Below are 72,089 nucleotides of genomic sequence, written 5' to 3' on the forward strand. Positions count from 1 at the left end.
GCTCTCTCTCTCTCTCCCCCTCTCCCTTTAGGTCACCTATCTTTCACCATCACCCATTTTCTGAGCCAGACACACCTTAACACAATGTGGTTCCTACATCCCTTTCACAACCCAATGGTGGACCCCAAAATCTCTCTCTCTCTCTCTCTCTCTCTCTCTCCTTAAAATATTATAATGTGTGTGTAAATTGATAATTAGTTTTATTGGACTTGACATGAGGATGGGAAAGGTGAGGACTGACGACTTTATATAAAGGTGGGGGTGGGGCTTTTGGGTCTTTAAAAGGAGTATTGGTGAGCCTAATTGAGTGCTTGGTGCTGATTTCCGGTCAGATTTTGTTTGTATATTTGGTGGTGCGTTTTGTTAATTAGTACTAGCTAGCTAGTGGTATGGGACGGCAACCTTGTTGTGACAAACTTGGGGTAAAGAAAGGGCCATGGACAGCTGAGGAGGACAAGAAGCTCATCAACTTTATTCTCACTAATGGCCAGTGTTGCTGGAGAGCTGTGCCTAAGCTCGCCGGGCTTCGCCGGTGCGGCAAGAGTTGCAGACTCCGTTGGACCAACTATCTCCGGCCCGACTTGAAGAGAGGCCTCCTTACTGAAGCTGAAGAACAGTTGGTTATTGATCTCCATGCTCGTCTTGGAAATAGGTCATCCTCATCTATTCATATATTTCTGTGGTCTTGATTCATTTACATGGATACATGTTAATCATGACGTTAGTGTTTGGGAGCATATTGATCCGTACATGTTAATGATTTTACTAATGGTGTTTGGTGGTGAACAAGGTTGTTTCATCTTCATAATAATTTAAATTATTTATTTTTCTTTTTCCTTGAGGTACAAGCTTGGTTTCTACTTTCTTGTTTTCAGTCATAAAGTTGAAAAGTATCATATATGCATTCAACAAGACAAAGAAACTTTGGTTGACACGTTTTAAAATAAATGGTCCTTCAATTTCTTGGTAGAGCATATATTTGTTCTTTTTTTTTATATTCAAAGAATAGTAATTCAACGTGTACCATATTTACTAATCATATTACTCATCACATTTTTCATAATACGTGACGTATCGTCTCCGTAACAAATTGTATACCCCTCAAGATTTTACCTGCTTATAGACTTATGCTAGTTCTCTGATTAATTACATCCTAGCATTTAATTAGTTGATAACTTATGAGCATGATTAAGCTTATGATCACTAGTGCAAGTTTTACTAACATATTGGCTATGCTCTTGTTTTGGGTATATAAAAATAGGTGGTCCAAGATTGCAGCCAGATTGCCAGGGAGGACTGATAATGAGATCAAGAATCATTGGAACACCCATATCAAGAAAAAACTGCTTAGGATGGGAATTGATCCTGTCACGCATGAACCCCTCCACAAAGAAGATCAGTTGGGGTGCAGCAAGGAAACCAACTCATCATCATCATCCCATGATCATAAAAATAACTTGCCAGATCATCAATCTACAAATGATCATAGCATGGTCGCCAACTCAGCCGGATCGGAGGACATGAACTCATCAAGCTCACCCCCAGAAAACTCTTCCTCCGGCGACGAATCAACGCTGCTAGATAGCATTTGCAACGACGAGTCGTTGATGAAGAACCTGTGGGTGGATGAAACTCCTCTGATTGATGCATTGTGGAGCAACAATGGTCAAGTAGTAGCAGATCACGGAGGCAACGAGATTAATATTGAGAATGGCATGGGGTTGCAATCTTGGGAGGACAATTGTGCATGGCTTTTGGATTGCCAGGACTTCGGTGTTCATGATTTTGGCATGGATTATTGCTTCAACGACGTCGAATTAAACGGTCTCAGCACATTAGAGATGGGAGATAAATTAAGCACTACTATAAATTAATAAATAGCATGCAGTTATGATATATTAATGTGAAGAGAGAGTAGTGTTTAATTCAAATGTGCTTACATGTTACAAAGTACCATGTCTGCTGCCTCACTTTTAAGTTCTTTTGCTGGTGTTGAATATTCTTGGAAGGTCGAGCTTCAAACCTGCTTTCTGATGAAGAGGTCTCTCACCAACCCAAGAAACAGCCATACCAAACTACCTAAGAAAATGTCACGTAAAAGTTAGGGACAGGTTGGACAATATTGTAAAAATGTAATCATATTACTGGGTTTTGCTAAGACGAAACTTTCTGTACATTAATTATTTTATGCTGAATTAAATAAAGCAAAATGGTTCATTTGTTATATATGATTCTATTTGCTGAGAGATTATTTCATAGCTCATTCAAGTTTTACCAAATTTTCGTATTAGAAAATATTATATAGCTAGACCGGCTTGAATTAGGTCAATTGACCTAGGCAGTGTGCCCATTCCTTGCACTCGATTTAAATTCCCCCTCCTATAATTTAGAAAATGACTTTAGAAAGAAGCTAAATGCCTAGAATCAACCATATATGTATTCTTTGAGAAACATTACAATCACCAGAACAATAAATTATGGCAAAAGAAGACGAACCATTCTATCCCCAAATTAATGTTACCCCTTGCAAGTAATGGGATACTTAAGTTTTCTTTTCTTCTTTTGGTGTTAAAAATTAATTGAAAGTGTTCAATATATATAATACAATGGCACCATTACTTTACATTATTCTGCTGAAATCCAATTAGCCACTTCAAAAGTGGCCATAAATTTTATAGGCTACGGGGATATCATGTCGGCAAAATGAGATCCTAAGCACACTTTTTGTGGTGCCACTATCAGCTACGTTATTGTGATTTTATTTGCAGATAGATAAAAATTGAGTGCGCACTAGCTTATTCATTGGAGCTCCCTTTTAAATCTTGTCACCCTGTCATCATTGTAGGGATCTTCCCCCTGTGAAAAAAGGAAAAGTAAAATATTCAGGTAGCTAAGTTATGAGTATGTAGAAGCTAACTATTTTGTACTTCTAAGCATTAATATAATCATAGCCATGGAATCTCTCATCTCTATCTGAATGCTTGATCATATATGCCCATCATCAGCTTTGGTTTATTGGGTATAAATTATAATTGTATAGTCTGCAAAGTCACATTACCAAGTTGTGAGAATGTGAAGGTAAAAATTCCCTCCATTGTCAATTAGTTTTAGGATGAAACCTTAACTTCCTTCATAATTAATCTCATAATTAATTCAACTATTAGATGGGATCAATTTTTTTGAGTACAAGTAATAGTGTAGAGGGGATTCATTCTAAACTACATGAGATGGGGATTCATACACACACATCTATGATGTTGTGGGATTCGAACATGAGACTTTTGGTTCTGCAAGTCAATGCCTTTTTTTTCACTGGACTAGACCCGATTGGCCAATGAAATCAATTTAAAAGCGCTTGAAAGTTTTTATTTTATTGTTGTAGATTAGTTTTTATGGTGCAGAAGTTAAGTAGGGAGGAAGTAATAGATATTTACAAAGATTAACCCTTTAGGATTTGAATACCAATTCAAACAATAATATTAAATTTTTCTATCCCAACACTTACGAAACTAAAAACAAAATTTTTGTGGTTTTTTTGTTGTTGGAGTTTTGTGTTCTTCGACAAAACAAAAAAGAGTTTTGTGATAGGGCATATCGAAATGACTCACATGTAGACATGGTACCATATATATATACTCATTATTAGTAATGCATGCACCAACTTACGTATCTAGGTATTACGTGGTCCTCTACAATTTAATTGGATTAAATTACCAAATACAGTATATAAAGTCAGCATAAATTAAATTAATTTTCCGCATTAGATGATGATTTAGACTCAGCAACTCTATTATCTATATCTGCAATCATGACTAAATAGCTAGTTAACGATTAGCCCTTGAATTCAACAGAAGCACTTGTCAGTAAGCACTAAGCATTTGTCTTAGACCTTAGTGAAACACGAAAGACATATGCCTGTCTAAAATTTCAACGAGTTGGTGATTTACAAAGAGTTTACTACATATCACTTACATAATCATGATGTCAATGTGAATAAGTTTCTTAAGAAACAAGTTAAAGGGAATACCTGGTACTGTTATCATTAAGTAATCACACCGTCAATGAGTTAAGTAATCTACACAATCTGGATTGCTATACATATAGGTACGAAATGCTTGTGGTCGTCCTAGTCCTAATAGCTTGATAATTATTTAATGTGATTTAACATGTTAGGTTGTACTTTGCTAATTGTTTTTAGCTTTCTTTGACAAATTTGTAATCTCATATGTAATCAGTCATACTCAATCAAGATGGTTCTGTGACTCAACTTGTGACTCAAATTTGTAAATACTAAAATCCTTTTCGACCACCCATGCTAAAGCCTTGCAAAAGCCTCAACTTGTGAAGCCGAATACACATTGTCAAAGCGCCTCACCTTGCTAAAGGCCCTCCTCTTTTGTACCTATCCATATTATGAATTAATTGATAATACTATGTGACTCCGTCATTGATAATTAATTAATGGTAAGAATCGAAGTCTTGTTGTCTATAAAGGATAGAGTAGTGCTAGGTATACCACATTTACATACTACCTTATGTACCACCTCTCTAATAGAGGTGAAATCCACCAATACAATGGGGCCCACATCTATTAGAGAAGTGGTACACAACATAAGATGATATACAAATGTGGTATGACTAGCATTTTCGTAAAGGATAACTGTTAACATTAACTCCTCCCTTAAATATAGGAGATAGATTGCATTTTCTCTTTTTGTTGAAAAAAAGTGATAATATTATTGCAAAGGGGAATCAATACAAAATAAAAGGATAATGGTTAAAAGGATTAGATGAGCATCTCTACACATAATAATGGTTATATTATTTTTTAACGAATACTATGTAAATTCTTTTAAAATAGTTATTTACACTAACACCCCTTGAGGTTTCAAATTTTTTTTTTTCACAAAATCCTACAAGGTTAAACGAACACCATATGAGGTTTTAATTAATTGTTTTCACCAAACCCCTTTGTGTCGTCCAAAGATTGATTATTTTAGATATAAAAAATTTCTCCAAATGATAAAGTTAGCCATTAAGATTAAATTGCACATACATTAATTGCAGTTAATTTTATCATTTTCATAAATTTTTTAATGCAATCATCAATTTTTGGACAAACAACCAACAAAAATGGGTTTTGTGAAAACAATTTGAAACCTCATGGGGTATTCGTGTAATTTCTGAAACCCCAAGAATTTTGTGAAAACAATGAAAACCTCAGGAAATATTAGTATAAATAACTCTTTCGAAAATGGAGAACATATCTTCAACTAAATTTTTTATTTAGCAAATAAAATTCAATCAAATTTTATCTAGAGAGAATTCGCAATTTTGAAAAACCCATTTGGGGATAATATATAAGTAAATTTAGGTTTTAACCACATTTTTTTTTTTTTTCACTTTTGGAAAAAGCCAAAGCTTTTTCAAAAAAGACAGAAAAACCTCTCAACTTTCAAACCAAAGACATGCAAATATAAAAGATTCCTTAGGAAATCCAAAAATAAATAAGGGCAATTTTGTCCATTTTGGCTTCTTTTAAAAACTTTCTCTCTCCTTTGGTCTTTTCCAAAGTCTCCATAATATATACCATTATATAAGAGAGGGCTTTCAGTAAACCACTATTGATAAATTACCAATTATACCCTTACTTAAATTACACTAAATAAAAAGAAGTTAATAAAAAGGGTAAAATAGTAATTACTTATTATTTTGAAAACAATAAATAAATTAAATTCTCTTTTTTTTGTTTTTTTTCTCCAACTACTCCCTCTTTTTATTCATTCTCAAAATTTCCTTAATAAGACATGTTTACTAATAATGAATCAGGGTAAACAAAAATTGAAGTAAACGTGAATCGTAACAAGGAATCAGAGTTAGCATTCCAATTAAACGATTTATTAACTGTCAAGAATCATAATGAAAAATAAAATCAATTCTCATTAAAACTGTTTACTATTGTGAAAATCGGAATCAAAACCAATTTTATTACCAAAATGCCCTTATACAAAACAAATTTTATTTTATTCAACTACTTACAAAAGTTTTCAAATGAAAAAAAAATTGTGTTATTTAATAATGAACCAACTTTTTATAATCATAATAATAAATAGAATTTAATGTTAGTAAAAAAAAATTTAGATTTAATTATTTACTTCCAATATATCTAAACATACAAAATTATAGAAATAAGTTAAAATTCTAATATTGCATGCAACATTCTGTAGCCAAAAAAAAGAAAAAAGAAAAAAAAAGGGAGGAATCATGTGACATAATGGGTGCACAACAGCTGTTATTATTGTGCCTAAAACAAAAGTTGGTGTTGTCCTTATATAAAGGAGTACCCAGGATGCCACAAGAAAAAAATTGTGTTTGGCATGAAAAAATAGTTGCACCCAGGATGCCACAAGAAACAAATAAAATCAAAAGACAATTACAAAAACAAACAAACAAACAAAAGAAAAAACGAAAGAAAAGGAAAGCTGCAGGCGAGGCGAGAGAGACCCTATACCTAAGAATCTTATCAATATAATTCTCATCAAGTGATCGATGGTGGCCTCAAAGAAAATATAAGGATTGTCAAGTGGAATGCTGAATCATGTGATCCTTGTGTTCTTTAATATTTATTTTGTTCTTCGAATTGAAATCAACCATGTATTTTTTACTCGATCTACTTGATGCTTGAATATTTTTAATCACTTTGAAAAACGAGGTAACCCATATGACCTATAATTAACATATATAAAGCCAAAAGCTAATTGGAAAGTTCAAAGCCAACTCTTTTGATGTGTATATACCATCTACAAGTTCAAAGCCATTGGTTGAATCCCAAAATGTGTGAATACGTACCTTGGTTCTTGACTTTAGTACACTCTTTACCAACTAAATTCTTTACATGCTCGAATCTAGATTGGTGACTGCGTGTTACTTGGCGCATCGGATGATTCAATTCCAATGTAGATGGTGCTTTTGTCTCCCTCCAATAAGCTCAGTGGTCCTAATTTTTTATACAGGTATACCAAAACAAAAAACAAGTGTACAATGTTTACTTGTTGCTATCGAAGTCCACAAGCTGAACCAAATCGTGCATGTTAATGTTAGTATTATGGCGCCGAGCTTTCCATTTTGCTCAATTAAAAAACTCTATGGCCTTCCATTGGCTCAGTTTCCATAGATTGAATATTTGAGTAGAATATGAGTTTGTTAAGCGATTTTGGCCTCTAGATTTTCAATTTGTCCGTGATAAAGTAATGATCATGGCTTGGTTGTGCTACTAATTAAAGTTGAGCTAACCTTGTTAGGCCATCTTCAACTCAAATGGGGGAAAGCCAAATCTTCTGTCTTTTGGACCGAAAAGAGTCTCCAACACAACGCAAGTATTGGGTCATACTTAAATTTGACCCAAGTTAAAGTATGGGTTGAATAGCAGTTCGTTTATTGCCTGGATCGAAAAATGGTGGAGCAAAGCGTTAGCCAAGTTGAGCCCATGTGCAGGGCCTATAGCATGGACCCGGCTGATGTCATTATGTCTAAATTCGAGAAGATAAAATGAAATCCATCAATAATTAGAATCCACCAGAAAATAGAGAAAACCTCTCTAAATTTTGTTAATAATATAATCACTTATGGCTCTCATCTTTTTGAATATTGTGAACAACATTGAACCACTTCTTCTTTGATCTTTTCATCCAACTATTGGAACCACTTCTTTGATCTTTTCATCCATCTCTTCTTGGCTCACCATAATTTAGGGTTGGCCTTGTAAAAAGCGAAAAACCTAATTTAAAGAAGCAAAATTGAAATACTGGCCACTGCATCATGCAAAGAATTATATTGCTACTATTCCGCATAGAACTAACGTGTAGAAGCCAATCACTTTTAACACCAACTCTTCATACATTTTCTTCTCATTCTACCATTATTCACAGATATTTTTTTCACTTTGAAGTTGAATTTTTCAATTGGAAAGCAAGACTTCCTCAGCCGAATGAGACTGAGTTGGCGAATGGAGGATGCCTTGGCAAAGGCGATACCATAGGCGGGAAAACCTTACAGTGAGGTAAATTATTTGTAATTTTTGTTTTATTAACTATGTCAAAAGCAATTTATATATCCAAAATATTATCCAAATTAATTGTTTAAATAAAAGGGCAGAAATAAAAATGAACAAATACCCTAAACAACATGATGGGCTAACTGGTGGAATATATATATATATATATTTACAAAGTTGACAATATACTGCTAGGATTGGAACTAACTTGTTACAGAACCATTGAGAAAGTCTAACCTGTTGTAAGCAAATGAAAGTGAATCAGATATAACTAATTGGTTGGAGCAGATATATTTTTTGGGTGATTTTGAACCATTTCATCAGTGTCGAATAAACAAAAAATATCAATGAAGGGTAATGATATAACTCGAAATGTAATTGGTAGAGAAATAATCGGATTCTAAACCATGAAAAAGAGTCTGCCGTAGCATGAGAAACATATAAAAAGTGCATCGAAAACAGAAGTTAATCATATGCGTCAAATCACTTGCCAACATCCAAAATAGAAATTCCTCGTCTAAGGCCTGAAGAAAAGAAACACATCATATCATATAGTAAGAGAAGATAGAGGGATAAACCCAAAATCACATAAATTTTTTCCAAAAAAAAGCTCTGCGGAGTGGAGACAAGAGAGAGGAAATAGATGGTGAAGAAATCAAACTCTAAATTCCCTTTTGTCTCAGTTTAGCATTCCAATAGCAAAGGCCTTATCTATCATGGGTCATGATGTTCAGGACCATGACTTGACGATGCTTGCACGCCAAGATAAGCTCGAGGAGGAGCTATCGAAGTTGCAGAATCTGTAACCGAACTGATCAATTTGCTAAAATCAATGACGGAGGAGCTTTTCTTACTAGGTGCCAGTAATCCTTACCCAAGGTCAGTGTACGGCTTAGTAGATTTCATCTTAGTAATTTTTTTTTTCTCTGTAAAATTGTTGATGTTCTTGATTCGAATTGTTGTTTTTTCTTTTCAAAGTTTTCGATCAATCTTCTTTTTGTTTAGTTTCTATCGTTGTTGCATGCATCCTTAATTATTCAAAGATTTTTTCTTGAAATAATAACCAGCTTCTTCTACTAGATAAATTCTCTCTGCTTTGTTTTTGTCCGGCTATCTTGATGATGTTACATATGTAGGTGTTTGAAAAAATTAACTTGACTTGTTCCATATATCTCTCTTTATCTGTCCTAGCTTGCACATGGACGAGGAACATAGATCTGTGCTTCTAGTGGGGTCTTTTCCTGCGGGAAAATGCACTGATGCAATTTATGAAGTTGAATTCCAAGAAGCAGGTATGGGCTAGGAGGAGGTGTCACGATTAAAAAATTTATAGTTCCGCCCATGACATAATCATCCATCAAATAGTAAAAATAATTTGAATCAAATGCATTTGATAAAATAAAATAAAAACAATTAGTATGTAGCATCTATTGCTAACAAACTAGGTCTAATATACAAAGAAATGGGTGTGCAAATAATTTTATCTAGTCCAAGATAATTATAGAGTCCAATATCATCCATATCTAAACACTTAACCAACCCCAGATTCTTGCAAAAAAAAAAACAAAAAAAAAAAAAACAAAAAAACAAAAAAACAACCACAGACAATCTATACCACCCATATTAATATGGGCTCTGTGTTAAAATAGCTATTTTCATAACTTTTGTTCCAAATTAGCCAATGTCCCCCAGTGTCCTCGTAGCCATAGTTCCCTCTATGTTGTCCCCATAGTACCTCTGTAATATAAGGGTGGCTATTTTAGAACAAAAGTTGTGAAAATGGCTATTTTAGCTAATTTCTTTATTAATACTGCGGCTAGGGGAGCAATGTATTATGTAATCTCTGTACATGCAATAACCAGTATAAGTGAACCTTGGCTCTTACACTTTGTTAGAGCTTCGAGACATGGAATTTTTCCATTTTTCTAAAAAACAAAGGAATTCTATTTTAGGTATCATAAAGCATATGTTAGATTAGGGGTGGGCACGATCCAGTTTTAATCGAGAATTAGAATTGAAACCGAACTATTCATTCGGTGTGATTTCGTTTGATTTTAACTAAAAATGATCATTAAAACTGAACCAAGATTTTGCAGTACGAAGTAATCAAATACTAATTACTTGTGTCATTATTGGATTGCTTTGCTTGCTATGTTCTTATATTCTCATCACAATTGTGCTAAATCTTGAATTGTTTATAAATTCTCGATTGTAAGTAAATAAAATGTTCAATATTTTCAAAGGTGGAAATTATCTTCACTTCTCGGGATGCCTAGACATGTCTAACCTCTATTAATTTTCTATTATATTATATTATAACATTTATCGAAAAGTATTAAACTCTGCTCTACACACTAAAAAGAAAGATCAAAGAGGCAATCTTGGCATTCCTAAAAATAAATAAATAAATAAATAAATAAATAAACTAATTAAGGATTAAAGAGGCAAAATCTTTGGAAAGTTTTTCAATAATGAAATGAAGGCACGAGAAAATCACGTGCGAGTGTTAGAAGAGTTCCACGCCTTTTCCTCGGTTAAGGGCCAAGCGAAGCGAGGACCACTAATTTCAATTTATCGCCGTGGTTTTTCATTTCCTCGGTACTCCTTCCTTCATCTTTCCCTTCAAAATCGCCGATCCTAGTTCTCAGGTTCCGACCGCTCCGATTTTTTCTCTCAGCTCCCAGAACAACAAAGTAGGACTTGTGTCTCTCAGACCATATTATACAACCAGGTGCTCTCTCTCTCTCTCTCTCTCTCTCTCTCAGCTCAAATCCTCAAGAACAACATGAGCTCATTTATAGTAATTAATAATGATATAACTCAGTTTTGATTTGTGCCGAGTTGAGTAGAAGTTATTTCTGAAGCTCTATAATGATATAATTTTCATTTAGTAACTGACCTATTTATTAATACTTATTTAAAAAGACTTTTGTGTTTTGTTTTGCTAAGCTACTCATGCATGATGCTGATGATTTACAAGTTAGGTGCTGTTAAGGTGAATAGTTTTGTGGGTTATTGGGAAATTAACATAAAGAGGAAGCTAACTGTATGGAAAATAAAATCTAAAAGACAATTTCCCAATTTGAGTGGAACACTGAAATGATCTGTTCATAAGCTAAAGACCATTTTGGTCAGTCTTTGCAGGCAACAATGCTCATTCATAAGGCTATCAAGCCTGAGTCAATGGATTGGTTGGTTCATTTGTGATGGGATACTTTCAAATTTAAGCTTGTGCCATAGGATTTAAAGTTCGGAAAACCAAAAGAGGATATATGTTTTCTATAAAGTTTTCTCGATCTAAAATTGAAGAATTTGCTGCCTAAAGATTCAGGGTAGTGCTTGATTTAATTGCCAGAGTTTATTTATTCGGATGGATCATAAGTTCATAGGTGATGAGATAATAAAAGTTCCCCAAGTAATCATAGTGACACAAAGAAGGGTGCATGTATAACTGGTCTTGTACTGTATTACTGACTTCATTCGTATCAGTACAGCACAGAGGTGTGATCCATGGAAATTCGTCTTTTATTTGCTTATACAGAAAAAACAAACAAACGAACAAGTTGCGAAGATGTATTTTATATCAATTAATGTCTGCATTTTGGTGCATTGCTTCTATGGAGATAAAGGAATTGAGATTTAATTAAAACTTAGATAATGCGAAGGAGGGGGTTGCAAAGTTATGAAAACAGGTAAGAAATGCATACTATGATTAATTTAGCATGCTTTGGTGCTTGCTTTTTACCATGCAAGGTTAAGCAAGTATTGGGAAGGCAAGTGGATGTTCTAGCATCTCTTAGATTGTCAAGCAAGAAGCCATTTCAAACTAATTGTTGTTTTGTTTTATTACATCAAATTATTTCTTTTTTAACAATTAATTTACTTTCTGTAAATTTAATTTTCATTTCAATGGAAAAACGAATAATTGTTGAATTTTTTTAAATGTCGAAGATAATGGTTCGAGGAAGAGATGCCTGTTGGGAGCACTGTATCCTTGTTGATGCAACAAAACAGAAGGTTAGGTGTAATTATTGTCAGCGGGAGTTCAGTGGAGGGGTATATAGGATGAAGTTTCACTTAGCTCAAATAAAAAACAAAGATATAGTCCCCTGCACAGAAGTCCCGACCGATGTGCGAGATCACATTTTAAGTATATTAAGCACTCCCAAGAAACAGAAAACTCCCAAGAAACCAAAGGTGGATAAGGCACTTGCAGCCAATGGTCAACAGAATAGCTCCTCTGCTAGTGGTGGCTTCCAACCTAACCATGGGTCTAGTGGACAGAATGGAAGCACCTGTCCATCTTTGTTATTCGCATGCCCTTCACCAATTGCACACCTACCAGTTGATGATGTTCAAAAGCAAAAGCAGGATGTGGCTGATAAAAAAATTGCTGTGTTCTTCTTCCACAACTCTATCCCTTTTAGTGCTGCTAAATCCATATATTATCAGGAAATGGTGGATGCTGTGGCAGAGTGTGGGTTGGACTACAAAGCCCCGAGCTATGAAAGCCTGAGATCTACTCTATTGGAAAAAGTGAAAGGTGATATAAATGATTGTTACAAGAAATATAGAGATGAATGGAAAGAAACAGGCTGCACTATCTTATGTGATAGCTGGTCTGATGATAGGAACAAATCACTTGTAATATTCTCGGTTACATACCCTAAAGGGACCCTTTTTCTGAAGTCAGTCGATGTATCAGGTCATGAAGATGATGCTACTTACTTGTTTGAGCTGATTGAGTCTGTCGTCTTGGAGGTTGGTATCGAACATGTTGTCCAAGTTATAACGAATACTTCTGCCAGTTATGTTTATGCGGGAAGGCTTCTTATGGCCAAGTACAATTCATTGTTTTGGTCTCCTTGTGCTTCTTATTGTATTAATAAGATGCTGGAGGATATTGGTAAACAGGAGTGGGTGAGCACAGTTCTGGAAGAGGCAAAGACCATTACAAGGTTCATATATAGCCACGCATGGACTTTGAGTATGATGAGAAAGTTCAAAGGTGGAAGGGAATTGCTAAGGCCAAAAATTACTAGATTTGTGACTAATTTCCTCACCTTGAGGTCCATTGTGATTCAGGAGGACAATTTAAAGCACATGTTTTCTCATACAGAATGGTCATCTTCAGTATACAGTAGACGCCCTGAGGCTCAAGCAATTAAGTCCTTGTTGTATTTAGAGAGATTTTGGAAGTATGCACAAGAAGCTGTGAGTATTTCTGAACCGCTACTTAAAATCCTTAGAGTTGTTGATGGGGACATGCCAGCTATGGGGTACATGTATGAAGGAATAGAGAGGGCAAAGGTTGCAATAAAGACTCATTACAAGGGTATCGAAGAGAAATATATGCTGCTCTGGGATATAATTGATCGGAGATGGAATATGCAGCTTCACTCGTCCTTACATGCAGCGGCAGCCTCCCTTAATCCTTCGATATTCTACAGTCCAAACTTTAAGATCGATTTGAAGGTGAGAAATGGATTTCAAGACACTATGTTAAAGATGGCTACCACACAAGAAGATAAGATGGATATAACTAAAGAGCATCCTATGTATGTCAATGCACAAGGTGCACTTGGGACTGATTTTGCAATCATGGGAAGGACACTGAATGCCCCAGGTATGTAAATGTTCAGCTGTTAGAAAATTTGAAACATAATACTATTGAAACAGAAACTTTTTGAAAGATGTGCCAGTCATATGATAGGATCTTCTGTTTTCCTCTCAATCACTGGACCTGATTGTGGTTGCATTGTAGCAGTTTGTGTGGCATATTCTGCAATTTGGTTACTTCATTGTTTGAAAGCTTTGCTATTGGTCACTGTTCAGAAGAGAATTTGAGTGTTAACGAGAAATAGAATTTTAGAATGAAAGGAATATGTCAAACATGTCCGACAGACCAGTTTTAAGTGTTAAACATATCTATTCCCTCTCAAACTGGCTCTTTGTGCACTTGGGGCACTGATTGTTGGTGTTCCCCATCATCTAGCTTAGGACTATAGCTCTTGTTTATTATGTGTGCATTTTCTTTAAGACATGGAGTTTTTATGTAACATGCCGTCATGCATCTACAGGTGACTGGTGGGCAGGTTATGGTTATGAAATCCCGACACTCCAGCGGTTTGCAATACGGATTCTAAGCCAACCTTGTAGCTCCCATTGGTGCTGTTGGAACTGGACCACCTTTGAGAGCCTACATAGCAAGAAACGCAACCGACCAGAGCTGGAAAAATTCAATGACCTGGTTTTTGTGCATTGCAATCTTTGGTTGCAATCCATTTATCAGAAGAGGGATGGAAAATGCAAACCCATAGCGTTTGATGAAATAGATGTTGGCTCTGATGAATGGCCTACTGAGTTGGATTCTCCTGCTCCACTCTTGGATGATTCATGGTTGGACAACTTACCCCTTGGGTGATACATGTATGTGTGTGCATGTATGTGTCTAATTATGTAATTTTGTATGATAATATTATAATCAGTGGTTGATATTGACACTCTAAGACCATCTCCAACTATGGGAGGTCAAACCTAAAATTTGAGATTTTTAGCCCAAAACCTTCTCCAACCCATGTATTTGGAGGGGGTTAATTTGAGTGGACTGAAAAATGGGGTGGAATTTCGCCTCCGATTCCAGTCCAGGCAGAATTTTTGTGGGGCTCATTTCGCAAAAGACAAGAGACACGTGAGGCCACATTTGAAGCAAATGATGGTTTGTTGAAGCAAATGACGGTTTGTTGCCCACTACCCCAAGTTGCTGGCCACTTGTCAAAGCCTAGGCAACTTAAAAATTGGACTTCTATGGCTGCATTTAAAATGGGCTTCTTTCAAATTTTTTTTTTCAAACCTAAGGCTAGAAATTAATGGCTGATATTAAATTTTGGCTGGATCAAAGGGAAAAAAATTAATCTAACAGCTAAAATTTAAATCCAAAGGTCAAAATCAGTAAATATATTATTATAAGTTGGATGCAACCTCAAAACATATCCTAAACTCTATAAATACCCATCAATTTGTTAATAAAATTATGTTTGTGAAATTTCAAAAAATTTATGTCAAAATGTTCAAAAAAATAAATCACGAAGTAACATGCAAAAATTAATTTTAAAAAAATTAACCACAACAACAAAATAGGATTATATTATTCTTTAATAATTTAATAATCGATTTGATCTACTCCTAAAGATGATATGTGAGACATAGCTAACTGCCAAACTTGGCACAATTAGAAAAGATTCTACAGCCACAGAAAGCATATATGACTTTCTTGATATGTTTTTTAATTTGTCTGAATATTAATCTAGAACAACAAAATAGGGTTGGGAAGGAGTCTAAAAAACATAAATAGTATTTTGGAGAGTGAAAATTTGAGTTTAGCCCCAACATGATTGGAGATGGTCTAATAACACTTATAATTTGATCTACTCCTAAAGATGATATGAAATGAGACATAGCTAACTGCCAAACTTGGCACAATTAGAAAAGATTCTACAGCCACAGAAAGCATATATGACTTTCTTGTTTCAACTTATTAATCTATATATCTGTTTTTTAATTTGTCTGAATATTAATCTAGATATCAAATTGGTGACGGACATCTCAAGTTCGAATCCCGTTCATTAAAAAAAAAAAAGGAAAAAACCATTTAAATTATCTTCCATTCTATACCCACAACACAATCACAGAGTCCCATTTCTGATCACAACACACGCATCATGACATCCCCTTCCTACTACAGCACCTTGCTCTCATGGCAGTCTCAAGCCAATAACACTAATATTAACCAAACATGGCTGCTCTTTGCTGTCTCCGCCGTCGCCGTCGTCTTTTGGTATGCATGGCTCTACCAAAAGTCCAAGAACACGGCCCTGCCGCTGCCTCCCGGCCCGATGGGCCTGCCCTGGTTGGGAACCTACTATCTCTCGACCCGGAACTCCACTCCTACTTCGCGGGCCTGGCTCAAGCTCACGGCCCAATCTTCAAGCTCCGCCTCGGCAACACCCTCGGAGTCGTCGTCACCTCCGCCTCCTCAGCCCGCGAGATCCTCAAAGACCATGACATCACCTTCGCCAACCGCGACGTCCCCGCCGCCGGACGGGCCGCCACGTACGGCGGAAACGATATCGTGTGGACCCCGTACGGGCCCGAGTGGCGGATGCTGAGAAAAGTCTGCGTGCTCAAGATGCTCAGCAACACGACTCTGGACTCGGTGTACGAACTCCGGCGAAAGCAGCTCCGGGAAACTGTCGGGTACTTTTACAGTCGGGTGGGGTCGCCGGTCAATGTCGGCGAGCAGATGTTCTTGAACGTGCTCAATGTTATCACGAACATGCTGTGGGGTGGGACCGTGGAGGGCGACGAGAGGGCGGGGCTGGGGGCGGAGTTCCGGGAGGTGGTGTCGGAGATGACAGAGCTTCTAGGGAAGCCCAATGTTTCGGACTTTTATCCGGGTTTGGCCCGGTTCGATTTGCAGGGCGTGGAGAAGCAGATGGGCAGGTTGGCGCGGAGGTTTGATGGGATATTCGAGAAAATAATAGATCAACGAATGAGGATTGACAAGCAAGGCCCGAAGGAGAGTAAGGATTTTTTGACGTTTTTGTTGAAGTTGAAAGACGAGGGAGGAGATTCCAAGACCCCTTTCACCATCACCCATCTCAAAGCTTTGCTCATGGTACGACTTCGTTTAACTTTCTTTTTCGGGGAAATTAACTCATCATCTTTGAAAGAAAAATTAGATCAATCTTAAGACATCTAATATTGTTGAAATAAATAGATAAACACGATTAGGGGCAGAGACACTTTCACAAGGTGGCCCTGGCTGGCCCCCCCAAAATATTTTGTACACCTCCACCAATCAATGTATCTAGTCGGCCAAATTTTGAGGGCTACATCCCTTAGAGCCCTCCTCCCTAGCCACATGTAGATGGCTGTAGTCCGGACCAATTGTTTTTTCGGACCCAGCGTTTATACTACCCAACAAGAGGAAGAATCACCTGTGGGCGTGGTTTGGGGATCAGCTCGTGCAACTGCGATCCGATGGTTGCTATTCAAGGCGCTCGCGTCAACTAACCGTTACTTTTTTTTTTCTTCTCTTTTAACGTTTTAAAATTCGTTTTTTAAAAAAAAAAAATTTGGTTTTTGAAAGTGCATCAATTTTTTCAAAATAACCATTGTGGGCTTAATTTTGTTTTTCTTATCAAAAACACCTAAAATATGTCTATAAATACCTCCAATTCTTCAAAAATGTTCACACTCATTTTATTCCACATTTCCTACAAATTTTATGACATTATCTACTTATTCAAAACTTTCCACTCTTATTATTACTTTTTTAGATCAAATCTTTTCCACACTCATTTCATTCAAACATTTCCTACAAATTTATTATCTTTAGTTATTTTGTTATTCACATTATTTGAAAAATGTCATAGATTTCGAAGCGACTGAATTGGTAACAGCACGAGTGGAAGATGTTATCTTTGCAAGGCTTTCATAAAAGTCTAAGGAGATAGCGTTGTGGGTATTAACAATACATAATAATGGAATGTATGAGTGTTATACAATAGTTCTTCTTAAAATAATACAATATGGAAGGCCCTTAAATATAGCCTTATATGGCAAGAAATGAAAAAATTAGCCATACACTATTTTTTTTAAAATTAATATTTTGGAGGGCTATATTATAGCATGTAGCTACATTTAGCACTCATGCCCGGAGATGCCCTTAATGATCGCCCCATTAAATTCATTATAGGTAATAATGTGAAGGATTTAGAAAGTAATTTACTTGATACTGCCCTTGGTAATTTGTTGGGCTTGGTCGTTTAGGGGTTGCAATCGTAATTAAATTTTCATTCAAACTTGATTGTTGGGAAGATTTTGGAGGTGAATAGAAGAAGTCCCTAGTTAAAAATTAAAACCTTAAAACTTGTTGTAAACAAATATTAATGCTTAAGCTTCCAATTGATGAAATAATGCAGCTAGACAGTGTAAACCTGGATGTTTCGTTGTTCTTGTTTCAAGTTAACCAACCAAGTCCATTAACATGATGTTCTGTAATCTGGCTGTGGGCAGGATATGGTGGTGGGTGGCAGTGACACTTCCTCCAACACAGTTGAGTTTGCATTGGCTGAGATTATGAACAAACCAGAGGTGATGAAGAAAGCCCAGCAAGAACTAGAAGCTGTAGTTGGCAAGCACAACATTGTAGAAGAGTCTCACATTCACAAATTACCCTACTTACAAGCTGTGATGAAAGAAACTCTGCGCTTGCACCCAGCCCTGCCACTGTTAGTCCCTCATTGCCCAAGTGAAACCTGCACTGTGGGAGGCTACACCATCCCGAAAGGATCCCGGATTTTCTTTAACGTGTGGGCAATACACAGGGACCCTTCCATTTGGGAAAACCCATTGGAGTTTGATCCAGAAAGGTTCTTGAACAGCAAATGGGACTATAGTGGAAATGACTTCAACTATTTCCCATTTGGATCTGGCAGAAGAATATGTGCAGGGATTGCAATGGCTGAGAGGATGGTGATGCATTCACTTGCTACACTTGTGCACTCTTTTGACTGGAAAATGCCTCAAGGACAGAAGCTGGATCTTTCAGAGAAGTTTGGAATTGTGCTGAAAAAGAAGATGCCTTTGGTTGCTGTCCCAACTCCTAGGTTATCTGATCCAGCACTCTACGAGTAGCCCAACTTCTTTTTCACCCACAAATATTTCTTGGGATAATTGTTGTGTGTATGTGTCTTTCAGAACATGGTAAAATGGGGATGAATTTATGTTGCATTATTTGGGAGTTGAGGCCCCATTACGAAGACTTATTAATCTAGATATTTTTTGCTGTCTGAATTATATCTAGATATCAAGTTGGTGGTGACAAAGCTCTCAAGTTCGAATTCCGTTTATTTTCTAGAGAGCTTTGCTTTTTTTATTTTCTTTCCGTGGGTTTGCTGTTCTCATCAAAAGATGCTTTAGGATTAGTTTGGCACTACTGTGCTTTTAAGAAAAATTGCTTCTGCTGTGCTGTGATAATAATCAACTGTGAAAAAAAATAGTTAGGCATTTGGTAAACTGTATTCGAAAAACTGCTGTAAGTAGTCAAAGTGTTTCGTAAATTTTTATCAGAAGTGCTTTTAGTGTGTATAATGACCAAAAAGAACATGAAGATGAAATTGTTTATTTTATTTCTTCATTCTTTTTCTACTTTAAAAAAAAAAAACATAAATTGTTTTCTTTTTTTAATTTACACTTTTTTTATCAAAAAATTTAATCTAAAAATATTTTTATATTAATAAAATAAAAATTGTTATATTAATAAAATATAAAAATATAAAAATATATGTACAAAATTAAAATTAAAAACAAACAAACCCATCACCGTACCCGCCCCATCTCTCTCTCTCTCCCCCCATTCTCTTCTCCATCGCCTCAAAACACCGGGGAAAAAAAACTCAGATCAAGAATTTTAAAACCAAATACTCAATCCAAACCCATATCAAGAGAGGTTTGAGTTCATGGTCCTTTGCTTTATGTATGTGAGTGGGATTGTAAGATTGGATTTTATTTTGGTGGGAAGCTGGGGGTTTGATTTTTTTTGGCTGGACATGACGGAGTGGGGAAGCTGGGATTTGGATCTTTTGTTGCATGGTTTGGTAGTTGGTAAATTCATTGAAGGTAAGGTTTGCTTTATCGTTTATTTTATAATTTATATGTTTACAGAGTTATCACTTCTCTGTTTTTCTCTTGCTCTCAAATCTTAGATTTTGAACTATTCTTCAAGGTTGTAGGGGCTTCTTCTTCGATTGAGTATGGATTCTTCTTTGATTTGATGGGCTTCTTCTTCCCCTCAGCCTGAGGCGCAGGTGGGCTGTCCAAATCTGGAGTGGGAGCAGATGCCGGAGACTTGTGCTTAGTGGGAGTTGCAGCTGACGGTGAAGTAGTGGGTGTTTGTTTCCTCAAATGGGTTGGCTTCAATTTTGTCTGGTTGAATCTTTATGAAGCAGAGCAAGTTGGTGCATTTGCTCTGAAGCTGATGAAAAGGTTGAGGCTTTCTTGTTAATTCAGTTTTGTTTATACCCAAATGAACAGCCAATAAGCATCGGACACTTGGATCAATTTATAGCTATGGAAGCCTTCGGCACCTAGCTATAGTTCGTCCTACCGATCGCGTGATTAGGGCAACTCCACTGCAAGGGGCACGTGGCAGTCCCACAATTGGAGTCCACAGTCCCACATCGAAATTCTAGACAATTTGCACACCTCCCAAGGCCTATAAAAGAGGACAACTATCTCAACTAGGAGGTAATCAATCGAACTTACGGCATCTGCCTATTGATCTGTAATTCAATCTTACTAAATCCACTTACTTAAGCGGAGAGCCTTCGGTATCGCCGGTGCCCTAGGTCTTACCGAGCGTTTGTTATCTTGCAGATTAAACGCCCTACCAAGACCCATAGCATACCGAAGGAATAAACATCACTAAGTTGCGTGGGAAAGTGCCGAATCATTTTTCTGCGTCAACAGTTTGACGCCGTCTATGAGAAATTTGAATTGGTACAAGAAGAAGACGAAGTAGTAGTGGTAGTATGAGAAGCTTGAATTATGCTCAGGGTCCACTGACGATGGAGAAGAACTGAAGACCCATGAGAAGTTTTGTGAACCAAGTATGGTTCTTGAATTTGTGAAGTGGGTTATCTGGGAAAACAAAAGAAAATCCCACCAAGCCTCTGCTTGAGTTTTTGCAAGGTGGTTTGTTCTGGTGTTGATTAGAAGAACTCAGCTGGTATTTAGGAGATATTTGTGCTGATAGTCTTTGGCTTCCAGTGGATGTGCAATCATGTCTTCCAGGATTCCATTTCCACAGCACTTTCATCAGGATGTTCTTCATTATTTCCAAATGTGTGGGCTCCACTCAAGACTTTACACAAGACCTCTTATATTTGATCTTATCAATTTTGGTCAGATAACTTATTGGTCGCTCGTTGTCACTACCTACCTACCTGTCAACTTTCCACTCAAACCCGATCAAACTTCTCCCATTCCCTCAACTCAAATCCCATTGCTGATCACAAAACGCACACCATGGCATCTGATTCTTATTACAGCACCTTCTTCTCATGGCAGTTTCAAGCCCTTTACACAAATATTGACCAAACATGGCTGGCCTTTGTCGTCTCCGATGTCGCCGTCTCCTTTTGGTACACATGGCTTTACAAAAAGTCCAAGAATGCAACACCGCCGCTGCCACCTGGTCCGATAGGACTGCCATTGGTCGGGAACCTGTTATCTCTCGACTCGGAACTCCACTCCTTCTTCGCAGGGCTGGCCCAATCCCACGGCCCAATCTTCAAGCTCCGCCTCGGCAACACCCTCGTTGTCGTCGTCACCTCCCCTTCCTTAGCCCGCGAGATCCTCAAATACCATGACGTCACCTTCAACTAACTGCTTATTTTATTTCATTCTTGAATGCTATTTTATTATTACAACAAAGATTCATCCAAATCAACAACACCCCATCTCAACCCTCAATCCAACCAAACAAACGTCACAAGCAAAGCTTGGAAAAATAAAAAGGGAAGAAAGGAAAGAAAACCCAAAGCCAGGCAACAACAAGAAGCATGAATATATTCATATACGAAAATATGGAAGATATCTCAACAGCAACAGAGCCTTTCAAAAACATGTAAAAAGCAAAGTACCCATTACAGAATAAGGTCACATGGTTATAGAAAACGATGTCAACATGGTTATGGAAATTGAAAAAGAATTACTATATCAATAGATGCCAGCATGGTTATAGAAAACGAATACAAAATTTTTTTACCAGCAAAGAAAACATAGCATGGCATATATTTGATACATACAATAAACGCAAGAAGACATAGCACGAGAAGGAAGCAATACCTTATTCACGAAGAGCTATTTATCTTCACGAAGAACTGTTCATCTTCTCTAGTAGAAAGAAAAAAATCTCACGTGAAAAGTCTGACGGGTTATGGTGAGATTTTTTTTAGGGTTTGGTATTTATACCTCCCACTAAAAAGTCACACAAATTCTTTCTTTAAAAAAAATCCTTCGAAATTAGCAAGTTTTGAATACCAAAAGACTTTTTGTTATTTGTTTAAAGTCTTGATTGAATACCACTAGATTTGGACACTCTCTTTAAAAAATCCTAATAGTCCTTATTGAATACCACAAGACTTGTTTAGATTATTTAAAAGTCTTAATTGAATACCACAAGATTTATTTATCCCAAAATAGTCTTTTAAAATCCTAATTGAATACACCTCCCTAAGATTGTGTTGTCTCTGGAGTCCAAAAAGAATCAAGACTCTTCCTCCGTCCTAAACCAAAGACTTTTTCTTTCATAACCAGCATATTTTTAGAAAATGGACAAAAGCTATTTCATACTTGTTGGAATAAAAAAAATCACAAAAAAAAAATTGAAACGTGGGTTGGATAAGCCCCATGATTTTGATATTTGTTATTAGCCACATCTAACAAGCAGAAAGTTGAGGGTAGAGAAGTAGGGGTCTAAACCAATGAAAACTCTTAAGAGAGGTTAGTGGCTCCTATTTTTGGGGGGCTGATTATTCAGTTTTCATACACTAAGAAGGCCCTTGGTTTATAAAAAGGACAGCAAAAAGAAAAAGAAGAAAAAAAAAAAAAGAAAGGAGAAAAGAAACAACAGAAGAAGAAAACTACTGCAGAAATTTTTTTTTTACAAGAGCACAGACACAAGAGAATACTTTTCACAGGTATACTGAGTCTTTCAATTAGTTCTTATTGGGTGGCAACCCTCAAATCAAACTCTTGGATGATAAATCCATAATGGGTGGCAACCCTCAAATCATCTTCTTGGATAATGAATCCATATTGGGTGGCAACCCTCAAATCAAACTCTTGGATGATAAATCCATAATGGGTGGCAACCCTCAAATCATTTTCTTGGATGATAAATCCATAGTGGGTGGCAACCCTTAAATCATACATATGAACGGAAAAGCCATGAGAGGATTCCAGTCCAACAAAGCTCTGCCGAGCAAAAGGAAATCCTCTGAAACAAAAATGGTGTTCTAAGGGTTAATTCCATAATGCACAAAAAAAAAGGGTGTGAACTACCTCTTGGACTCTCTGGCCACTCTTCTCCATCTCTGTATGAGAAACTTTTCTCTGAGTAAACTACATAAAAAAAAAGAAGATGAAAAGGAAGTTAGTCATGAAGAAAAGAATATACAGAAAAAAAAAAGTTCCTTTTCAAGAAAATCTATACGCCACTTTGTGTTTCTAAAAAAAAAAAAGATGAAGCAGCCTTGTTTTTCTTTTACCGGAGGAGAGATAGCCATCGAAAGGAAAAAGGTTGAAGACAGCACATTTATTTATTTTTATTTTGTATGGGCTGGGTAGAGAAGAAGAAAAGTCAAAAGAAAAAGAAAAAGGAAAAAGGAAGAAGGTGACTGACACCACTTTGTTAGAGATTGGAAGAAAAGATAAAAAAAGGACATAAGAAACTTGTTGTTGCAGAGAAAAAAAGTGGAAAAAGACAAAAAAATCTGAAACCTCTTGATATGTTGCGGCAGTTTTTCTTCTGGTTTTCTCTTTTTGTTTGTAAAGGCTCTGTACTGATTGTGACTTCGTGTACTCTTTTAAAGACTGAACAATAACAATGTTTGCTCTTAATTCGTACTGATCACAAGTATGCCAGATAAATATGGGACTGCAAGGTCTGATTTTACTTGGAAACAAACTCTACAAAGAGTTAGATATCTATCAGGTTGTTTCAATCGCTTGCTGGACCAAAGCTCTTCTGGGCTCCTTGTTCGTGGGCCAACTATCAACAAATATCAAAGGCCCGAGATAGAAAAATGGGCTGTAAAAAATAATTGCCCATTAACTCTCAAAAGTCCATAGTATTTAATGGATGATCCAAATAATTACTTATTAAATTTATATAGGCCCAGATTTCCTGTCATCTGGTTAATGGATTAATTCAACCATCCTCATTGCTATATTTGGGTCCAAGTCCAAATAATGTTAATTTTAGAAAATTAGTGGGTTAATTAAAATTGCTCATTATTTTTCTTGGACATTAACAAAAAGGAAAAATGGTACAAAACCATCCAATTGTTCCCATGGGTCATCTACCCATAAAAATTCCAATGAGATTAAATTCAAATATCTCAAACACAAATTCTCAATTATTGGGCCACACTTACCCATTAATTTCCAATTTTTCCCATAGGTCATCTATCTATGAAAATCTTCAAATCGTCTCAAAGACACCAACTCTAAATTATTGGGCCATACTTACCCATTAATTTCTAAATTTTGGAACTACGCTGGTTTGATCCCATCAAGGGTACGTAGGCAGTCTAGCATCCCAATAGACGCAACCGCAGCCAAATCCCCACAAATTAAAAATCTGCCTTTACACAAATCAATTTGGAACTACGCCGGTTTGATCCCATCAAGGGTACGTAGGCAGTCTAGCATCCTAATAGACGCAACCGCAACCAAATCCCCACAAATTAAATATCCACCTTTACACAAATCAAGTCCGAACTACGTTGGTTTGATCCCTTTGAAAGGATACGTAGGCAATCTAGAGATTCAATCTAGATGCAACCATCCCAAACACAACTCCATATCGAATCCCTGGCTTATTCAGCTAAATTCACTCAAACACCTCTCAATCAAATTCATTCAAATTCCCCATTTTTGCAATGAGTCATCTATTCATTGCGAATTTTTGAACTACGAGTGGCTTGATTCCTGCAAAGGATACGTAGGCACCCTGAGGTTGGATTTGGGAGCACCCGCAAAACCAAACACACACACATTCTGTTTCTTTATGATGGAATCAAAGGGTTTTTCCCTTGTAGCAAGGGATTGTAATTAAGAGACTTGTGTCTTGAATGGGTCGAACCTAAAATAATAAAACCCCATTAATTGATTAGTGGTGGTGAAATTACGTTGGGAGGTTCATATTTTCCTTCAACATAATTTTTCCCCATTAATTGATTACTGGTGGTGAAATTATGCTTGGAGGTTCACATTTTTCTTCAATAGTACTTGTGATTATTTTTCATCTTTCCTAGAAATTCCTTATCTCAACTACAACCATTTTTACAAAATGCTTTTGGTTTTTTGCTTCAAATTCCTTGAATTTTCTTCTGGATATTTTGTTCGGTGGGTTCAAGGTTGACAATTTTTCTGGCAAAATATATAGCACTTATCTATTATTTTATCTGGTGGAGTTCAAAAAAAAAAAAAAAAAAAAACCCCTCTATATATGAGTTTTGGTAACCTTTCATTTACAATAAGGCCAATTAAAATGTTGAAGCTAATGTGGTCACCATGGTGGGATGTTGATGAAGCAAAATTTGTGACCCCTTTAGCCCTACTGTTTACTCTCTTCTAGTACCTGTTGACTTGGAAATAGTCAAGGAAACCAACAACTCCATTGCCACCAGGCCCTCGTGGCCTGCCCCTGCTAGGGTACCTTCCCTCTTTAGGTACCGACCTTCACTACGACTTCACAAACTTGGCAAAAATCTACGGCCCTATTTACAAACTCAAGCTGGGTAGCAAACTACGCTTTGTGATCTCATCACCAACTCTTGTGAAACAAGTGCTTCGTGACCACGAAACTATATTTTCCAATCGCGACGCCACCGTTGCTGCACAGATTGCATCATACGGTGGGACCGACATCGCGTTTGCACCATATGGACCGGATTGGAGGAAGTTGCGGAAGGTAGTCATGAACCACACGCTCAGTAATGCCAACATTGATGCTTGCTATGCTTTGAGGAAAGAAGAGGTGGACAGGTCTATCAGCCATATTTATGGAAAAGTTGGCACCCCAATTGATTTTGGGGAGGTGGCATTTTTGACCAGCATCAACACACTCAAGCGCTTGGTATGGAGCGGAACGCTGCAGGAAGAGAAGGGAGCAACTGATGTTGGGGTTGAGTTGAGGAAGGTGGTGACAGAAATCATAGGGTTGCTTGTTAAACCAAACGTTTCAGACTTTTTTCCTATGCTTGCCAGGTTTGATATACAAGGGATTAGGAGGCGACAACAGAAGGCTATTTCTGTCACTGAAAAGATCATCAGTTCTGCCATTGAAATCCAGATGAGTATGCCTCCATCCAAAAATGAGGGGCTACAGAAAAAACATGGAAGGAAGGACTTGTTGGAGTTCCTTTTGGAGCTGCATAATAAGGATAGTGCAACACTCACAATGCAAGAAATCAAGGCCTTGCTCACGGTACCTACAATATCCATTTCGTTTTTTCTTTTTTCTTTTTTGTGGGTAAAGACAAGATCCATATCTCATTTATTCTTTCAGGTTCTTTATTTTTACTTGAGGAAACATTGTAGGGTCCAATACAACAATCCGAATCATTCATTCAAAGATTATCCTTGCAAGAAATTAGTAAAATTGGAAACCATTACAACATGGAATTGTTTGTGATCAACAAAATAGTTGATTCCAATGGTTCAAAGAAACACTAAAACTACAACTATCAATTGAGTGGTCAAATGATATCAAATTCAAGAGATTTTTTGCAAGAATAATCTTTGAAGGAATAGCTAAAAACTAGATGGATCAGATTATAAAAATACAATATAGATGAGCCCTACAAGGGTGTCCCTCAAATAGGAATCTCTCCGTTGAAATTCTGTGTATATACAAATACCAAATAAGTGATCAAAATTTCGAGTATATTGGACCTTTTTTTTTTCTTCATATTATTCACTTTCAATAAATATGTGGTATTAGAATAAATGTTTCGACATTAATTCATGAATCATATATATTCAGTTTATTAGGTGTGACTAACAAGCTTGTCGTCTAATTGTGTACTTTTTATTACTAAAATTGAAAGAAGTTTTAAATTCGAATTCTCCTCTTTGATTACTAAGTTGTTTTGAATTGTTTAATAGGACGTTATCACGGGTGGAAGTGACACCACCACAACAATGATGGAATGGGTGATGACTGAGCTGATGCAGAATCAAGAAGAAATGAGAAGAGTTCAAGAAGGATTAACAGAAATTGTGGGGTTGAATAACTTGGTGGAAGATTTCATTTGCCCAAATTACATTACTTAGATGCTGTCATCAAGGAGAGATTCAGATTGCACCCTGCACTGCCCCTGCTAGTGCCACGTCGCGTAACTCAATCTACCACCCTTGGAGGCTACACAATACCAAAAGGTTCAAGTTTTTCTCTAAACATCTGGGCCAATCATAGAGACCAAAGTGTGTGGGAGAGTCCCTTGGAATTTAGGCCCCAGAGGTTCCTAAACGACCCAAGCAAGTTTAATTACAAGGACAGTAGGTCTGAATTTCTTCCATTGGGGTCCGGTAGAAGAATATGTATAGGGATGCCCTTGGGAGAGAGGATGCTTATCCATGTGCTGGCTTCATTCTTGCATTTGTTTGAGTGGAGGTTGCCCCATGGAGCAAAGCCTGATCTTTCAGAGTCATTTGGGGTTTTTGACAAGGAAACTGAATCCATTAGTTGGAGCTCTACCCAGGTTGTCTAAATTGGAGCTCTACCCTTAGATTAGTTAGTGTTCATGTCTCCATAAACGTGTGTGTGCATATCGTTGTAAGAAAAATAAATGGAGAAAGTATGGAAACTGAAATCAATTTTGTGTCATGTGGCTCATCTCATTTCACAAGTGAGATCTTGTTGCACTCATTCTTGGTTTCTTCTGTCAATTAAATTTTACAGTTCGTAGTGTAATTACTAGCAATAATGCATTCGAGTAAAACTACAAGAAAAAACACAATTGGCGACGAGCACCTTTGGTCGCCAAAGGTTCTATTTTGGTCGTCATGGGCAATGCATGACCAAATACTTTGTCACCCCGGGTCGTCGGTGAAAGTGCGTGGTAGAACATGTTTACCCACAAAATTGATATTTGGTCATGCATATTGTCTTACGACCAATTCATTTTGTCGCCTATTTTGAAAATTGTTGTCGCTAATACGTCGTCTGAGTAGGCCCATATTTGGCAGTTAATTTTGAATATTTGGTGACGAGAAAATACAAATCATCGTTGATTATCAATTTCAACCACTGTCCATCGTCGCCATTAGAAAACTCATTCGTCGCCAATAGCATGTTAGTAATAGAAAACTTTGAGACCATACTGGTCATCGCTCTGATAAATAATTTGTTAGTTTTTAGTTTCATTTTTAAATAGTTATTTTTTTGGTGAAAAATATGTATTACGTCAATTTTGTTTGTATTATTAAAAATTATTTTACTGTTTTATATGTGTATGTATTGAAAACATACGTCATACGACAACACTAAAAATAAAGGTTTTACGGGCATTTGGGAACAAGTACATATTGTATAAAAAAAACCAATTATTAATGTAATATTACATTAAATATATACATAAGTTTTCCCATATTTAAATACATATAATTGAAATTATCATCATATTTCCAAATACAAACTCAAATTAGAGCATGTATACACATGCTAATTAACCTACACACAACACTAATGCAACATTGGAAGAAATTCTCACTTGCTGGTTGGAAAAGAACACCTTCACTTGCATGCCCGACTGTATGTTTTCAGCATGTTATGTGGTAGTAGTATTGCATGGATATGAGACTGGTCTTGAAGGTGATATCCCTGGAGTTAGAATTGAGGGATGGTAACTCAATTGTTTGAGTTGATGGCAATTCTTATACGTATACTTGCTAGCAATACTACTAGCCACTCTCCAGCAACCATGCCCTTGATGAGTGTAGGCTTATTTGATCACAAGATATTTAAATCCCCCACACTTCCTTCCTGTACCAGGAAACTAGGCTTTTATTACATCTTCAATCAACATTTCAACAACCAATTAATTTATCAAAATCACTAATTGATAATTGATACTCCATAAACCCTAAGTAACCCCTAAAATTTCAACATAAAAAAATTGAGAGAAGAGAAGAATAAAAAGAAAGAGAGAAGGAATGTCTGTGGGTATTACTTTAGTTAAAAAAAAAAAAAACATGTGTCACCTACAAACTTATTCTGCTTGGCACCTATGAAGAGTGAAAAGCAAATGAGAAAAAACATGTGCCACATGATGCAAAGCCATATAAAGAAGAAACAAATGAGCAAAAACTAGCTGAAATGGAAGAGTGAGGAAGTGCAAAGCCACATGAAGAATGCTTGAAAGTAAAGAAAAAAAAATAAGGATTATATATATTTTTTTAAAGGCAGTAAAAAGAGAGGACATGTGTTCATCCTTTTCATAAATTGTGATAGTTAATTAGCATTCCTCTAGTATATATTATTGAAGGGAAAGTAAGAATAAAAACAAAGGATTGAAACTCTCTCTCTCTCTCATCACAATATTATATTTTCCTCACTCTTCTATTTCGGTTGGTTGATATGTTATACCTCTTGCATAAAACACAACCCACATGGCTCTCTTCAAACAACACAACACATGCACATGCTTACAATAATTAAGTATTAACATTTTAACTGTAACAACCCGGTCCTTAATTAATATTTAATTATTAATTTATTTCAATAAAAGACCATTATACCCCTAGAATATTTTAATGGTTTAAAAGTTGACTTCTTGACCGGGAAGGAATTTTGGGATTTTAGTTATACCGTTGCATAGAGCGCAGCGAGATGAGTCCGTAGACACGTAGTGGACTCAAATCGGAGTTGTAACGAAGGAGTTACGATCAAAATAAGTTCAATGACATAACCGTAAATATGTCTAAGTCCAGTTTTTTTAAAAACCCAGAATTTCGTCATTTTGGGCAGGTCGACTAGCCATCTTCAAGGGGCGATTTCTCTCACCTCCAGTCACCGATTCAAGAAAGACTAGTCACGTTAGAACCACCACACTTCCCTCTTCCAGTCCCAGCCCTTCGCTGCCTCGATCCGCCGCCGTAGTAGTCGGAATCAACCACTTAAACAGCTGTGTTGAACAGATTTTTCTTAAACTTTCACCGGCCGTTTCTCTCCCCTCCGACCACCAAATCAGTCGAGTGAGGTATGGATTTCCAGCTATTTTTCATGCTCTAGCTGCTGGTTAGGATTTCAGATATTTCAAGCGTAGATCGTTCGATTTTTAAGTTAGGTTACAGCAGACTTTCGGGTCACTATTTCGGCCACTTCCGGCCAGTTTTTGGGGTAAGTCTAAGAACAAAAGTGGTTCCAAATAGGGTGTTTTACCTAGGGTAGGAGTCTTGAGCCGTGGTTTAGAGTTTTTTCGGCGGAGTGTTATCGCTTTAGGCACCATGCGCTGCCGGCGCGTGTGGCGGTGCGTGGGCAGCATGATGGGGACCTGAGTCAGCCCTATAATAATCTCCTAGTCCTCACGAGCGCGTAGAATTTCGCAGATCTTAATTCGGATAACGTTTGAACCCCCAAATGGATCTCGCCTAGTGGGTGATTCCGGGTTCAGCAGGTTTGAACCATTGGATCGTAATCATGTTCCAGTATGTTGATTTAGGTAATTTCAGGACCGTATAGCATTTGACGGATCGTAAAACGGTGTCTCGGATACTCCAGGAATGTCAGCCCTAGAGCGAGGTTTATAGTAAACAAACCAGTTGCAGGTCAGGGACAGAGGAAAGAACTACGTGTGGCTTGATCCCTCAATAAGGGTACGTAGGCAGCCTACGATTATCAGGAGCAGCCACGAGTTAGGGGCTCAGGGTTTATGTTACTGTTTTCAATGCATTTTGGTCATTTACGACCTACGGTTACCATGTGTCAGTTTTAAACAAGTTTCAACCCGCATTTCAAAGTGGAAATTGGGTCAGATCGTTTCATTAACACTCTCTTAATTTAATGCTTAATTGTTGATCATCAATATTCTTCTTGATATTCATAGGTTGTGAAATTTGTTCTTTGGCTATACCTTTAACAAATTTTCTCAATTGCCATTTTCTTCATGTTCTTCATATCCATACAGGTTCAAGATATGCTAACATTAGATGAACAAGTTTTTTATTTTATGAGAAGGATGAACACATTTGTCCCCTATTTTTGCTGCCCTTTTTTTTATTTTTTATTTTTTTTTATTTTTTATCTTAGATATTTTTTTCTTACTTTCAAGCGTTCTTCAAGTGGCCTTGCACTTCCTCACAAAATCATTATTTCTAGTTAACCAAAAAATGGAAGAGTGAGGAAAATAATCATCTTCTCTAATATTGTAATGAGAGAGAGAGAGCTTCAATCATATGTTTTTGTTCTTACTTCCCCTTCAATAATATATATTAGAGGAATGCTAATTAACTATCACAATTCCAACATACAAGAGTGTATATATAGAGCATATAATACATTGAAAGCCAAGTTTGCCATATGAAAAATTTGAAATTAGGAAAGGTGATATTGATGTGAGAGTGAGTCCAACAAAACAACAATAAATTATTTGGAACTATAACAAAGAAAGATAAGGGGAAGATGGTGACTATAAAACAAGAACACTCACTTTCTTGTATTTGGAACCATTTTGTGGACTTTTAATGTCCATAACATGGCAAGTACGTAGCATAACTCTGTCAATCTTACTAATTTATACACCTATATATAATTTAAAAATTATTGAACAATAAAAATTAATTTTGTAAAAAATTAAGAAAAAAAATGGGTAAAAATGGAAGCTCAATTTGCTAGCCAGCTTGCTGCTTCTACAACTTATTTCTCTGCATCTACTTGGAATATTAATACAAAGATGCTACACCTTGGAAATTCACAACATCTAACAATCAATATATATATATATATATATGTGTGTGTGTGTGTATAACATTATAAGGTATGAAGGAACATGTTGAATGAATTCCACAATCCAATTGTTGAGGGAGGAAAAGTATGTCACCTTGGAGGAAGTCTTCTATGGATCCTATATCTTGATCAAGTTAGATCTAGGCATAAAGGCACTCATTCCATGAGATGTAAATGATAGTTTCCTTCTATATATCTCAGAAACCTAAAATAATTTAAGGAATTCATATAATTCATTTGATAAAAATAATAAGAAGTCAGAAATTTGAAAGTGCATGCTTAAGCTTTGTCACAAAGTGACAATATTTTAAGTTTGAAACAAAAACTTTTTCATAGTTCTAATTAAGGTCATACTCATTATCAACTCTTCCAATATATAGTCAAAATACAGTTTGGAAAGGATTATATACCATAATAATCCTAGTCATAAAAGAGCTTTGTAAACCATAAAACTTGGGGTAGTGGATCCTCACTATGTTTCATATAGCTCAAATTATAGGTATAAAATGAAATATATCTATTAGAGGAGTCACTATATATACTATAAAACTTACACTAGCTACAATGTATATAATAAGTAGGTTTACACTTGATTATAACATTTCTAGGTTTCAATATAATCCATATATATCTTAACTAAAATTGCAAGTGCATGTCAATTGAATCCAATGTGTGGTATGAGTCTCACCTAATTAATGTTGGATATATATGTTGAAAACCACGGATCTACAAGTAATTCATCAACATCCTCAAAACTCCATTCCATGTCAAAAAAAAGATATAGATGAAGTACCCTAATTATTGACCCAACCATCTAAGACATTTTCTGTTGGAATATTCACTGAATTTTCATAACTCCCACTAACATAATTTAAATTCATAATTTCATTGTCAACATTATTTGTATGGGTTAAATTGAATTGTGGTAAACATTCAAACTCAGTAGATTTTGTCACTGCAGCTTGCTTAGTGGGGTTTGCCACTTCAAATTGCTCGTTACTATTTTCCAGATCTTGATTAAGGTTTGCAACAGGAGCAACTGCGTGAGCTAACTGTACATGTGCTTCATCCAACTGTGCATGTATGTTCAGCACCTGCAAAGTTTCAAAGAAAAATCATATATATACTCATCGATTAATTGAATATATCTAGTTTTCCACAAGTTCAAGGTCAAAGGGTATTAATTAACTTCTTGTTGGAGATGTAAAATATAGGAAATACAGCCATATATGGAATCGGTAGCCCTAACATGAGCTTCAACTGTCATAGTCCATGTCGCAATGGCGTGCTTACTCATTGGAAGCTGAGATAGAATCTTTGACATTTTTCTTGCACCAAAGACATTGTGGATGAAGGAGAAATCCGTAACAGCCTTTTCATGCATGAAATACGTTGCAAAAATGCATTCTTTCTCACTTTTTTTTTTCAAGACCTTGCAAGCTCCACAAGGATTAAGCATTCGAGAAAACATTTGGAGAATCGGTGAGAGAGAAAGAAATTGAGGGAGAGATTGCAGAGAAGGTAGAGAAGCAAAGGGAGAGATATTATTGGGGTTATGGAAGGAGACCTTGGGGTTTGTCGGGCTGTGCTGTCAAATCAAATAATTGAGAATGTGGAAAGCCAAGAAAATGAAACCAAGCAAAAACTTGAATAATTAACAAAACAAAACCTAAAAAAACCCATTAGATGAGGAAGATAACTATGGTTTTGGGCAAAGGGCTATGTGAAATGGGAGATCTTACAAAAAGCTTGGGTTTTTACAAACCAAATTTGTCTTCCATGACATTTTCACAAATTTTACTTAAAGATTTTTGGGAGAGTATTTGGAGGAGAGGAAATTGAAATTGGTACTTGGTGACGATGGGTAAATTTAAAAGATATTCAACCAAGAAAACAACAAACTTCACACACTCTAAACCTTGACCAAATACACTTATGACTAGTTAACTGGTAGTCATGAACAACCACAATCAAGAATACACATAGAGCATGCCACAATGTACCTGCAACCTTAGAAGATTACTAGTGACAACCTAGGCACTCAGAAGGACCCGTCAATTTAGGCATCCCCTGTGCTAGCAACAACTATGGTGAAAGTGTGTGAAATCATCATAATCAAGTAAATACCAAATAGCAGATAATGATGACTAGTCAACTACAAGGACACAAACCCAGAATTCATACAATGACTAGTCAACCACCAAGAACACAAACCCATAAAAACTACAGAGATGCAAATCAGAAATTGTTCACCCAGAAACCCACCATTAGGAAAAACTGGGGGTCATCAACCGACCAGGCAATCCACTAAATAGAAAAAAATTCTTACAAAGGAACATAAGCAAGCTCAAGAAAAACCTAGATCTATTTAGGAAGATGAGTTATATCTACTTTATGCAATCTTCTTCTCCAACTTAGCAAAGCTTGAAGCTCAGTTCTTCATGGCAATGACAGCTTCTTCTCCAGCTCATTAATCCTATGACACTAGCTTGCAAGCTCTAACTCAGACAGAAACCAAAATTTGGATTCAAAGGAGAATGACCAATTTCTTCAAGAAACCATACTCTTGAAGAAATCAATATTTAATCTAACCTAGATATAAATGAGAGAGTGTTTTAAGTAGCTAGATGCAGATTCGTATTTCAAATGCAGTTTTTCAAAAAGAAATCAATTTGAAAAAATTCATAGATGAAAAGATGGTTCTCTCTTGAGGAAGAAGAAGAGAAAGATGGCAAGCCAAACTTTCCAAAACTTCCATGCAAAAGAAATCGCAGCCAAAAGAGGAATTCTGTGGCCTTTACATACACAAATTTCCTAGGTTAGAATCGACACATGGCAGCAGAAAGAGAAAGGAGAATAGGACAAAAAAGTTGGTTAAAAAGGAGAATAGGACAAAAAAGTTGGTTAAAAAGGAGAATAGGACAAAAAAGTTGGTTATCCAACTGAAAATCCTACAGAGCAAGGATGACTAGTCATACGAGAAACGGATGACTAGTCATCATTCTATGAAATCAATTTAATGCAATGTGATGCAATGCATAATTTACCTTTGTCAATTTGCTTGACCCTCCTTATGATAGTTGTTAGTTAAGAACACCTAGAAAAGCTATTCTTAATCTAAACATGAGCTTGATAAAAACAATAAAAATCCTACTACAAAATTGTCAAGGGAAGCCAAAAGAAAACCTCAAAATGCATACATTAACAACCTCCCCCTTTTTGGCTTTCCTTGACAACACACTCTCTAAATACACTCAACCCAAAACCAAACCTAAGGAGATGATGAAATGAAGTACCTGTAAAACAACAACCAAACTCCCAGGTACAAGACAAACATTAATCACAGAAATTTGAAGCAATATGCAATATGTGCAATATGGGGTTGAGAGTGTTCTCTCCCTTGTTGATAAGGAAAGAGCAAAAAGGAAAATATAGAGAAACAATAATCAAGTGAATTAAACACAAGTCACATAATCAGATTTGAACAATATGCACATGACACCGTTTGATTACAAAGCAAAACAACATTTGTTCAAAACAATACAAGACAACTCCCCCTATCAACCTACAAAGGGTACAAGATTAAAACCACTACACAAATAGAAACTCCCCCTAAAGCAAAACGTCCCCTTAGAAAACATATTCCCTTGAGTATCATATAGCATAAAGGAATTAACCTTTGACGTACTAATTCAGCAAACTATCCATAAATAGCCAACAACTACAAAAGTGCATCAGGCTAAAGAGAATAAGAAATGGAGCACAAGTTGCAAGGAATCATACCTAAAGCAATTAAAATCAAGTGGCTGAATTTAATTTCAATGTGTACACACTACACATAAAGAAACTCCCCTAAAAAGACAGAGTTTAAGCAACATATTTATCAAAACAAGGGACAAACAATGAATTTTTCTTCACACATCATAGTGCAAAATCAAGACAAAGCACCAAGATTTCAAAAGTTAAGGCATCAATCAATGTCAAATTTGAAGAAAGCACCATGCAAGATGAACCCTAAATTTTTGCTCAAAATTGAGGACATGTGAGAAAGAATACAAGAAATAAGTCTCTAGATTGTCCACAAAACACAACATAGCTTCCAAAAAATACAAGAAGAAGAGAGTGGCCTAGTGAAACGGATTAGTCACACATGTCTAAATTTGAGGTGGCATCAAAAGACCAACAACCTTATAGACACAACCAAGAACAAAAGAGAGCAAATCAATCGAGATAAGGCTTGGGAAGACAACATTGATATTTGAAAATGATAAAAATAACCAGCAAGAATGTTGCCAAAACACATGCATCTCAAAGAAACTTCTCCAACAAAATAAATTAGCCAACCATCCAAAACTCATATAGCACAGCAGCCTCGTAAGGATTTCAAGAATTATGTTAGGCTAAATCATTAAATGTGGGAACACAACTTATTAAGATGACTGGTCATAGACCAAAGTGGCGTCATCCAAACACGACCACATATAAACACAATACCAGTGTTGAAACAGAATGTGTAAATGAGACAAGGAGAAGACAAGTGAGCCTTTGTGCTTTGTTTCATAACCAATAGTCTTTCTTAGAGAGTGAAAATTAATTTCACCAAAAAGACACAAGATCCCTATTAAGCATATACAACATGACTCGACGGCTAGAGACATAGCTAAGGAATAAGAGACAAGACCAAAGACACGGTAAAAAATGAAAATTGAACATGATGACTAGTTAACCACAATCAGCATATGCATATAGTGACTAGTCAACCAGAGCAGTAATCACAATAAGCAGCATGTTTAGTATTGACCTTATAAAGATGAATGACTTTGCTAATACACAGAGAAGAACTAGCAAACATATCAAGTGATCAAGGATGTTTAGCAATCATTGTCTAGGCCAAGTCTTCAAGCACATGAGTTAAAAAAAAGAAAAGAATTAAAAGCCTATGCAAGTAACATTTACAACCAACTCTGAGAGATATAATATGAATTGCATTTCATGCTCAAAGACAAGGCATATTTTGGAATAAGGAGGTTCAGAACCAAAGGACACAAGAGATGATATCTTATCTCTTTTGGAGAGACATGTATATAATGAAATTTTATGACATGATCAGAGTATAGGCTCAAAGTTCAAGTATCATCACTCTCTATTGACAAAATATTTGATGATTTATCTTGTGACACTTACACATCCTAGACATAAGTGCTTGAATGGCTCAATTTTACGGCTCTTTGCTCTAGATGTTTCAATCATATCACCTTATACCTTCCTAGAGCTGTGACTACATTGGTCTCACTTCCTTTTATTTATTTATTTTAACCATTGAATAGATTGACTAAGAGAGTGAGATAAGCTAAGAGATTATAACAATGACAGTCCAAAATGAAGCATAGACACTTGGCTTACTAAGAGAATAAGATAGCACGAATTAAGTCTCATCGAAGCTCTAAACAAGAAAGGGGATTATGCACAAGTCAGACAAAGCACAAAAATATTCAACCTTCACACCATCAGAGATAAGAGATGTGAAACAGTAGCATATCAATTTGAAAGCCTTTTAAAAAAAAAAAAAAATTGGACTTGACTAGTCAACTACATGCAAGATGACTAGTCAACTGTTCTGAAATGTGCTGAAGATAAGGAACAGACATGCTAATCAATCAATTGAGCAAAGGTCAATGGATTTTCTAAAGGTGACATGTTTCTGAGAATCCAAAGTCATGGTGAGTATGTCTGCAAGTTGTTTCTCATAAGGAACAAACTCTAATGTTAAAATGTTATCTTCTACAAGATCTCTAATAAAATGATGCCTAATGTCTATATGCTTTGTTCTGAAGTGTTGAACTGGATTTTTGGAAATATCAATTGCACTCATATTATAACAGTAGATAAGGAAGGATGATCAAGAAAGACCATAGTCTTCCAACATCTGCTTCATCTAGAGGAGTTGTGTGCAGCAACTTCTAGCTGCAACAAACTCAACCTTGGCAATGGATTGAAGGTTCATATAGTGGCTGAATTTGATTAGGTTTTTCTCCTCTTGGAGAAAGGCATACCCTTAGATTGGCAAGATATGCAGCTATATTTTATTTTGTTTGCATTTCTAGGGGTTTGACCTCCAAAACAACCCCCTACTGTACCCCTTTAGTTCCCAATAAACCTTGAATATGTTCTGTAACTTTGAATATGTTCTCTGTGTTTGAAGTTAGCTATTGTTCTGTAACTTTTTCAGAGTCTTCCTGTCTACCGAGTCTTCTCTCTTTGGTTCGAACAATAAGTCCTAGATTCCAAACAATAAGTCCCAGGTGAGGCATGAGCGGATGCGGCATGAGCGAAGAGAGAGAACCCTTTAGTTCCCAGGAAACCTTGAATCTGTTATAGGATAGTAGTCTTTCTTCTTACCTTTTGTAAGAAAAACCAGTAACCTTGTCCAGATGAGTCGTTTATTTAGAACCAACTCTTGTTACTCTAATAGTTCTAGAGCTAGTATTAGTAAACTCCCAGAGATAGTAAATGAAGAACAAATAAAATATGATTCTAGTAATGAAATAGATTACAAAGATTGGAATATCTCCAAAATTCTTAGTCAAGAAATTTACAAGAAAAAATGGTCACTCTCAAGCTTCAAGTCAACCACCCATGTGAAAGCAGTTGAACAAGTCTATGCCTTAAGCAAAGAACACGAAACATGCCAAATGTTAAATCTTGAGTCAATAAAGAAACACAAAACTGACGGAAACAATTTCCTTCACATTGGTCTAGTTCAAGTAGCAGTCAAACCTCTTACCAGATTAGGATTAAATGCTTCTATTCTACTCTGTCTAAGAGATGCTAGATTTACCAACTTTAGTGACAGTACCTAAGGAAAAATTGAGTCAAGCTTGTTTAATGGTCCGATTCATTTTGATTGTTACCCAAATTTCACAGTAAGCCTTAGTGATCCTCACTTATTAAAAACTTTAACTTTAAATATTAAAACTTCCGGGTATAAAGTCTTACTAGGTACCCAACCTCTAGCTTTAGTCTATAGAATTTATTATAAATTCACAAGCACAAGTATGAATTTTCAAGCCCTTAATAAAAGTCCAAAAGATCAAACTTTGCTCATTCAAAGTAGTAAAGCCAATGCCAATATAAGAGTTCCCCATACTATTAAGTGGTCAAAAGTCACCCTGCCTCTAGATTGGACACTAACCATAGAAAACCAATCTACTCCTATTCAACATAGTTTAAATAATCTAGATTATATTCAACAATATTTAGACGGCACAGTTAAAATTAATTTTGGAAATCAACCTCCTCAAAAATCTTCAGTCCAACTGCACCAACTCCCAACACCTAGTCAATCCTTAAGACATATACCTGCTAGACATTCCTTTGCAGCTTCCTCCTCTACTCTAGAATGAGACCTAGAGTTAAAAAAAACACTAATAGATTTAAAATTAGAATGTTTAAGGAAAACTTCCCAAGTCAACCATCCTTGTTATGGTTAAAAAACCAGTCAAAGAAGATGAAAAATCAAATTCCCCAGATTCTCCTATCCAAACTGATTTTGAAGCAGAAGCCCTTCCTGTAGTAGATAATCAACTAAGAAACCTTAATAAAGAATTTAAAATTAATTGGAAAAATTTAGACAGTCATTTACATGCCCCTGAAAATCTAGACAGAAGAAATGCCTATCATACAGCCTACCCAAGTAAAGATCAAAGACAACAAATCTTCAGTAAATGGAAAACCTTTATGAGAAATACCAAGTCTGAAATATTCTACCTTGATTTTGTTGAAAGTGACTACATGCCCAAAGAGTTAAAACTTTGACGCAAGAAAAATGGAAAACAAAATATGACACCGAAGTTATAGCCAGTCATCCCCCAGTAGAAACAATAATCATTGGTCATAGAAATGCTAAGATCACAGCCAGTCCCTTCAAAGTTCCCGACAAAATGATAAAAAATTAGTTGAGCAAAATAATTATACAAACCAGAGTCTAATAGTCATAGGAAAACAATTAGATAAGATTGAAACAAAGGTCGACAAGCTACTCCCTAATGAAGTAAATTTTAAATCTCAAAAAGAAAAACCCTTAGCCAAATTCCAAGACCTAAAGTCAAGCACTACCTTTAAGACAAAATCCACAATGAAAAAAAATAGAAGAAATGCTTGAACAATTAACACCAGTTAAGGAAAAACCTGAGCCCTTAAAGTCCTAGGATCTTTTGCTCTAGTCAACACCTCTGACACTGAGTCCATAATTAGTAATGAAACAGATTCCAGTAATATAACAAAAATTGAAAATGCCTTTAAAACTTAGAAATTGATAATGATCTAATGCTCAAAAGATTAAGAAACTAGGTCAATCCCACAAGCCTAACCAAAAATTGGTATCCCAGACCAACCCCTCCAGATATCCAATTTGAAGAAAGAAATTCCCAAAGTCAATTCTCAGTCTCATCTGATAAATTATATGAATGGAATATAGATGGTTTGCCAGAACAAGAAATCCTTAATAAACTCCAACATATGTCAATGGTAGGCAATAGTTACATAACCAATCACAGTTTCAGACAGTCAGAAATCGTTCCCCTTCTAGAAACAGGATTCACCTAAACCTTACGTTCTTGGTGGGATAAACATTTAACTGAAGAGTCAAAACGACAAATTATCCATACAGTCAAATTAAATGAATAAGGTCACCCTATTTTTGATGAACAATGGTAGAGGTATAGAAGACGGAGTCAATACTTTGTTGTACACAATAATTGAACATTTCATAGGAACACCTAGTAACACTACAGCCAGAATTCATGATCAACTTTGTAATCTCCGATGTCCAAAGTTAAGCGATTTTCGATGGTATAAAGATGTTTTCATATCCAGAGTCATGCTAAGAGACGATAGTAACCAACCCTTTTGGAAAGAAAAATTTATTAATGGTCCTTAGTAATGATCAGGGTCACATAGATTTCGATAATTTAACTTATGGAAATATTATTAGTACAATTAATCAAGTAGGAATGAAAATGTGTGTTGATATGAAAATAGCTAAACAAATTCAGTCAGAAAGAAATTAAGCCAAATATGAATTAGGAGATTTTTGTAAACAGTACGGTCTAGCCTCCATTCCCGCATCTAGAAAAACCAAGCCTACTCAGCATGACCGACAAACTAGTAAACGTCGCCGTTATTCACACCTAAAACAGTTCTTTAGACATAATAATGATAATAATGAATTTTATAGTAAAAAGAGATTTAATTCCCTGTAAAACTGGTCAGAAGCCCCACAAAAAGATAAGAAAAGTAACTTTAAGAAAAGCACCGACAAAAGAAAAATTGAATGCTGGAAATGCAAGAAACGTGGTCACTATGCTAATGAGTGTAAAGTAAAAGATACGATAAAACAGTTAAAAATCACGGATGAAGAAAAAGACAAATTAATTAAAGTTTTAGAATTAAGTAACTCTGAGTCTAGTGAAACCGACATCACAGTAGTAAGCTCAAGCTCAGTCAATTACGATTCCTCAGATTCCCAACTAAGTTCCCCAAGAGTCCAATTAGGGTGCAAAGATAAGTGCTACAATACCCTAACTAAGTCAATTAATGTCCTTACCAAACAAGGAGAACAAGAAGAATTATTAATCAATTTAATTAGTAAAGTAGAAAACCCAGAATTAAAATATGAGTATTTGAAGAAGTTAAGAAAAGTCATTTTCAAGAAGAGATGAGTCAATATATTCCCCAGAAGATAAGTTTGAATACCACTTTAGAAAAATTTAACAAAAGAAAAGAAGTCACCTTACAGGATTTACAAATGGAAGTAAAATTAGTCAAAAAGCAAATAGTAGAGTTAAGACAAATAAGTCACAAATTACAACCCGAGAATTTTGAAATTAAACAATATTTGATTAATTTAATGGAAAAAGAGAGCTCTGATTCCAAGAGCCAAACAGAAAGTCCACCAAATTCAGATGGTGAACCTTCAAATAATGACCAAACCATTAATTTAATGAAGCAAGTAAATTTTAGGAAATGATATTCTAAAGTCATCATATTTGTGAAAAACTTCGAGTTAAACATAGTAGCTCTTTTTGATTCAGGAGCCGATCTTAATTATACACAAGAAGGATTAATCCCTACTAAATATTATAAGAAGTCAAAAGAAACATTAAGCACTACCTCCGGAAAGTCACTTCAGTTAAACTATGAAATCCCAAAAGCCCATGTTTGCCAAAAATAAGATCTGTTTCAAAACCTCATTCGTTTTAGTAAAAAATATTACAGATGAAGTCATCCTTGGATTACCCTTCATAGCTCTCCTAAACCCTTTTCAAGTAGAATACAATGGAGTCATATCTACCCATTTAGGAGAAAGAGTCAAGTTTGAATTCTTAACTAAACCTGAGTTACATAATTTAAAAGCCTTACAAAAAAGCGCAGTTTCAAAAACAGTCAAAATAATTCAAAATAAAGATAAGCAACTGGGTTTTCTTAAAGAAGAAGTTAGGTTTAAAAGAATTGAATAACAACTTAGTGATAAGTCTTTATAGTCACAAATTCAGAAATTTGAAGAAAAGTTAAAATAAGAAGTCTGTTCTGATCTTCCTAATGCTTTTTGGCATAGGAAACAACATGTAGTCAGTTTGCCTTATGAAAAAGACTTTAATGAGAAAAATTTATCTACTAAAGCCATACCAATTCAAATGAGTCAAGAAATAATGGAATTCTGTAAAAAAAAAAAAAAATATCACCGAATTACTTCAAAAAGGAATAATCTATAAGAGCAAGTCACCTTGGTCTTGTCCAGCTTTCTATGACTAGAAAAATGCTGAATTAGAAAGAGGAGCCCCAAGATTAGTCATAAACTATAAACCTCTTAATACAGTTCTAGAATGGATTAGATATCCAATTCCTAATAAGAGAGACTTAATCAAAAGGTTAGACAAAGCAGTCATTTTTTCTAAGTTTGATATGAAGAGTGGATTTTGGCAAATCCAAATTCAAGAGTCAGATAGGTATAAAACTGCTTTTGTAACCCCATTTGGTCACTATGAGTGGAATGTCATACCTTTTGGTTTAAAAAATGCTCCTAGTGAATTCCATAATATAATGAATGAGATATTCAATCATTTCAGTCATTTCTCCATAGTTTATATTGATGATGTTCTTATTTTCTCCCAGTTAATAGAACAACATTCGAAACATCAGCATAAATTTCTTCAAATAGTTAAACAAAATGGTTTAGTTGTCTCACCAAAAAGATTAAGTTATTCCAAACCAGTATTCGGTTTCTTGGTTTTAATATTGTCAGTCACAAATCAGTCCAATTGATCGAGTCATTCAATTTGCTGATAAATTTCTAGATCAAATTCTTGATAAAAGCCAACTCCAAAGGTTCTTAGGCTCTCTAAATTATGTCTTTGATTTTTATCAGAATTTACGCAAGCAATGTAAACCTCTATTTGACAGGCTTCAAAGTAATCCTCCAACTTGGACCTCCACCAATATAGATATAGTCAAACAAATCAAAGTCCATGTCAGACAACTCCCACAATCAATGATTCCAGTCAAGACAGAGCAGACATCTCAAGTCATCCCCTATGCAGGTCATTCACCCATACAGATTAGTAACAGGTTTACCAGTCTTGGTTCCACAGTCAGCCAAATCCGCCCTAATTATCAGTCAGCCTTAATATCCAGTTATGATCCATTCCAAGTCATAACTCCGCCTACCGCTTCTCCCATCAGTCACACTAAGTCACTCTGAAGGATGCCCACATGCATCCTCACCACAGGATAAGATTTCTCCTCTTACATATGACTATTGTATACAAGCATGCAATATGATTCATGAATATTACATATGAATAACAGCTGTCCAGATTCGGCCACTTTGAAAAAGTTCCAATTTGGCAATCGCCAAATATTCTAATTCATTAACAACATCACTTTGCATGGCTAGAGACAAGCCATTGCTTCAAGCCAAAAGGAGAGCCACGTGCGTCATTGCCAAAAATAAAGACTCTTTCTCTCGCATGATATTATTTCAAGCATGCATGCAATCTTTGTTACAGATTCTATTTAACGTGGCTCAATGGGATGCCAACATGGGCAAGCTGCCATGTCGACCAAGAAGGATACCCACGTACTCCTTTCAAAAGCCCATATGAAGTATAAATAATGGCACCTAACTGCCAGACCACCAATGGATAGCGTCCATCTTGGTGTCTTCATCAAGTTTTGTTCAGCAAAAAAGCTTAAGAATGGCACATTATCACTCGGTGCCCCCATGCAAATAAGCATATAAAGACTTCCAGCATTTCTCATCTGCTGAAAACAGATGCCATCTCTCACCTCTCGCTAAACCTCTCAAGACACCCATGGTGTCGCACCAGCAAGGTGTCGCACCCAGCCACTAATTTTTATCAAGACACCAATGTCTTATTGCAAGCGCTGTGCAAAGAAAAAACAGGGGGCGCGAGGATGTCACCTTGCCAAAACCACCAAAACTTCCAGGGAGGCCCAAGATTTTCTTTTCAGTCACCCTTGCCGAAAGGCAAGGGGCTGTGCAGCAGAAAAGGCTCCAATTCAGAAGCAAGCTCACGGGTCCAGCAACCCAATCCGACTGGGCTATCGGTAGAGTTGAGAAAACGGAAAACAAGCCTCGTGAAGTGAAGGCCCAGCTCACGGGTCACTCACGGAAAGCTTGCCGAAGGCCAAGTCCCTTTTTACTCACCAAGCCCAGCCCAGCTTCACCAGCCTTGCCGAAGGCTTAGCTCCAGAAGACTTAGCTCCAATATCCTTCTCAAAAATTCCAACAACCGTCAGCTCCAATTCATGTCAGATATTAAACACAAACAAAATTTCTCACTGCACCCTTGACGAACGACAAGGGGTTGAACACAGCAAATGAAGGCCTCCAAAAATAAATACTTACCTCAAAAATCTTATCAAGGCACCCAGCTTCCTAGGGCCCAGGTACCCACTTACCAAATCTGCTCAGCAGCCCAGCTCTAACATGCAAGTCCAGCTCCGTGCGCTAACCAAATAGGTGACGTCTTCTTTTCCAACTCGGATCCTTGTCAAAGCTCTAGACCGGGCTCACAATTTAAACCCACCCCCACCCTTGCCGAACGGCAAGGACGGTGGAAAATTCAAATAGAGGCCACAACAAGAATTACTCAACCCACCCTTGCCGAACGGCAAGGGTTGAGCACGGGAAACGGAGGCCTCAAAGCGAACCTACCCCGTCACGGTTCCAGCTCCACTCTTGCCGATGCCTAGGTGACCGCTCCAAACCTCGAGCCCCTTCCAAAGCCTTGCTGGAAAACAACTCGCACCCTCACCCCTGCCGAACGGCAAGGGCCGTGGGAATTCGAAGGGAGGACAGTCACGGTCCCAGCTCCGATTCCCAGCTTTGCCAAAGCTGTGACCAGATATGCCTAGCCGAAACAAACTGCCGAACGAGCTTGCCCACGAAATATCCACTTGCCAAAGACACAGCAGGAGGTCTTTCAAAAATCCCAATGGGGTCGAGCTTCAGCTAAATAGGGGCAAAACCAAAAAAATCTTGCCGAATGTTCCTTGCTTCTCAAAACCTAGGGCCTCGCGGAAGGCCCAGCTTCAAAACCTTCATAAACTATTCACTATACTGCCTTGCTAATACTCATGTGGTCCAGACCCATCTCAGCCTTAGCCAAGGCCCCATGGACCCAGCTCCCTACCGAAAGCCCAACTAAGGCTAAGCCCGAAACCATGACCTAGCCTACTAGCCGAAGGACCACTCCAACAAAGGCCCCAGGAATTTCTTCTCCCTTTACCAAAAAAAAAAAAAAGGCGGGGGCCGCGGGAGGGAGAATGTCTTGGCCTCCTTGCCGGAGCATTGAAACTAAAGGAAAGCTCATGCCACATGGCCATTCAAAAAAATAAAAATAAAAATGCCAAACGACAAGGGCTTAAAACAAGAAATGGCTTACCCAATTCTCCACTTGCCAAAGCCTAGCTCCCGAAACACAAGGGCCCCGCTCGAAGGACTTGTCAAAAGTCTAGGTACATAGCTACCAACAGTCCTAGAGGCTCACATTGCTTTTATTATACCTTCCAAGTATTGACACAACTTCTAACTTGCCAACTTGGGAGACTAGGGAATGCCCTAGGCTCCCATCGAATCTGGAATGCTCGGTCATGATTACACAAAAACTCACAAGTTCCCAACCCGAAGTTACTTCTTGACCGCGAACTGGGACTACTATTTACACCATAATCAACCAAGCATATCCATTGAAACAATTAGCACCAAGGGCATGCCTTCTTCCATGCCAAGGAAGACACTCTTCAAGGTGCGGACACTTGCCAAGCTCCCACCGCCAAAGCTCACAAACGCCAAACCTAATATCCATGACACGTGTCACCACCGCTGCGACTTGCACAAAGTCCTACATCGAAAATCTACACAAACCTCCCACTTTCACTTCTCTATAAATAGGGCAGTATGCCTAGTAAAAGGGTAACTACTTTCTTACCTTTTTGTTACTCGCTAAAGTTGCTACTTTTAGCTGATTTAAGCATCGAAAAGCCTTCGGCCGGCACCACATCGGTGTCCGAAGCTTAACGACTGCTTCTCCTACTTTGTCTTTTGCAGGCTAGCCCTTATTGAAGGTCCACACATTCTCCATTGGTGAAGACAAACCCATTTTCTCTAAGTTGACCTCTCCGAAAAAGAGCATCAACAACTACAGTCAATATTCTCCGACAGTCATCATGCTCTAGCTAAAGCAATAGTAAAAGTGGATTCCCCGACAAAGTAAAAGCATCCAGTAAAAGCAAAAGTATTCTCTTGCCTCTACAGTAAGTAAAAGCATCCAATGTTGCTGACACTCTTTGATTCGGCTCTTTAAATAGAGTGTTTGGTTTCAATTGTAGGCAGAATGTAACTTAGAATGAAATTTTAGTTTTTCAGTTTCGAAGTTCTCTCAAAAACAACACTTTAAAAAACACTTGTAAGATATGAGTGCTATGCATAAATAAAATCTTCCAATCCAGATTTTTCTGTAAGTCAATGTTTTCAATTACGCATATTTTCATTTATTCTTTACTTTCATTCATGCAGTACGTACTTTCGCATATTTTATTTTCTATGTTTAATTACTATCAATAATGTGTCTCTCTGGTTCTAGACCCCTTATATATATATGCATGAGAAATGGAAGGACTAGTGTCTGCAGGATCAGAGGCTGCAGGATCATATGCCAAATTATCAGCACCTTGTACAGAATTAAGAGTAGCGAGAAGGTGTCACGAGGCGAGAAGTGGAACCCGAATAGAAGTAGACTGTGAGGGCATGGATAATGCCGGAGAAATAGATGCTGGAAGCCTCTTAAAAGGATGACAAGTTTCATCATGGATAACATGCCTAGATATCACCAATTTGCCTGTGAAAGGATTATAACAAATGACACCTTTATAACCTGGTGCATATCCAAGAAAAACACACTTGAGCTATGCGAGGTTGAAGCTTATGCTCAGTATAAGGTCTCAAATATGGATAAATTGCAGTGCCAAACACCTTAACATGTGTGATATCAGGAACCAAGCCAAAAAGTCTATAATAGGGAGACTGAAGATCCAAACCTTTACTAGGCATCCTATTAATCAAATACGCAGCATGAGCAATGGCATGAAACCAAAACTGACTAGGAAGATGAGCAGCAGTCAAAAGAGTAATAGAGGTTTCAATAAGATGTCTATTCTTCCTCTCAGCTAAACCATTTTGCTGAGGAGTGTATGGACAGGATAATTGATGTTCACATGCCCTTAGAAGCCAAATAATCAGAGAACAACCTACTAGTAAACTCCCCTCCCTCATCACTTTGCAAACACTTGACAGAAGCAGCAAACTGAGTAACAAGCATGGCATGAAACCTGAGAAAAGTAGCATAAACTTCTGATTTATTATAAAGTGGTTACAACCACATGTAGCCAGTACACTCATCAACAAAGATCACATAAAACCGAAAGCCATCAATAGATTTCATCCTAGAAGGACCCCACACATCACTATGGATTTTCTGAAATGGAATGGTAACTTTTACATGATCTGTAGGAAAAGGAAGTTTATGCATTTTGCCATGAAGACAATCAGAACACACGAAAAATTGAGAATCATCACAATAGGGAAGTTGAGCAGCTTTGAGCACATACGTCACCACTTCATTAGTTGGATGACCCAACCTGTGATGCCACAAGGAGGATTCAACTTGCTGACCAAGAAATGCAACTGACGGAGACACAGACCGCTGAGAATGTTGTATGGGAGGCGGTCAGCCGAAGATTGCGAGACACCGGTATTGGATAAAGCCCCTGGCTACTCTTGCCTTGGAGCAGAATTTTCTTGGTGAGCTTGTCCTGTATATAAAATCCATAAACATCAAAGATAATATTGTAATTGTTATCTTTACACAGTTTATGCACAGATAAGAGATTAGCCGTGAGATGTGGAACATGAAACACGGATGGAAGAGTTAAAAAAGAAAGCTTAGCAGTTCCTATATGACGGATTTGCAAACCTTCCTCATTGCCAACAGTCACATTCTTAGCAGAATCACAAGCAGCCACATTATTCAGATGATCGAGAGTAGAGACCATGTGATGTGTAGCACCATCGGCTATCTATACTTGATCAGGATTGTAGGTAGTCTGAGCAGTCATTGCAGTCAAGGATGAAGAACTCACAAGCAAAGAATTTAGGGTTTGAGAAGAATTTGGTGAAAATCGTGTAGAGAACAACAACAAAGAACAAGAATAGAGAGAGAAGAGGAGAAATCACGCAGCATAGAAGATAAAGAAGATCAGGATCTAGTCTTGGCTCTGATACCATGATAACAGTATAAGGAAGAAGAATTGAGACTGAAGGAAGAAGATGAGTATTGAAGAAGAACTCCGGGAAGAAGAGAGAATTTGCTTTCTTTGATTTTCAATCGTATTCACAATTACAGAGAGATGTTGCTTTTATATCAGATGTTTAGCTAATAACTAATGCTTAACATACTAACTAATTATAGCTGTGACATGTGAGCCACACGTGACAACACTAACAAACTCTTAGCTAACTATTACTGTTATCAAAACAAAACAGGCTTCCAGAGTGAGTATCAATGCTGGATTGGTTTGAAAGGCTATACTTGTTCAATAGAGCTAAATTTCGGATATGTTGTAGTTGACACCCATTGAAACAAGTTTCATGAAGAATTTTACTGCATCTGAGTACTGAAACATGCTAATCCAAAGCCAAGGAGTTGACCTACGAAAATGAGCAAAAACTAAATTTACATTCAATAATCCTTTCAGCTCATATTTCTTCCAACCAAGGTAAAACTTATAAAAACATAAAAAAGAAGTATAAATCTGTAAATTGTCAATAACTAACTCAAACATTGCGTGATAAATCATATATAAAAATAAACCAAACTATTTTACTTTGAAACTTTTAAGGTTTATGTGAATTTTCTGCTATATTTGAATTTTTTTTTTAATATAGAAACTGATATTTATGAAAGTATGGGTCAAATTTTGGCTTTTTTATTTTTTTTATTTTTAATATTTATAAATTATAAAAAGGTACAAATTTATTTGGATTTGATGTTCTCCTCCCGTTTAGTTTGCAGATATTAAGTATTTTTTTTATTAACAGAGAGGAAGATTCGAACTTAAAATATCTTTCAACATTGAGAAGAAGAATACAACTAGATTTGATATAGATAATTTTTCTTATAGTGTGAGTACTAAGAACGAAAATCGTTTGAACTGCAAAACTTAGAGTCTTTATAGAAAAACTGGAAAGACTGTGCTCCTCTTATACACAACACTTTCTAAAATGATGGAGTAAATTAAAAAGGCAAACAACTTTTTTACCATATCTAATTAACAAAGGAAATCAAGAATGAGTGCAACAAGATAAATCGCAAGATATCACTACTAGTGAAAATGAGATGAACCACATAACACTGCTGTGTTTCTGCTATATAAAATATATCCTAATTATACAATAATATGCCAACTATATAAAATAAGAAATTAAACCCCCTAACTAATTAAAGAAATGAATCTCCTTGATTAATTAGGATAGCTCATGTCAACACTCTTCCTCAAGTTGGTGCATATACCTCACCAATGCCTAACTTGGTAAGTGAGTCATAAAACGCTCTTCCACAGACAGCTTTTGTTAAGACATTCGGTAATTGATCTTATGATTTTACGAAGGTTAGACATATGATTTTGTTCTCAATTTTTTTCTTTGATGAAATGTCTATCCACCTTAACATGTTTGGTTCGATCACGTTGAATTTGATTATGAGCAATATCGATAACTGACTTGTTTCACAATATAACTCCATTGGCTTTTATAGTTTGAAACCCAATTCTATCAAGAGTCTTCTGATCTATAATAATTCACAGACTCTTTGAGCCATTCCTCTATATTCAGCTTCTGCACTAGACCTGGAAACCACATTAAGTGACAAGGTTACCTCCAACAAATGTAAAGTAATTCGATGTAGAGTGTTTATCTATAATAGAACTAGCCCAGTCAACATCTGTATATCCAATAACTTCAAGATTTCCATTCTTGGAGAACATTAGTCCCTTTCCAGGGGATGACTTTAAGTACCTTAAGATCCAATCAATTGCATTCCTATGAGAAACACTGGGAGAATGCATAAATTGATTAACCACACTTACAGTGTGTGCAATATCTGGTCTTATGTGTGCCAAATATATCAACCTTCCAACAAGGTGCTAGTATTGTTCCTTATTGGTAGGCACCCGATCCATGTCTTCACACAACTTGGGATTCATCTCAATGGGTGTGTCAGTAGGCTTGCATCGAAACATTCCTGTTTCAGTGAGTAGATCCATCACATACTTCCTTTGAGACAATATACTAGTTTTTGACCTTACTACTTCAATTCCGAGGAAGTATTTTAGAGCTCCTTCATCTCAAATTCCTGAAATAAATACTTTTGTAGCTTTTGTTGCTCTTCTGTGTCGTTCCTAGTTATGGCCATATCATCCACATAAATAATTAATGTAGTGATTTTTCCTCCTGTTAAGGCCCCAAAATCCAAGGATTAGGCCAAAGTTATTCCTAGCCCAACACGAATAAATTGATCGTGAAAGAAACATAAGAAAAATTGTGGGACGCGCCCATGTAATCAACTGCATTCTTATGAGAAACATTGGGAGAATGCATAAATTGACTAACCACACTTACAACATGTGCAATATCTGGTCTTATGTGTGCCAAATATATCAACCTTCCAACAAGGCGCTAGTATTGTTCCTTATTGGTAGACACACGATCCATGTCTTCACACAACTTGAGATTCATCTCAATGGGTGTGTCCGTAGGCTTGCATCGAAATATTCCTGTTTTAGTGAGTAGATCCATCACATACTTCCTTTGAGACAATATACTAGTTTTTGACCTTACTACTTCAATTCCGAGGAAGTATTTCAGATCTCCTAAGTCTTTCATCTCAAATTCCTGAGATAAATACTTTTGTAGCTTTTGTTGCTCTTCTGTGTCGTTCCCAGTTACGGCCATATCATCCACATAAATAATTAATGTAGTAATTTTTCCTCCTGTTAAGGCCCAAAAATCCAAGGATTAGGCCCAAGTTATTCCTAGCCCAACACGAATAAATTGATCGCGAAAGAAACATAAGAAAAATTGTGGGACGCGCCCATGTAAGCCATGGGCCGTGCGTCATGCCAAGCAAACATGCTCAAAAGAATCAAAATGCATCGGCTTTGTAAATGCACGCTCACCAACTCAATCCGATGCTATTTGGCCCGATCATAACTTCTTGTGGCATGATAAAATTCAAGCACAAGCAGGCTAAATAAACACGCAAGGCCATGTGGAAAACCACTATTTTAATACCCAGCTATGCTACCTGAGGCTTAAGTGGGCCCAACCCATGTAGTTAGCCGGGGCTTGCTGAGAAGATTGTGGTATGGAAGGGAACAAGCAATCATAGGGCCCATGGAGGTTGAGGAATGAAAAGTTTTAAGCTACTTGGGAGCATTAAAACGCAAGCCCGTTCTTCGAGCCCAAACACATGGGTTAGCATGAAAGAAGAGGAAAAATGATCCAATGCCTTAGGAGAATGCCTAGTAATCTGCTATGACACTTAGACAAGCCTACACCAATAAAATGCCTATAATTAAATAAGCTGTTTGCAGCAGCTTGACGAAAACCCATTAAGCACAGGAAATAACATGCTATGTCTCACGTGCTCACGAGCCCAGCCCAGTGACTTGTGAAAATCTGGCATCGTGCTTCATCTTTGTCAGAGTTCCAAGGTGGTCAACAAAGAGCCATGGCAGGGACCAAAGGAAATCCATGAACATAGGAAGAATACCCAGCGGACAAAAGACTCCACCCATCTCCCTTTCCTACTGTAAGCACCATTTTGAAAAATCAAGAAAGAAAGCAAGTGGCGCCTCACCCTCATGGGGAGGTCTAGCCACACAAAATCCTTGGAACCCCAAAGGGCTCCTTATCCAAGCGTATTGGATAGGAGAATTTCACCAAATTAGATCAAGTAGGAAGAAACAACGGAAAAGGGAGAGAAAAGTTAGATGAAATTAGGATTTTTTAGCCTATAAAAGGGAGCTTCTCCTACCCAGCAAAATCATCATCCAGAGCCTGACCAAGCTTTGTCAAGCGACTGGAGTTTACTCAAGCCACCCAATCTACTTCTCTCGTTGTTTTCTTCTTTTCCTAAGATAGAAATCCTCCTAATTTTTCTTCTACCCCATTTTAATTCTGCAAGGAACTCATGCTTTCTTTCTCTCAAATTGCTAAACTTGTGAAAGCTTAGCTCCCATGCCACAAGCTCCTCAAGCCAAGCCATTCATCGATTTGTTGTGTTTGTTTGGTTATTAGTGAAAAGAATCTGAAAGCGGTTTTTCTAAAGTTTTAGCAAACTTTTCAAAAAACTTTTTGGGAGCTTGGTTCTTGAACTCAAACAGGGAATTTTGTTTGTTTTCTTCTCACAGCAGCCCAAGCCCATTCGTCATTCTTTGGAACAAAAAGACCCCTACACCTCCATCACACTTCAAGAACAGGGTATGATCTGAATTACTTTGAGTGTATCCAAAATTCTTCATGGACTTAATAAATCTGCCAAACCTTACCATGAGAGATTGTTTTAACCCATATAATGATTTTTTGAGCTCGCAAACGTGATTTTTCTTGTCAAGGGCTATATTACATCATGGTGATACATCTTCGTCCAAATCTCCATATAAGAAGGCATTTTTAACATCAAGCTGATATATAAAGGTATCTATGTCCTTTACGCTTTCTGAAATCAAATCATCATGATATATTTCATTAGCGTTATCAGTTTTAGAGGGAGATGTTACCTGAATGACTTCCTTAGAAGGTGATTAGTGTAGTACTAGAGCTGAAGGCGGGTTTGGTGCGGGCAAAAGCTCAGAAAATAGTTCAACTTCCTCCTCTAGATTTTGGTAGCATGGAGTCGATTGGTCGTTTTTGTCACATCCTGAGATCGACTCCACTGTAACACGATATTGTCCGCTTTAGGCCCCCTCTCTGCCCTCACGGCTTTGTTTCGGGAATTCACGAGCAACTTCCAAATGGGTCACCCATCCCGGGATTGCTCCGCCTCAAGTCGTTTAACTTCGGAGTTCTCATGACTCCGAAGCTAGTGAGCTCCCAAAAGGCCTCATGTTAGATGGAGGTGGATATGTACATATATGGCACATCACTCCATCTCCGTTGGTCGATGTTAGATGTTACAATCCACCCCCCTTAGGGGCCCGACGTCCTCGTTGGCACACTTGCACCACACATTAGAGTGGCTTTGATACCAAATTGTCACATCTCGGGATCGGCTCCACCGTAACATGATATTGTTTGCTTTGGGCCCTTCTCTCTGCCCTTAAGGTTTTGTTTCTGGGAACTCATGAGCAACTTCCCAGTGGGTCACCTATCTTGGGATTGCTCCAGCACCAACTCGCTTAAGTTGAGTTCCCATGACTTCGAGCCAGTGAGCTCCCAAAAGGCCTCGTGCTAGATGGAGGCGGGCATGTACATATAAGACACATCACCCCCTCTCCTTTGGTCAATGTGGGATGTTACAATTTTCCACTGGCGACATAGGCTCAATGTTCGACAAAAGAGGATAAAATGACCAATCGTTTGGACATAGTGGCTCCGCCTGTGAAGGAATAAAGGGGGACGACCGGTCGCTTTGATGTTGAATTTCTTATGTTGTGAAAAAGTCCAAAAAAGTTGGCGTGTTTGGCTGTAGATTCTCCTTTTGTGCTTTTGAAAAATATCTATTGTATTTTCAGAATACTACATCTATGGTATATACCTTCTGACTTAGAGGGTGATAACATCGATGGCCTTTCGATGAGGGGCATAGCTAATGAAAACACACTTTTGCGAGGATCCAATTTGTTGTGTTTGTGATCATATAAGTGTACGAATACAACACGGCCGAAAATCCGTGGTTCAAGGTTTAAGGCGGTAGGTATTTGGAGATGATGGTGAAGTGTTTGAAGAGGAATTTGGAAATTCAAGATACTGGAGGAACCTATTTATAAGTTAAGCTGCAGAGAGGACGCCCTCACCCAAAAAAGGGCGAGGCATGTTGGCACCAAATAAAAATGCACCAACGACTCCCAATAAATGTCTGTTTTGTCGCTTAGCCACCCCATTTTGTTTGGGAGTATATGGATAAGAGTGTTGATGTATGATTTCATGATCCTATAAGAATTGTTTGAGATCATGATTAAGAAATTCTCTGCTATTGTCAGAAGAAGAACACTTGTATTCGGACATGAAATTGAGTCGCTACCATTTTATGGAATTATCGAAACGTTAAACTGACTCCCCTTTGGTTTGTAGAAGGAAAACATAGGTCATTTGGATGCAGTCATCAATGAAAGTGACAAACCATCAAGCTCTAGCCTGAGTAGCGATTTGAGCATGGCCCCAAACATTAGAATGGATAAGGGAAAACAGAACCAAACTTTTATTTGTACTTGAGGGGAACGAACACAATGACTCTTATCCAATTCACACGTATCACACTAGAAGCTGGAAACATCAAAGGTGAAAAATAATGATGGAAAAAACTTCTTCAGATAACCAAACGAGGCATGCCTAAGACGTTTATGCCATAACTAAACTTTGTCTCTCTGCCTCTCAGAACTAGCTCCACTGGTTGTGAAAGTTTGACTAACCTTGGTCTCACTATTCGGTGCCCAATCCAAATAGTAGAGTTTGCCCCGCCTAGTACCACAACCAATCATTTTCCCCGTGAGGATGTCCTGAAAAACACAATGATTCAGCCAAAATGTTATAGTACACCCCAAAGTAGTAGTAAGTTGTGCAATAGACAACAAGTTATGTTCTAATGAGGGAACAAGCAATATAGAATCCTGATGTACAGAGTTAGATAGAGAGATAAAGAGCCCTCCCCAACCAAATGGGAGGGGGTACTATTAGCATTAGACACTACCAACGGAGTGGTTGATTTGCGACTTAGATGTTGGTTAGGATCAAATGCCATGTGATCCATAGCACCCGGGTCAATAATCCATGTTGGCTTTGGAGAAGATGTATGAAAAGTGAAACCTTTGGTGGTGGCGATGAAACGCAGTCCATAGGTGATTGGTGGGAGTGAGCATGTACGTGAGTCTGTAAGGAAGAAGTGAATCGTAGGGGGTTCTGACATCCCAACGGAAGTAAGATTTGATATGAGTGTGTTTTTGTGGTTAAGGAGCTGATTTGAGAATTTGATTTGAGGAATTTGATGTGTGAATTTGATTTAGGAATTTGATTTGAGAGGTGTGTGTTTAAGGAGTTTGATAAGAGGATTTGATTTTAGAGGTGTAAGATTTGGATTTGAAGAATTTGATTCAGGTTTTGGGTTTGAATTTTAGGGTTTAGAGACAACCTTGGATCAATTGCTCTGATACCATGCTAAAATATGAATATGGTTTGAATACTATAGGTTTAATGTATTCTTCTCTATAAAGAGGTATATATAGGAAATAGATAGAGTAAACAATTGTGAGAATATCTCCTAATTATACAAGAATATATCAATTATATAAAATGAGAAAGTACATCCTTGATTAATTAGGATAGCTCACTTCAACAATTTCCTCCCCCTTCCCCTCCCCCCCCTCCTCCTCACCCATTCTTTGTGTTTTTGTTGTTCTTTGAGTCTCCTCTCGGGCATTTAGTGTCCCCATTTTTGGTTGAGAAGCGGGTGGCGTGTTGAGCTTACCTTGCTTGTTTAGGAGGCTTTATGCCTCCTATCTGATTAGATCCCTCATATCTCCACCATTCTATTCCTCTCGGAGTTATCCTTTGGTCTTCGTCTTTTATTTGCTAATCTAATTGTCTACAATTTGGTGAAGTTGCGATTTCTTGAGTTGTTGATGGTCAACACCTTCGATCCGGCTTCACCACATGGATACAACTGTTAGAATTTGGTATTTTGTTTGCTGGTTTTAGTGCACGATTCACGAAACCAATAGAACCAGATATATGCAGCGTATGCAGGAGGAAAACTTCGAGAGAATGAGAAGGCTTTTGTCTATATATCTTATATTGCATCAGAGCCAAAAAAACACAATATAAGCATGACACAAGCTGCCAAAAACAAATCCTAAAAACTAGGATACAAGGACTCATCTCCAGCCATTCAAGGTCATTGGAGGCTACGATTCTTACACCTAGGATAGAAATTATTCTGACATAAAGGACTAAGACAGCTAAGAATGACAGCTGTAGAGTTTCCCAAAATAGTAGGAAAACTAGCCGTTGGTAATAACCTATAACGGCTACTACTATAAACGGAAAGTTCTTTAGCTCCTTTGATTTCTTCATCCTCTTCACTATCAATCTGCAGGATTAACATATGCAAAGCTTGATTCAAAACTAGTATGCAGCTTAACTCTCAACAGCCTCTCCTAAGTTGCTTACTGGTTTAACTCCAAGCTTCAACCTCAAATAATTGAATGGATCTTTGGCGACTTTTGTAAAAATATACATCACTGTTCTTCTATTCTACTGCTTTATACTGCGAATTTTATATCAATCACCTTCTTGTAAAGCTTCCCTTATGAAATGATACCTTCGGTTTATGTGCCTTATTTTTGATGGAAAACAGGATTTTTGACAATTGATATTGCTGACATGTTGTCACAAAACAATGGTGTTGCATCAGGTTGCATTCACCAAAATCATCAACACAAACCTTAGCGAGATAGCGGTGTTGCCTCATTTTAAGCGTATTAAGCTTCTCTGATTGACAATGCAAGCTGTGTTTTGTATGAAGCCCATGAAAGACTCCACTACCAAAGCGAATGCATATCGGATGTGCTTCTCATCATCTTCATTGCCCATTGTCAGTCACAAGCCAGCGAGCGACATTATTATCCCTTGTAAATTCAATGCCATAGTGAGTGCCGAATGATATGTAAGAACCCTTTTGCAATTCCATGTGCTTCTTTGTGGGGTGTGCATGAATCTTGATAACGTGCTGCAAACATTATATCGAGGCTGGTTGCGATCAGATACAATAAGCCAACAATTTTCTAAACAAACCTTCATCAGTAAATCACTTCCATCAACTTTCTTTAATCTTTCACGGTGGGTAGAGGAATTATTCTTCTTACAATCCTGGACCAAATTCTAGCAAGGACTTTGCATACTTGATGATAATGCATTTTTGTTGAACTCCCATTCAGATGATGAGGGAGTCACAGATTTCACACTTTGCATGTCCTTACTCAACGACAACATTACTAGAGCAACTATATCATCAACACATATAGAGACAATGATCAATTTTCCTTCTGGATTCATATACTTTGTTGTTATAATTGACTAGTTAGATAGGTGTCTATTTCACATGCGAGCTTTGGGAGCACGCTTCAAACCATAGAGGGTCTTCTTTAATTTATAGACCTTATGACTTGCTGTTTTCCCTTCAAACCCCTCTGGTTGCTCAGTATAAACCTCCTCCTCAAGTACTCCATTCAAGAAGGCTGACTTAACATCTAATTGAAACAACTTCCAACCCTTTTGTGCTGCAAGTGCAATCAAAGTTCTGATTGTATCTAACCTTGCCGGGGCAAAGGTTTCATTATAATCAATACAGGTTTTTGGCATACCCTTTAGCCTAGCCTAGCCTTGTGTTTTGACTTTCCCATCAAGATTCAGCTTGGTTTTGAACACCCATTTGACTCCTAGACTGGTTTATCTATAGGCCTTTCCACTAGCTCCCAAGTTCCATTCTTTTCAATAGTTTCTATCTTAGCATCCATTGCTTCCTTCCATGCTTTGTCTTCAACAGCTTCATAGTAAGTTTCAGGTTCAATGATGGTCATGTGACATCTTGCATAAATGTCCTCCAAACTTCTCAGCTTCACTGGTGTATTGCTTGGAGTTGACCCTTGCTGGTTGCATTGCCATTTCTCTCAGAGACATGTTCATCATCTGAGATTAATTGATTCAGATTTGGTGAATCAATCTGTGAGTTTCATGAGAGGCTGCTTCTGTTTTAGCTATCTCAGAATTTCCATTTTCAAAGATGAGAGGCACAGAGACAGTTTCATCTTGCTTGCTTTCCCAATTCCAGGATTTGTTCTCATCAAAAAAAACACTTCTAGAGAGTATAATCTTCTCAGTTTGAAGATTATAGACCCTGTAACCCTTCTCACAGCTGCCATAACCCATAAAAATTCCTTTGCTTGCTTTGTCATCAAACTTCTGTCTAAGGTTTGATGGAATGTATTTAACATATACTTCAAACACTCTTAGGTGTTTTGCACAGTTTCCTTCTGTAGAAGCTTCAAATGGAGTTTATGCAGCCAGTGAAGTATAGCACATTTTGCGGATACAATGTTACCAACTACTTACTAAAACTTTCTGAGATTTTCTTCAGTCATCATTGATCTTGCCATTTCACAGATGGTTCTGTTTCTTCTCTCAGCAACCCCATTTTGCTGAGGTGAGTAGGCAATAGTCAGTTGCCTCTCCATGCCAAGATCACTGCAAAACTCAAGGAATTCATGTGAAGTGTACTCTCCACCTCTGTCACTTCTTAGTTTCTTTAAGTTGAATCCACTTTGTAGCTCAACAAATGCTTTGAACTTTTTGAACACACTTATCACACTTGACTTGTTTCTGAGAAAATATACCCAACACATTCTTGAATAGTCATCAATGAATGTGATGAAGTATCTATTTCCTCCAATGGACTCATTTTGCATTGGACCACATACATCCGTGTGTATCAACTCAAGTGGATGCTTAGCTCTCCAAGACTTCTCATTTTCAAATGGTTCTCTGTGGCTTTTACCATACACACAGCCTTCACATACTCCTTCTTTTTCTGAGAAATCAGGTAAGCCTAGCACCATTTGTGTTTGCTGCATTTTTTTCATGCTTGCAAAGTTCAAATGCCCCAATCTCCTATGCCAAACCCATGGATCTACTTGTACTGCTGCTTTCATTCCCATTGAGCAGATAGATTCCATAGACAATGGAAAGCATCTATTTCCAGCCATTGCTACTTTGGCAACAACATTATCAAGGCTGCTATCATCACATATTAATGCATAGTTTCCTCCAAATAGAATGTAGTACCCATGCTCCATCATTTGTCCTACACTCAACAAATTCTCATCCAGACCAGGGACTAACAGCACCTTATTTATATATCTTCTCCCTTTTCTTGTCTCAACTACTAGTGTCCCTTTTCCTGTGGCTTGAACAAGGTCACCAGTGCCCATTTTCACTTTGCAGGTCACTGACCTATCAAGATTGATCAACAAGGACTCTTGAGAGGTCATGTGATTGCTGCAAGCACTGTCGACAAACCACACAGACTTGCTTGATGCAATTGAGCTTGCATGACAAGCATAGAACATTGTTCCTGTGGTTACTTCTTCCTCTTTTGCACAGTTTGCAACTTGTTTACCACTTTCACAGTCCTTAGTTAAATGACCAAATCGACTGCACTTTCCACACTTGGGTTTTCCCTTATATCTGCATATACCAAAATGGTATTTCTGACACACTTGGCACTGTGGTTTCACACCACCTTGACTACTACTCCCTTGCTTGTTTTGTGAATTGAAGCTGCTGTTCCAATTCCCTCCAGAGCCATTATTGTTGTTAAAATTTCCACCTTGAGACCAATTTGAGCCTTTTTTGTTTTGTCCTTGCCATTTTTGATTTTGCTTTCCCTGAGAACTTTTGTTAGCTCCAGAAGCTTGATCATTTCCAACTCTGAGACTGCTAAAAGCTTTCTCAGTTCCTGCCAATTTGTCCCTTTCATCATGCAAATCCTCTCTCTTATCATAAACCTTGACAGATGCAAGAATTTCTTCAACTCTAATAGTGTCAAGATCTCTGGTTTCTTCAATGATTGACACTATGGACTTGTACCTCCTACTTAGACTCATCAACAATTTTTGGACAATCCTTTTCTCTGTTACATCTTCTCCTAGAGATTTCAGGTTGTTTACAGTTTCAAAAAATCGAGCCAAGTAGTCATCCAAAGATTCAACATCATTCATTCTCAAATATTCAAAATCAGGCTCTAATAGCTTGTAATTTCACAGCTCTTACCTTTTTATCTCCTCTGAACTCTCTTCTTAGAATTTCCCAAGCACCTTTTTGCAGTCTTCTCATTTCTGATGCGAGGAAAGAGTTCATCTGTCAGTGCTCCTTGAATAAGACTCAAAGCCTTGGCATTTTTGATCTTATCTTCTCTGGAGATAGTAGGTGCTTCCACTGGGATTTGCTCAGCCTCACTCTCTTCATCTCCAGTGCCTTCAGAGCCTGCTTCCTGCTCAATAATCGGCTGTGGTTGTATTCCAATCTCCACTGCATCCCATAAATCATATGCTATGAGGATAGTCTCCATTTTTACTGACCAAAAATCATAGTTTGAGCCGTTGAACTGTGGAGTTCGTAAATCTCCACCTGCAGAACTTGAACCCACCATTTTGATGTGAGTCTCAGTGAACCACACAATAAAAGAGCAACCTTTATCCCTTATAGAGATTTCAGGAAAACCCCCTTTCTCACAGCTCACGCCCCTTCTCTGAAATCAGACCAGAAGCTCTGATACCATGTTAGAATTTGGTATTTTGTTTGCTGGTTTTAGTGCCTGATTCACAGAAACCAATAGAACCAGTATATGCAACGTATGCAGAGGAGAGAAAACTCAGAGAGAATGAGAATGCTTTTTGTCTGTATTTCTTATATTGCATCAGAGCCAAAAAAACACAATATAAGCATGACACAAGCTGCCAAAAACAAATCCTAAAAACTAGGATACAAGGACTCATCTCCAGCCATTCAAGGTCATTGGAGGCTACGATTCTTACACCTAGGATAGAAATTGTTACAGCATAAAGGACTAAGACAGCTAAGAATGAACAGCTGTAGAGTTTCCCAAAATAGTAGGAAAACTAGCCGTTGGTAATAACCTATAACGGCTACTACTATAAATGGAAAGTTCTTCAGCTCCTTTGATTTCTTCATCCTCTTCACTATCAATCTGCAGAATTAACATCTGCAGCTTGATTCAAAACTAGTATGCAGCTTAACTCTCAACAACAACAGCCAACCCAAAACGCAATCTATCGCGTGCCCCTTGGAAGGTGTGTAGAGCCGCGGCAACGCTCCGGCTGGGGTCTGCACCACCTCCTTCCTGCTCCTTGGTTCTTATTCTTGTGCCTTTGGACTGCTTTAAGAGTTACTGGTTTTTGTGGTAGATCTGTGGTGTGGTTCTATTTTTTCTGTAACTTTTTTGGTTTCAATTTGTTGTTGTGCGGTGCTTTATTGCATTTAGGTGTGAAATTTTCTTTGGTTTATCTGTTGATATCTCCATCTGGGACAATCTCGTTGTTCTTGTTCATGTAATGTCACAGATTAGTTTGTTTCCTTTGAGCTTCCTTACTCGGTTGCTCTGGCTTTTGTATGTCCTAGCCTTCCCATGTGTTTCTATCGAAGATTTGATCTTCCTGACCAAAAAAAGAAGAAGATTGAACCACATAACGCAAATTTTTAATTAAAATTTTCTATTTCCATACTTTCTCCACTTATTTTTCTTACAACACACACCTTTAGGGGTACAGGAACCTTAATCTAGGTATAGAGCTCCAGTTTAGATAACCTGGGTGTTGGAATGGCGACTAATGGAGTCATTTTCCTTGTCACAACCCCAAACCTCTCTGAAAGATCAAGATTTGTTCCATAGGGCAACCTCCACTCAAACGAATGCAAGAACAAGCCAGCACATAAATTAGCGTCCTCTCTGCCAAGGGCAGCCCTGCACATATTCTTCTGCCAGACCCAAATGGAAGATACTCAAACCTATTGCCCTTGTAATCAAACTTGCTTTGGTCGTTTAGGAATCTCTTGGGCCTAAATTCCAGGGACTGTCCCAGACACTTGGGTCTCTTTGATTGGCCCAGATGTTCAGATAAACACTTGAACCATTGGGTATGTTGTAGCCTCCAACGGTGGTAGATTGAGTCGGCAAACGTGGAACTAGCAGGGGCAGCGCTGGGTGCAATCTGAAGGTCTCCTTGATGACAGCATCTAAGTAATGTAATTTGGGCAAATGAAACTCTTCAACCAAGGTGTTCAACCCCACAATCTCTGTTAGTTCTTCTTGAACTTTTCTCAATTCATCTGGATTTTGCATCAGTTCAGTCATCACCCATTCCACTGTTGTTGTGGTGGTGTCAGTTCCTCCCACCATAACGTCCTATATATTAAACAATTTAGAGCAACTCAATATATAGGAGTGCACATATACATTATGTAGCCAATACTAGATAATCAAACTTTTTTTTATTAACCAGGGAACAGGATGCGAATTTCACACCTCTTCTTATTTTGGAAATCACTAATTGGTTAGTCACTCTGAAAAAGTTTGATCTTGTTGAATGTATATATAATTCAAATTTACAGTCAAACAATATAACGTACTTTAATAGTGTATATCAAATTTACAGTCTCACAATATAAGATGCTTTAAGTAGATTGAATGTATATAGTTCCTAGCTTGACAAGATAAGTTAAAATAAGGTCTGGTCTTATATAGGCCCCTATGTCTCCTTTGATAATAGAGGCCCATACAACAACTGTTTTTTTAACTGAAATAGTAATAATCGACACAATTTTGAAATAACTCAAATTCAAACTGAAATGCCCTGTAAAATATAAAAGGTCATAATACTCCTACATATTTACATTGCTTGCCATTAGACTTCAAATAACTCCTTCATTTCTAATTAATACTTCCTGATTTATAGCATATCAATTACTCCTTTTTTTTTATTGGGCATTCCCTCTAATCCTGAAAATTTATAATAAAAAATCCTTAAAATTTCTACTAATAAAAAATCCCTCAAATTTCAACCAAAAAAGTACAATAAATCAGATCTTACACTTGTTGAGTTAGATCCTAGTCATTGAGTTTTATTTATTAAAAAAAAAAGGGTTTTATTCAGAGGAAAATAAAGAAATGAGTTGTAGGTGAGAAAAAATGAATTTGAAGGGATTTAACTAAATATACTATTAAAATAACATTTTTGTAAACCTGGAAGCACGAACTGAGTTATGGATCTTCTCTACCAAAAGAAGAAAAAGAAATGGATCTTGTCTCCACCAAAAAAAGAAAAAAATCTATGGATCTTGTACACGTACCGTGAGCAAGGCCAAGAGTTCTTGCATTGTAAGCGGTGTTGCACTATCTTTATTATGCTCCAAGAGGAACTGCAACAAGTCCTTCCTTCCATGTTTTTGTTCAAGCCCCTCATTTTCGGCTGGAGGCATACTCATCTGGATTTCGATGGCAGAAGTGAAGATCTTTTCAGTGACAGAAATAGCCTTCTGTTGTTGCCTCCTAATCCCTTGTATATCAAACCTGGCAAGCACAGGAAAAAAGTCTGAAACGTTCGGCTTTGCAAGCAACCCCATAATTTCTGTCACCACCTTCCGAAACTCAATCCCAATATCAGTTGCTCCCTTCTCTTCCTGCAGCGTCCCTCCCCATATCATGCGCTTGAGTGTGTTGATGCTGGTCAAAAATGCCACCTCCCCCAAATCAACTGCGCTGCCAGCTTTGCCATGAATATAATTCAGAGACTTGTGAACCTCTTCTTTCCTCAGAGCATAGCAAGCATCAATGTTGGCATTGCTCAGCATGTGGCTCACGAACACCTTGCGCAACCGCCTCCAATCCGGCCCATACGTTCCAAACGCTATGTCGATGCCACCGTATGATGCAACCTGTGCAGCAACAGTAGCATCACGGTTGGAAAATATGGTGTCGTGGTCACGAACCACTTGTTTGACAAGAGTTGGTGATGTGATCACAAAGCATAGTTTGCTACCAAGTTTTAGCTTGTAAATAGGGCCGTAGGTTTTTGCCAACTTTGTGAAGTCGTGGTGAAGGTTGGGGCCTAGAAAGGGAAGGTACCCTAGCAGGGGAACGCCACAAGGGCCTGGTGGCATTGGAGGGTTGGTTTCCTTGACTTTTTCCAAGGCAACAGGAACCAGAAGAGAGTAAACAGTAGGGCTAAATGGGTGAGAAAGATGAAGACTGCTTCATCTTTCTCAATGCTAGCAACAACATCCCAAAATGGTGACCACATTGTCTTCAACATTTTAATTGGTTTTTTCTAAATGAAAGGTCCCAACACACACACACACACATATAGGAACTTTTTGTTTTTATTTTCAACTCCACCGGATAAAATAATGGTTAAAAATTTCAGATAAGTGCTGTATATCAGACAGAAATGGTTTTAATGATTCAGATAAGACTTTCTAGGAAAAGATGAATAATAATCACAAGTGCCAAATAGTTATGGTCAATATCTGAAAGTTTGGTGGAGGTTAGCTAGATCGGCTACATAAATATTTCTGGCATTATTTGTATATTTTTATTTATTTATTTATTAAAATTAGGACCATTATTCGATTTATGGCGGTGTGTTGATTCTTTGAACTGCAGATAAATCTGTTTCTTTATAGCGAGGCCACATTTACGATTGCCACGTGCCTATAGCAGCCCAACTGACAAGATCGATATGAAATGATATGCCTACATAATCTGAATATTCTTAACATCAACAAATTCGAGTGTTTTATCTTGACTTTTGTGCCTAGTTCCGGATATACATGTGCTCATTTATCATTGGGATCAATAATTCTTTGGTATGTGTAGAAGCTCATAGGCCTTGAGGCTTTCCATTACCAATGCTATACATGAATTTTCGAGAGAGGAAATAAAATTTGAATTAGTTCTCGATGTTAGACGGTCAAGTTGCTAATCTTAATTATTGATCAAGTTCATATAAACCGTAGTTTAAGTACAACTTCAATCATCAAAAGGATTAACATCTTTAAATATTGTAGGCTACTCATAGAGTGCTGGCTCCGATAGCCTTGGAGTTGGGATGAGAACCAGAGGTATCTTCCTCTTCATCACAATCCCAAACTTCTCTGAAAGATCCAGCTCATCCCCCTGTGGCAATTTCCAGTCAAAGGAATGCAAGAGTGTAGCAAGTGTATACACCATCATCCTCTCAGCCATTGCTGTCCCAACACATATTCTTCTGCCTGACCCGAATGGTAAATAGTTGAAGTCACGTCCACTATAGTCCCATTTGCCATGCAAGAACCTGTCTGGATCAAAATCCAATGGGTTTTCCCAGTTAGAAGGGTCCCTATGAATAGCCCATGCATTAACAAGAACCCTAGAACCCTTTGGAATGGTGTAGCCTCCCAATGTGCATGTTTCACTTGGGCAGTGAGGGATTAAAAGTGGCAGGACTGGGTGCAGGCGTAGAGTTTCTTTCACTACAGCTTGTAAGTATGGTAATTTGGAAATATGAGTTTCTTGTACAATGTTGCCTTTGCCAACTACATCGTCCAATTCTTGCTTGGCTTTTCCCATCACCACTGGTTTGTTCATGGTTTCAGCAAATGCAAACTCAGCTGTGTTGGAGGATGTGTCAGTCCCACCAAGCATCATATCCTGCCCTCAATCATATTGTTAAACATCATGTTAATGTGATAGTTTGTTTACAATTCACATGAAACAAGAGAAAGATATATATGCTTACACTCCACAAGGCACATTATTATTTTGCTAATCTTTTTGGTACCCTAAGATTTCAGGAGATTGTGAATTGAACTCAATGATCACATTAATTTGTCTAAAATTTGGTACCGTAAGATTCTCTTATCCTAAAATTTGTTATGGACACATCCTAATTCTAGTACCCTAAAATTTGTTATGGACACTCAATTACTCATTGTACCATTATTGTGTTTTTAAACTATACCTTCCCCCCATTGTTGTCGCACTTAAAGGAAGCTTGGATTTATTATAAAAGTTGCTCACTACACCAAGTCATTTTCAAAATATTCCAACTATAATCCTTAAAAATTATATTTTATTTCTTTGATACTTCAAAGGAAAAACTAATAATTATCCCAAAATAATGTTTTCAAATCCCAATTGAATACCCCCTAAAACTACTACAAATCAAAGCCAAAAAAAAAAATGACAACATAATATTTTTCTCAAAAAGTTAAGTTAATCTGGATGAGAAATTGGGAAAACTAACAATCATAAGTTTGGGCGAGTATGCTGCCAATCATTTTTTACCTCTTATCATAGTGTGTGGTTCTGGAGGAGCATGCATGCAAAAAGGAAGTTTGAGCTTGATGCAAATGGCCAAAATATCTTATGCTTTATATGATTATCAATCAAATAAAAAGTTATTTTATGTATCAATCCTTATATCTCCTTCCACATGAGAAATTATAGAATAGTACCGTATCACCACGTCAGCTTATAATACTCCTAATTAAAATTTTCCATGTATCAATTTTAAAAACAATTAAAACTTTATTTTATAGTTGGACATAAAACCCAACTATAACCCTTTGATATTAAATGGAGGCCTCCTACGGGTAATTGTTTCAAGTTGAACGTGGATGGGGCCACTGACATGGAGACGGGAGCTAGGGGAGCTGGTGCCATCGTCCGTGACTCTCATGGAAATCTGGTTGGGGCTCTAGCTATGCGGGCACCAAGTCGGATCTCTGTACTAGCAACAGAGGTGTATGCTCTTAAAGTTGGAATCTCTTTTGCGTTGGATGTGTCTCTACCGCCTCTGGAGATTGAATCTGATTCCTTGCAGGCAGTTTCTATGGTCAACAGTGAGGAGGAATGCCTTAACTGCTGAGGAAGTCAGGTGGATGGGTCACGGCGTATACAGTCGGTCAGCGTCTCGCTGTTCGACATGTTCCTGCGTAAGCGAACAAGGCTGCCCATCGCATTGCCGCTGATCTCGCGATCAAAGTCGCTCTGGTTGGATGTGGGTCCTTTGTGGCTTATGGATGCTGTTTATGATGATTGGCACGAGCCTACTGTCGTTTGATTTAATATCTTCATGTGTAGTCGGGCATATGTGGCACTCTTTTTCCTCCCCTGAAGTTTTTCCCATCGGGTTTTCTTTAGGGAGGTTTTAATGAGGCCATACTACCCATGCCGACATTCCTTTGTCATGTTGATTAATTGAATGAAGTCTTTCCTTTCAAAAAAAAAAAAGATATGTTGCATGTGCTTCCATGGGTTCCAGAGACCTTTCAGTTGTGTGTGAGAGAGAGAGAGAGAGAGAGAGAGAGAGAGAGAGAGAGCATGGTAAGGGGTTGGGTCGGGTGTAGGGCTGGAATCAGGGGATTCCAATTCCATTCCAAAAAAAAAAATTCGGAATGAAAATTCTTTTCCAATTCCATTTCAAAAAATTGAATTTCATCCATTCCAATTCAGGCTTCAGATTTTGGAATTATAGGAAAATTTCGGAACTCACATATTTTGGAATATTTTTGGAAAGTTTTGAAAACTCATTGAAAATTTTAAACATGCCTGATGATTCATTATGTTAAAATTTTCCCAAAATTGAAAAATCATACGGAAAAACTCAAAAAACTATTATATAATATCACTTATATGTTGTTATCCATTACGAAATAGTTCATCTAGGTCTATTTGATCATCAAGTCATATAAATTCAATATCTAGTAGTTCACATACCATGAGCAGAGCTTTGAGGTGAGTCATGGTTAGAGGCGTCTTGGAATCTCCTCCCTCCTCTTTCAATTTCAACAAAAAAGTCAAAAAACCTTGACTCTCTTTCGCGCCTTCCTCCTCCATCTTCAGCCGTCGATCAATCATCTGCTCAAATATCCCATCAAACCTCCGGACCAGCCCCTCCATCTGCTTCTTTATACCCTGCAAATCGAACTGACCCAAACCCGGAAAAAAATCCGAAACATTTGGCCGACCTATGAGCCCTGTTATCTCCGACACCACTTTCCGAAACTCCGCCCCAGGCCCGGCCCTCTCTTCCCGTCCTCCGCCGCGATGCAGCCGCCACATATCATGTTAGAGATGACGTTAAGCGACGTCAGGAAGATCTGCTCGCCCACGTTTACGGGCGACCCGGCCCGACCGTACAAGTACCTGACCGTCTTTCGGACCTGGTTTTGGCGGATCGATTGGAACCAGTCCAGCGCGGCGCCGCCGAGCATCTTCAGGATGGAGACCTTTCTCAGCATCCGCCACTCCGGCCTGTGCGGGGTCCACACGACGTCGGCCCCTCCGTAGAAGGCGATCCGGGCAGCTACGGGGACGTCACGGTTGGCGAAGGTAACGTCACGGTCTTTGAGGACCTCGCGGGCGGAGGAAGGGGGGAGTTGATGACGACGCAGGTCATGGCGCCGAGGCGGAGCTTGAAGATTGGGCCATAGGTGTGGGCCAGGCGGGCGAAGTAGGAGTGGAGTTCTGGGTCGAGAGAGAGAAGGTTACCGAGTAAGGGCATGCCCAATGGGCCTGGGGGCAAAGGTGGGATTTTGTTACGGGACTTTTTCATGCACAGCCATGCACACCAGGTGCTTGCGAAAATGGCTGAGAGAGTGTAGAGAAGAAGCCAACTCTCATAATTTCTGGTACTAGTTTTGAACCAATTCATGGTAAGCTTCAAATTGGGATTTGAGTTTTGTGTGAAGAAATAAAGGGAGAAGGGGGGAAGGACTCAGTGTGTTGCTAGTGAATATCCAGCGTACGATTAACTCAGTGGGGGCTACCAATGCGGTGGTTTTAATTTAGACCACATATTTTTGCATGCAAGTTGAACCTAAAGCACGGTTGCAAATTGCAATGCAATCAACTACCTCTTTATTTAGTAATAATTTTTTGTTGATTAAAAGAAAACCACATGATTTAAGGAAATTGGCAAGATAGTGATTAACTTTTCCATTAATCCTTGCTCAATTATTTTATATATTTGTCGTGGCATCATTTTTCCTATTTTATGTATCTGTAGCCCCTCATTTTGATGGGACTTTCCCACATACTTGGTGTTGAAGAATACACGAGTCCCACATTGGAAACTTAAGAAAATAGAAAGTCCGTATAATAAATGGTTATTTCCAATAACACAAGACTTTTTGTGATAAAACCTCACACCTATTGGGCTTTGTAGGTGGTTAAGTTGAGGACAATATCGGTGTTGTTGGTAGTGTTGGAAAAACAACAATCAGTGACTAATTAAAACAATTATATAAATAGAATTTATAATAAACTGTAATACAGAATACAATATATAAACAATAAATGAAACTGACTTGAACTCGAGATAGGGCTTGCAGTTTGATACAATGTCCTAAAGCATAATTTCACCCCTTCTAGGTGCTTGAAGTTCTACAGGTGACTGCCTCCCAGAATTCAACTATCTGTATTCTAAGCCCTAGCACTCGGACTTAGAATCTGGCGAATGTTGTTTGTTTTCCTCTCAGACAAGATGAGATGCTTGTGAATGCTTTTTCTATATTGAACGTATGAGGTCTTATTTGATTTAAATAAACTTCTGAAACCTTATCAGAAGAGTCACAATTGTTAGAAAACAGTTAATGAAACTAATCCGAATTAATAAAAAAATTATTAATTCGAAACCCAAAAAATAATTTTAAATCTGAAAGTGCCCCAAGGCCCAAGGCCCATCTTTTTGACCATTAAATATTATATATTTTTATATAATATTCAAAGCAATCATTTTGGCTTAAATTGCTTTCACAGCCTCTTATTTTATTAAGTGTGCCTTGGCTATAAACGCAATGCTACTTTCTACCGTGTGGGAATGAGGTTCTTGAATTTCGATCAAACTTCCAGAGATAGTGGGCGATTGCGTCTTTGAAATCTTAACATAGTATCGAGTTAGGTTGGTTGACTAGGCCCGATTAAACCCAAATAAAAAACAAACTGAAATCAAACAAAAAAAAAACCCCAAATTGAATCAAAATCAAACAAAACCCAAATTTATTAAAATAAATAAATAAATAAATAAATAATAAAAGGTTGGTGATGTGGAATTAATTGCGTGTGGTCAATAAAAGTGGTCCACGTGAGAGTATTGAAGAATACTGGAGTCGCATCGGAAACTTAACAAATAGAAAGTCTCATATACTAAATGGTTCCTCTAATAACATCAAGGCCTTTTGTATAAGACCCACCTCACTAAGCGGTGGTTAAGTTGGGGGCGATATCAGATGTTCTTGTGGTGGGAAAATCCGTCCTCTGAAATCTTAACACTTGGGTCTCTTTGATTGGCCCAGATGTTTAGAAAAACACTTGAACCTTTTGGTATTATGTAGCCTCCATGGTGGTAGGTGGAGTTCTGCGACGTGGCACTAGCGAGGCGGTCACGGTGGGCCAAGCTTGCGAGGCAGCTCTGAGTCCCCCTTGCCAAACCAACCCAGTGGAACCAGGATGGAGCCAATGGCGCCCAGTAACCTTATCGTCCATGCTAACAAGCCATGTGGCGCGTTACAGTCGCTGATCTTTTAAATCCAACAAGCGCCTTTTTTTGTAATAAATGCAGGAAAAAAAATTGAATTTTTTAAAAAAAAATTACCAAAAAATTATGGAATTTTTTTTCTATAAATACTTACTAATGTTGTTCACTTTCAACACCAAATCCTCATACATTTTCTTCTCCTATTATTTTTCACTTTCTACAAAATTTTCTTCACTTTCAATTTTCATTTTTATTCACCATCTTATGACATCTTCCATCGAAGCCGGAGGAACGTGGACAACCATGGATGATGTTCTATTGTGTGAGTGTTGGGTCAAAGTCATTCATTGTCCGGTCACGGGCAATGAGATGAAATTCTGTGATATGTAGAAAAAAATTCATGCCGTATTTTGTGAAAGATCGGGTTCGACTCGTACGAAAATGGCCTTGGGTAGTAGATGGAAAATTTTGAATAAAGAGTTGGAGAAATAGAGAGATGAGTTGGCAAAAGCAAGGGACAACCATCGAAGCGGCAAAAATCTTGGCAATGATGTAAATTATTTGTAATTTCCGTTTTATTAAATTTAATGTCCTAATTATTTGTAATGTTTCTTGCATTTCCAATATTCTTTTTTTAATGTTTCTTGCATTTTGACTTTTTTTATTTTTTATTTATGTTTCTTGCATTTCCAATATTCTTTTTAATATTTCTTGCATTTGCAATATTTTTGTAATGTTACTTGCATTTCCAAAAAAAATTTAATAGATTATGCAAGCACAAATGTGGTTCGGTACCATTGGACAAGGCAAAAAATCTTTCAACCATCAACAATGTTGGGAGGTGGTGAAAAATTGCAAACAATTCAGAATTATTCCCACGGGTCCGACCGTTGTGTTGAACGAGACACCACTCTATAATTCAACAGCATCAGATTCACCTTTGGATTCCCCAGTGAGTCAAGACTCACCAATCCAAAAGGAGCTGAGGCCTATTGGTCGAAAGGAGGTGAAGGCGAAGAGATGGAGTACTTCCAGCAATGATATTGCAAAATTTTTGTAGCAAATTGCAAGGAATGGCACCATTATAATTGAATTAGACAAGAATAAAGATGCGGACGAAAAGACAATGAATGAAGAATATGCAAGAGAAAGAGAGTATGTACACAAACAAGACATTGAGAAGAAGGATGGGGAAACCATGGCCATGGATACAAGCCATATGTCCCCTGAAACAAAACAATTTTGGAAGCTAGAACAAATAGATGTTATGAGAAGAAGACTTTTCCG

At 37.5% G+C, this 72,089-nt stretch overlaps 5 protein-coding genes, 2 long non-coding RNA genes and 2 pseudogenes across 7 annotated transcripts; 5 read left to right on the forward strand and 4 right to left on the reverse strand.

Moving 5' to 3' along the window:
- The first annotated feature begins 263 nt into the window (after positions 1-263).
- MYB85 (myb domain protein 85) lies at positions 264-1,956 on the forward strand. Its single transcript, XM_008240414.2, has 2 exons — positions 264-652; positions 1,262-1,956. The coding sequence occupies exons 1-2, from the start codon at positions 390-392 to the stop codon at positions 1,872-1,874; spliced, it is 876 nt and encodes a 291-aa protein (XP_008238636.1). The 5' UTR covers positions 264-389; the 3' UTR covers positions 1,875-1,956.
- Positions 1,957-10,642: 8,686 nt separating this feature from the next.
- Positions 10,643-14,617, forward strand: LOC103337251 (uncharacterized). Its single transcript, XM_008240415.3, has 3 exons — positions 10,643-10,784; positions 12,005-13,679; positions 14,134-14,617. Exons 2-3 carry the CDS (start codon positions 12,008-12,010, stop codon positions 14,475-14,477), a joined length of 2,016 nt encoding a protein of 671 aa, XP_008238637.3. The 5' UTR covers positions 10,643-10,784; positions 12,005-12,007; the 3' UTR covers positions 14,478-14,617.
- Positions 14,618-15,723: 1,106 nt separating this feature from the next.
- On the forward strand, positions 15,724-18,976 carry LOC148915664 (flavonoid 3'-monooxygenase CYP75B137-like). The gene is made up of 2 exons (XM_089041704.1): positions 15,724-16,730; positions 18,134-18,976. The coding sequence occupies exons 1-2, from the start codon at positions 15,849-15,851 to the stop codon at positions 18,752-18,754; spliced, it is 1,503 nt and encodes a 500-aa protein (XP_088897830.1). The 5' UTR covers positions 15,724-15,848; the 3' UTR covers positions 18,755-18,976.
- A 466-nt stretch (positions 18,977-19,442) lies between these two features.
- On the forward strand, positions 19,443-21,553 carry LOC148915665 (uncharacterized). The gene is made up of 3 exons (XR_016122162.1): positions 19,443-19,738; positions 19,845-20,365; positions 20,495-21,553. It is a non-coding gene; the product is annotated as an uncharacterized LOC148915665 (long non-coding RNA).
- A 2,221-nt stretch (positions 21,554-23,774) lies between these two features.
- On the forward strand, positions 23,775-27,640 carry LOC103337254 (labd-13Z-ene-9,15,16-triol synthase, chloroplastic-like; annotated as a pseudogene).
- Positions 27,641-43,028: 15,388 nt separating this feature from the next.
- On the reverse strand, positions 43,029-45,511 carry LOC148915666 (uncharacterized). Its single transcript, XR_016122017.1, has 2 exons — positions 44,785-45,511; positions 43,029-44,648 (listed from the first exon to the last, which is right to left on the reverse strand). It is a non-coding gene; the product is annotated as an uncharacterized LOC148915666 (long non-coding RNA).
- Positions 45,512-60,541: 15,030 nt separating this feature from the next.
- LOC148915667 (uncharacterized) lies at positions 60,542-60,916 on the reverse strand. The gene has a single exon (XM_089041974.1). The coding sequence runs from the start codon at positions 60,914-60,916 to the stop codon at positions 60,542-60,544; it is 375 nt and encodes a 124-aa protein (XP_088898100.1).
- A 1,092-nt stretch (positions 60,917-62,008) lies between these two features.
- Positions 62,009-64,443, reverse strand: LOC103337302 (labd-13Z-ene-9,15,16-triol synthase, chloroplastic pseudogene; annotated as a pseudogene).
- Positions 64,444-65,244: 801 nt separating this feature from the next.
- Positions 65,245-69,189, reverse strand: LOC103344194 (flavonoid 3'-monooxygenase CYP75B137-like). Its single transcript, XM_089042025.1, has 2 exons — positions 68,042-69,189; positions 65,245-65,971 (listed from the first exon to the last, which is right to left on the reverse strand). The coding sequence occupies exons 1-2, from the start codon at positions 68,384-68,386 to the stop codon at positions 65,351-65,353; spliced, it is 966 nt and encodes a 321-aa protein (XP_088898151.1). The 5' UTR covers positions 68,387-69,189; the 3' UTR covers positions 65,245-65,350.
- Positions 69,190-72,089: the final 2,900 nt, after the last annotated feature.

This window comes from Prunus mume, linkage group LG7 (genome assembly GCF_029339155.1).
Source record: "Prunus mume cultivar Tortuosa linkage group LG7, ASM2933915v1, whole genome shotgun sequence".
NCBI classification, from domain to species: Eukaryota; Viridiplantae; Streptophyta; class Magnoliopsida; order Rosales; family Rosaceae; genus Prunus; species Prunus mume.

Excerpts from the sequence above, each read along its gene's own strand:
- LOC148915667 (XM_089041974.1), bottom strand. The coding sequence starts at position 60,916 with ATGGTGGGTTCAAGTTCTGCAGGTGGAGATTTACGAACTCCACAGTTC.
- LOC103344194 (XM_089042025.1), bottom strand. The coding sequence starts at position 68,386 with ATGTGGCGGCTGCATCGCGGCGGAGGACGGGAAGAGAGGGCCGGGCCT. Across the intron at positions 65,972-68,041 it reads ACCTCAAAGCTCTGCTCATG|GATATGATGCTTGGTGGGAC; the intron begins GTATGTGAACTA and ends GATTGAGGGCAG.
- MYB85 (XM_008240414.2), top strand. The coding sequence starts at position 390 with ATGGGACGGCAACCTTGTTGTGACAAACTTGGGGTAAAGAAAGGGCCA. Across the intron at positions 653-1,261 it reads CATGCTCGTCTTGGAAATAG|GTGGTCCAAGATTGCAGCCA; the intron begins GTCATCCTCATC and ends ATATAAAAATAG.
- LOC148915664 (XM_089041704.1), top strand. The coding sequence starts at position 15,849 with ATGGCTGCTCTTTGCTGTCTCCGCCGTCGCCGTCGTCTTTTGGTATGC. Across the intron at positions 16,731-18,133 it reads ATCTCAAAGCTTTGCTCATG|GATATGGTGGTGGGTGGCAG; the intron begins GTACGACTTCGT and ends GGCTGTGGGCAG.
- LOC103337251 (XM_008240415.3), top strand. The coding sequence starts at position 12,008 with ATGGTTCGAGGAAGAGATGCCTGTTGGGAGCACTGTATCCTTGTTGAT. Across the intron at positions 13,680-14,133 it reads AAGGACACTGAATGCCCCAG|GTGACTGGTGGGCAGGTTAT; the intron begins GTATGTAAATGT and ends ATGCATCTACAG.